The sequence below is a fragment of the Centroberyx affinis genome, unplaced genomic scaffold (assembly GCF_046629955.1).
Source record: "Centroberyx affinis isolate AG114_WGS23_722 - 3 ecotype Tasmania unplaced genomic scaffold, CSIRO-AGI_Caff_v1 ptg000927l_1, whole genome shotgun sequence".
Classification (NCBI taxonomy): domain Eukaryota; kingdom Metazoa; phylum Chordata; class Actinopteri; order Beryciformes; family Berycidae; genus Centroberyx; species Centroberyx affinis.
Genome location: NW_027279506.1, coordinates 191854 through 263942, shown reverse-complemented (window position 1 = coordinate 263942; position 72089 = coordinate 191854). Strand labels below are relative to the sequence as shown.

The following is a 72089-nucleotide window of genomic DNA, read 5'->3' as shown; positions in this document are numbered from 1 at the left end:
TAGGATTTTCTTTTTTTTGCACTTCAGCTATAAGAACTTTTACAGCAAAGCACACAGATATGCACACATTCATACACGCATGCATGTGCTGACTCACACACACACACACACACACACACACACACACAGTCCCGCGTTCTCCTGGCCAGTTTCTGATGGCTGACAGTGTTTGTGGGCGGTCATTCCTTATGGCAGCATGTGCATTACATAATGACAACCTGTGAGCTGCTCTGTTTGTTTTCAATTACAAACAAGACATTAAGAGCTGTATATGGCCACCCATAGAGTTTGAATTGGATGCTCACTCTCCTTCTACATGATGCAATGTTCCCAGCCTTCAGAGCAATGCAGCATATTGCTCAGCACAAAGAGTGAGCTCTTCAGGATGTAAAGTATGAATCTGTTGAATATAAGACTGCAAACGTTAAGATGTGTTTATAATACTTTGCCTTCGATAAATCAGCCAAATACCTCACAGGCATGCAAGCCTCACTTGAATGCTGAGTGACTGGGAGAAACATGTAGCCGATGTTTGTTAATATATGTTTATGAGTGAAAGAGAGTAAAATGTTCTGATGTAGCCTGCCACTTCTGAGAACAACTCCCAACTTTTGAATGTTGCTGGTGCTATGTGGCATCCTGATTAGTCTCATGTGGGTTTTCATATTGTAATGTGAATAGGTTGCTTGCAAGCCTTTAGTCACAGACATGGCTAGAGCCATCACAAAGCTCAGAAAAAAAAGTCACATGTCTCCATTGACCTTCGCTTTCCATGACTACTCATGAGTTCCTGCTCTATGTACCAACACTATGAGCATCTTCTAACATTCCCAAGACAGACAGAGATTGAGTTATTTTCAACTTGAATCGAAGGGTTCTCTTGACTGCCTTTGTTCAATGCCATACTCGACATCAAAGGGATTGGCAGGCTTTTGAACAAAATCAGACTGTTTTTTTTTTGTTTTTTTTGTTTTTTTGGAAGGCAGCTGTCCTGCACCCAACGTGATCGCTGCATAAAAGGCCAATAATGATGCACATGTGGTGAAATAATCATCTAACCCAGCGTGCATGTGTCACCCAGCACTGTATGTGATGTGGGTGGGTTTGTTTTCCATGCCATCTCCTCCTCCGCCAGTTCATTTGAGGCTGATCATGAGTGAGGCAAATGTCTGTTTTGCAAAGCTGACTTTTACTGTGCGGCTGTCTCTTGTCATCTGGGGAGGCCAGAAGGTTCTGGCCTCCCCGTCGTCCATTAATTCCTGATAATGGACACCTCGTCGGGCATTATCCATGGTTTTTATTATACCATGGTCACTTGCCAAAGAAAAAATAAAATTAAGACCATTAATTTATATTTTCATGCGTTTTGTAATCAAAATCTAAAGTTTTTCACAAGCCATAACTCAGTTTCCCTGGTAATACCTGAGGGTTTGACTAATACCTGGAACAATCATTACCATCCCATAAGGTTCTTATGCAATGGAAACATTGTTCACTACTCCAGTAAATAGGACAAACCTTAGATACGACTTGGCAACGGGAGATATTTCTAGTCCGCTCAGCTCATAGAACCCTTTGACTCCGCTATGAGCCAGAAAGCTAACGTTATGCTAGCAAGATTCAAAGTCAATAACATTGTGTACGGTTGACAAACAGTAAATATAATTTGACAGTATGTTTAACAACAAGACTAGCTAGCTATCCAGCCATGTCATTGTCCCCAAATCAATATCAAGATTTTCACGAACAAATGATAGGCCATGTGTACTGTCGGCCGCAGCCTGAATTCAGCCTGAATTAAAAACCACAGGTAGTAATTTATGTTTTTATTGCAAAGAAACATGTCAATAATTAATTCCGCTCCACAGATTGGCACCAATGGAAATCATATAAATAGAAAAAAACTGAATTAACGGCCATTTCGCACCAGACAAAGCAAAGACCCACAGCGGGAGAACTATGTGCTAGCTACAGTAGCTGTCTCATTTAAAATTAAATTTGACGTTTCCATTTATTGTGAAATTCGATAGAGATATAGGCAAGTCCAGCAAAGGGGCCTTTGAAGGAGGGTGTTTGACAGCTGGGGACTGGCCATGATGGGCACTGCTTGTTGGGGCACTGCTTGTCGGGATATTGGAAGACGACAAGACGTGGCTCCATTCTCGTCTCTCCCGCACTGACGGAGCCCAGTAAGCCCGCAGGCTGTCCCCGCATCGATTATCGCAACATTATCTGAGGGCTCTCCAGGCCAGCATCCGAGAGCTGACCTACAGCGGTGCTTCGGAGGCTGTTGTTTGTGTAGACCTGCGAAAGACCCACCTGAAAGGTAGAATGATAAGGATATTTATTATATTTTGGGGATGGAGGGAGACAATACTATTTAGTCTCATACAAAATTATTAGACTGTCATGTCTTTATTAGCCAATAGACATTAAGTGTAATCACCTCTTCGCTGATCTTTTTCAGCATGTTCCTGAGGTAGTAGACACCCATTGGCTCCCGGCTTTACCACACGTCGGAGGCCACGGTGCACTTCAGGTGGAGGTAGAAAGATTTGGCATCTGATGGACATTTGGAAATATATGTCTTGAAACTTGCAACCGGACACAGCGGATCCTCGGGCCTGGCAAACATAAAACCTCTTGGGTTTTCCTTGTCTGGGTCATTCGGGTCTTTATGATTCTTAGTTTGTGGATTGTGCGCCAGGCTGACATATTCGACCCCATCCTCGTCTCTCTGGAGGATGAAAGATGCCATGGATAGCTCCCGGTTACCCTCCCTGCCACGCCGAGCCAAACATAGTTGGATGTCGAACCAGACTTTTCTGACCAGGCTGAGGGGCATAGCGGGAGACAGTGCAGTGGAATTTCTAATGAGTTCAAGGTCCGACTCTGAGATAAGAGGATGGTGGAGGCTGATGGTATCTTTACCGCTTTTCCTGTAATGTTTAAGTTTGGCTTTAAACACCGCATTGCTGTTCTTGAATCTGGTGTCAGTCATGACATTGAATTCAGTTAAATGAAGGTTAATACCGGCCCTCAGACTCCATTGTTGGAGTCCATTCGTTTTTGTGCAAGGAAGTCTCTCAGTGTATTAACTGCCCATTTCGTTGTTTTTTTTGTGTTGATCTCATCTTTTTCATCTTCTATTTGATTTAATTCTCTCGGTGTTAACTCCTTGTGCCATTTCTCCCTTTTCTTTTCAATTTCTCTTTCTTCAGCTGCATCCCAGTCATCAAAGTTGTCATATTCTCCAAATAGGTTAAAAGAAATGTTGAAGTCACTCATTGTTGTAATTAGATGTTAGCTTGTTAACGTGTTGCAATAAATTGTAAACGGAGGCTTTGACTGCATCCCTGTTGCTATGGTTACTCATTTTAGATACAGGCTGATGCTACGTAGCCAGCGCATTAATTTAGAACAGTGAACAGACAGTTTCACTAGAACTACTTAGTAGGTGTCCATTATCAGGAATTAATGGACACCCTGCAGCCAATCAGAATCGATTATTCACCCAGACCATGGTATAAGTCAGTTTTATTGCCTTGTTGTCTGCCTGTGTATGTCTGCACATGGATGTTTATGCATTGTATGTTAAAGTGTGTGTTTGCCAGAGTTGTATGTATGTGCACATTGGGATGTGTGTGTGTGTGTGTGTGTGTGTGTGTGTGTCTGTGAGAGAGAGAGAGAGAGAGAAGGGTGGTGTATGGTCTCTGACAGTTGGACAATGATATAGAGTGTTGCTGGCAACATGGCTTTGTTTACATAGTGATTTATTGGATTTAATCTTTTTTTTTTAACCTTGAAATTCATTGTCTTGTCTTTTCATAGAAACAATGACAGTATTGAAGTGTTGCATGAAAAACATACATTCTCAAAGAAAAGGGTTTGGGAAGACAGGGATTGAAATAAATGGATTTGCTACATACAGCAAAACATCATCCACAAAGTATCTTGCGCTATATCCACCTCATCGATTAAACCTCTGCAAGGGGTTCTATGCTCAATGCGAAAAATGCTGGTGACATAGCACACCTCCCTCTCCCAAGATCGAAAAAGTTGAGAGCACCCTGACCCTGGACTTCAGGCTTCTAATCCAGTCAATAAATGTATCAGTAAAGCCATATTTGTCGGTGTTAATTGTAGATAGAGCCAATCGACTCAGTGTTCTCCGCATTTAAAGTAAGGAGCACTGAAAGCTGTAGTGACTAACTGTAGGTTAAAAACTCTTCTAATGTTATTAGCAGCCTGACGTCTTGGAATCAATCCCATATTATCTGGCTGAATCATTTTCCCAATATCTTTCTGTTTTCTTCTTGTCAGCATGGTTGTCAGAATCTTATAATCATTCCACTGGAGACTTATAGGGCCATAACTACACTGTATGGGTTCTTTCCCGTCTTTGTGAATTACTGAGATCATGGCTTCCAAACAAATTCTTGGAGTCGTGCTCAGCCAAAGCATATACAGTACCTCAGATGGTGTCAGTTATGATACAGTATACTTTATTGTCCCTGTGGGGAAATGCACCTTAGACTCACAGTGCCGCTGGTTCTCACACAAAGAAAGAATGCAAATCAACAACACAACATATTGCACAATCCAAAACAGAAGGCATAGCGCTAAAATAATAAAACATGACATCCATCCATACATCAAGACTTAGAAATACACATATTCACACATGTTGGTACAGAAGACATACATACATACAGTACATGATAAAAAAGTAACATGAACTTCTGCTCGACTCCGTACACGCTAAGTCTTTAGAGAAGCACTTATAAAATTCACCAGCAAAGCCATCGGACCTGGTGATTTATTATTTTTTAACATTTGAATAGTTTCTTGTATTTGCCTTTAAGTAATAGGAGAGGTTAATTCTTCTGCCTTGTTGTTGGATAGTTTTGGGAGATTAAGGCTGCCAAGAACATTTTTCATTTTCTCTTTATTATTCTCTACCTCCCGTGCTTTATGAAGAATATTATAATGGGCTGCAAAAGCATCCACTATATCCTGGGGTTGTAAGACCACAGAATTTGAAGTGGGATGTTTAATCTTTGGGACTGCCAGACTTGACTGTGTTTTACACAGCTGGAAGGCTTGCAGTCTGCCCGCCCTATTGCCCTGTTCATAATAGGTACGGTTAGTAAATCAAAAGGCCCCTTCAGCTTTCTATGTTGGCAACTCGTATAATTTTCGCCCACTTTCCTGTAAAGCTCTCAAAATGTTCTCATCCCTTGATTGCTTGTTTTCGCTCTCTGGCTGTCTCATATGATTTTCCAGGTTTTGCTGTTTTTTTTTCTATGAACAAGTCATTACAGTCTTTCCCAGCTGCTTCACACTGGACTGAATGTGCAACATTCCCATTATTTAAAGCAAAATGGGTCTCTAGTTGTTGGCACATCTTCCACTCTGAAGAGATCGGATAGCATGGAGACATGGATTAACCAACCACAGGGCCCCCGGGCACACATGTCCTATTGGGCCCCCCTGCTCTCGGTACACTCCCACACACCGTAACTCAAGATACGAGCCTGTTCACAAACAATACAAACGGAAACCATTTACAGGTTCAAAGTAATCTGAAACTCAGTTTTAGCTTTTACAAACTGCCATTCCTTGTATCTAGTCAAGCCTTAGTTTCAGGTGGTGGGGCTACCCTTTGTTTACATTTGGATTGCAGGTTGTGGCTTTAAGGAGGCGAGGTGACAGGTGGTGGGAATGAAGGACCAAAAAAAAAAGTTAAATGTTTAAATTTATTGAAAAAGTTTGACTATGTCTGTACCTATACCCCCCTGCCCCACGACCAGTATATAATTAGTTCTCTGTATCTTAGTTGGATGATGTTTACTAAATGCATTGCTCATACACATACAGTCAATAGGTGTCAGTTTAATAATTGTGGTTGGGGCCTCCGTATCAAAAGAAATCATGTTTGGGGCCCTCAATGTCAGTAGATGCTGTGGCTTTGGCCCCCATAATCATTTTAAACTGTTGCCTACAGTTAGGAGCCTGAGGCAGGTCAGTGTGTGAAATCAGTGAAATGTTGCAAAAATGCATTGAACACAGACGCAGGACTCAGAATATTTTGGGGCCCCTGGTGGTCTGGGGCTCCGGGGCATGTGCCCTGCATACCCGGCTGGTAATACAGGCATGCATGGAGACATAAAGCCTCCAGTATTTAAAGTGGTTTCTACAGCCCAGATTATGTTAAAGCGTCACAGGTCCATGGTCTGAACTTCTTTCCCTTCTTGTTTGATAACCTGTCAGATTTGGCCTCTCCTTTCCTGTAACTCTGGGGAGTAGTTATTATCAAAGTATACTGGCTTGCCTTGTAAAGTAACCTGCCGACACTACGGCAACACAGCTTTTTTAACAGTGGAATCCATAAATTGAACTATGGGAGAGTGCAGGGGGGCTTTGGGATCTTTTGGTTTGGCTGTGAGGGATCGGTGTGCCCTTTCAATCATAACATCCACCTCAGGTGGTAGTTATGATATGTAGTAGTGTTGCTAAGAAAAGATATTTCACAAATCCTGAGGTGTCATTGGCCTCACTGCCTTCAGGAACTTGGTAGATCTGAATGTTATTACATCTCAGTCTGTTCTGCAGGCCCTCTCATCTGGCAGTGGGCTCAGCCTCTCGTGGCACATTCCTGTACCCTCTGCTTTGCCCAGTCTTGTCTCAACTTCATCAGTTCAGAACCTAAATCTTTTCAGTCAACTGGGTTATGGCCTTTTCAGGTTTACTTACAAATCTCTAACAGTGTTGGCTTCTTGGTTTTCTTAATTTCTTTCCTTGATTCTTTTAATTTGGCAAGAATCACTGATTCTTATCTTACAACTTCATTGTTAGCAGTTTGGCTAAAGCTAGCTTGATTGGCTTGAGCAGCTGTCCCAGTCTCTCGCCTGATATATTTTTCAGCCTTCCCAATGAGCTCATTTTTAGACTTCTTTTAAACACACTCTGACTCATTGTTGGTGAAAAACTGTGCTGTTGTTAGCCAATTTACCTCGCAGAGCAGGTGTATTAAGCTATTAATTAGTATTGGATTGAATATTTTTTAGTATTAGTATTCAGCTGCCGTGTCATGCGTCGTGACATGGGAAGTCCAGTTAAACATGATTTATACATGAATTTTCAGGGTCTACAACGGTTTGTTTACATTTGTAATATTTATGAGTACTGTTCCTATAAATTTCCTAAAATCTTATTTTCCATCTACAATTCAAACTCAATGCAAGAGCATGCATGAACATACACAATATTTAGATGGTCCAATAAAATAATTTTACTTCAGATTCAATTCATTCTAAGAATAAGGTGAAGAACCACAGTTTTCACAAAATATTATTTCACCGCAGTAATTAGCCTTAAAAGCTTTTGTCAACAAGCACATACTCAGTTGTCTTTTGAATCATAACTTTCAGTGCTTGTAAATTTACTGCAACAAACCAAGAATGAACTTCTGAAAAGCCACCACAGAGCATTTCTGACACTTTTTCCCCCATTTTTATTATTTTGCTTAGTGTGTGTGTGTCAGTGCACGTGTATACAGTAAGTGTGTAAGTGTGAGTGTGTGTGTAAGTGTGAGTGTGTGTCTCACCATCATGGAGTGCTTTTATTAGATGTATTCTTTTATTCTTTTGCTGTGTGTGTGTGTGTGTGTGTGTGTGTGTGTGTGTGTGTGTGTACGCGTTATCAAGGAGCACGAATAACCTGTATTACAAAATATGACTCACAGATTTCACATTTATTCCTTTGCTTTGTGTGTCTTTTATCAGTCCTGCTTTCTTTTGCAGGCATAGATGTATATGTGCTGTATGTGGTCACGTGTAGACATGTGTGTGTGTGTGTGTGTGTGTGTGTGTGTGTGTGTGTGTGTGTGTCTGTGTCTGTGTGTGTGTGTCTATGTGTGTGTCTGTGTGTGTGTGCACGCACATGGGTGTGCTTGTTAGTGAGAGAGTTGTTCAGACACAGACAGCTCAGCTTGACTCTGATTCACAGGGGCTGTTGGCCACTAGCAGGCTGCTGAGCAGGTAGCCAGCAGCAGGTGGCATGGATGGAAAGATGGAGGGATGAAGGGATGGTGAGAACACAGGAGGAGATGTGTCAGGCTCTCAGCGTTTTGGACACTGTGTGCCTGGCTGACTGATCAACTGGCTGGGTGACTGTCTCATGTGGAATGACTGTGACTCCAGAATGTGAGCCAGTCAGCGGCTCTGAGTGGCCAACAGCACGGCGGACGGGTCACACTCACATCATGCTCAACAGGTGGAACCCAGAGCTGAAATATCACCATGATCTGGGGCTGAGAAACACGTGAAGCTGTTATTTAGTAGATAAAGTTAGTTAGCAAGTTGGCCTAGACCAAAAGGATAATTCTGATATTCTGATATATAATTCTGATAATTCTGGTTATTTTCATCCTGGGCCATATTCTCCTACTTTTTTTTTTAAATAGCTGTGATCAAGCTATCATCATGACATTTCAGTTATCATAGTCCATTTGATACTTTTTAGCATTGCTCATATTGTCATGGTTCGGCCATGACCTGCCTGTGTGTTTCTTTCTGTGTTCCCTGCCTCCCTTGTGTCTCCGCCTCCTGGTTTGTCTGTCAGTGTGTAGTGTGGGTGTGGCTCCCTCTCTCCCCCAGCTCCTGCTCCCACACACCTGTACCTCATTTGTAATCACCCCATGTGTATATTAGTCTTGTTTCCCCAGTCAGTCTTTGTCGGTTCATTGTTTTGTATTGTGTTATGTTTGTGTCAGTTTGTGTAGAGCTCGTGTTTTTGGATTTCCTGTGTCACCTGCTATCTGTTCAATTAAACACCCAGTCCTGGGGTTTGATCACAACCTGCCTCGCTGTCCTGCGTTTGGGTCCTCACCACACCTCCCCGTGACACATATACTTCCTTGTTTACTTTGATGGCTGCCGGTTTTCTGCATCCGCATCCAAAATCATTTGTATTTATGAATTTAAAATAAACCATCAATGAACTACTGAAGATATTTCTCATTTGTCATAAGTACGCATCATTGTCAATAATTGAGCCTACAAAAAATCCCACATATCCTACTTGTAATTACCACTAGCAGGTTGATGTGAACGGGTTTTCCCAGGCGGCAGCCAATCGCAGCATCAGATTACTTGTGCGCTCTACTTTCTCACTATAGCTCAAGTAGTTAAAATAACATATCTAACACCGCAATATAAACAAGTTTCAAGAAATTGATAATAGGAAAATGTAGGCAGGTCCCATTGCAGTGTGAGTGTTACTGTGTTGAAAAATAAGGTCCAGGTACAGCAGGTGTTTCCCTGATTAATTGCTCCATTTCTGGTTGAAAGTGTGCTAATCAGTGAAATCAGCTGCTGTAGTAAACCTGCAGCCTCTCGGTCCTCCATGGCACATGATTGCCGATCCCTATCCTGTCTGATGGGGTGGGTGCTTGACTGGGTGAGTACTTGATGGGGCAGAAGCTAAATGTACACGGTCGAATGGTGACCAGTGGCAGTGCAGGGTGGTGGTGCCATGTTGGCCCCGGGGCCCCTATATGCCAGATAAAATGTATATCCATAGGGGCCTGTGTTGGATGGAGGTATATGTGGAAAGACAAATTCCTATTACCTTGTGTTTTTTGCCGGTAAAGTAACCTCCTTCTGATATATAGTAATTTAGATGGGGAACTTGACTTAGGATAAGAGTTCAATCCCTGCTGACTTCTTAACGTTAACTAAAAACACTTTAAAAGTAAAGTTACTTCACCCGATGCTTACCACTTGAAACATGAAAGGAAATAACTTGAGCCCATCGACTTTGAAGTGAAAGTTGTCATCTCTGCTCAGTCTTCAGCACTCTCTCCTACCCACTTCACTTCACCAACCCCACGCCCTCCCGCTCACCGGGGAGGTGGAGGGGAGATAAGGTTGTCATGGTGACTGTCTGTCCCTTCTCCCTTGGGACCTGTCGTATTAGAAAGTGCCTTCCCTAGCAGTGACTTCGCTGGCCGCTCTCTGTCAGTCCCAGCCCTGTGTGCCCATTGTACGCTGAGTGTGCATTAATGCTGGCTGACATTTAGCTCACAGGCTCGGAGAGCAGATAGGACTTAGCAGCTGCGATGGGCGGCACGGTCACACAGCGCTCCACGCTGGAGACCATCCCATCTGAGCTATCACTGTCGTATTGTTCCAGACTTCTGAAGGAACATCTTGAGGACACAGATATTGATAAGGCAGTTTTGAATAAGAAGTCTTAGCTCTTGATAACAGATGTGCTGAGCCAAAACTTGGTTCATAATCTGATTTGAGCCAAAGTTTAGCTTTGAAGTTTTTGATATTACAAAGATTCTTAGCAGGTATCTGACAGGCGACTGCTCCCTTGTCTTGGTTTGACAAAACATAAAGGGAGCGCCAAACAAAGGCTGCTGTGATACTACTCACTGTCTGTCTATGTGAAAGTAGCTAATGGCTTGATCTGCCACAGACAAGCGTTTGCAGGCAGATTTCTAAATATACAGAAAGGATTAGCAAGATAGGACTGCTATCTACTTGGCTACAGAAAGATTATTTTCTATTTTCCCAATATTGTTCTCTCTCAGTTTATTTTGAGATGAGGTCCCCTTTCCTGCCAGATAAATTGTATAAGCATAAGGGCATGTATGTATGTTTCTGAGTTTTTCTGACATCTAAAGTTTTTTAAATTAAATTACATTTTAAAAAAGATGTTTCTGATTGATTGCCAATACATTTCTCATAGAATGTTGTAAAATGAGTACAAACTCTGGAATGCAGATTGTGTGTTGTGGACATGAACTATGTCAACATTATGCTCTTTTCCCACAAATTGGATTATGTGACAGCACCACGAAACGGACACTTTCACACATTTTTCACTTGTTCATGTGAAAAGGTTAACGAACACCTAAACCATAATCTTCTGGTAACTCAAGCAGGTTAAAACAAAGGATTATTTTCAAATACTATTTGACCCAAGTCAAATGACAATGACAAAAACAATGTTGAGCAATGATTGTGCAGGAATCAGGTTCCCACGAAATTTCACTTCCAATAAACCTCATCTTTAGAATGAGCAATGACAGCTATCTATATGCTGAACCACTGCAGGTATCTTTCACATACACCCCAGTTAGAGTTACTGTATCCAGCGCTGCTTCTTCATACAGCAGCCTCCTGTAGCCTGTTACTGACTGAACAGCCCTACAAGCACAAGAGCACTGACAGCGAGTGACACAGGAGGAAGGAATGGAAGGCAGCCTCTTGAAATGAGAGCACTCTGTCAAACAGGGACCCTGTAATTTGAACAGCACTGACTGAGGAATTAACACCAAAGACAATTAGATGTTTTCTACTTTCATTAGAGCATTTTCAAAGCAACATCTTTAGGAAGATCCAACCTATGACATTTTTCAGCACCCCAGATGCCATTCAGCGTTAATCATCAATTTCCACAATAAGACATCTGGGTTCACTGCTTGAAAAGTTATGTTTTCAGTTTGAATACATCCAATCTGTGATGGCATAAAGCAACATGGCCCAAAATCATGTTTTAATTAAAGAATCAGGTTGGAGAGGTAATAGGCACCATGTCATTCCAAGTCCCGAGTATCACGTTCCACTCATGCACCAACGCATGCTGTGTAGAAAATGAAAGTCATTGTCTTATTAAGCATGAAGCATTGTGTTTAAATGGAAATAGGCAGTGGGTAATGCTTTTAATTCAAAACGGACGATTAAACTTTCCATTTGAATTGTGGATTTAAACTGGATGTAGTGAGTTGGAGTTTTAAACTAGATGTGGAATGTGCTCAGCTGGAAGAAGAAAACTTTACTTTGAACTAATTTAAACAGTTTTGCGTCGCATAGAGAGTGCAGCATTCCCCCAAAGCCAAACGGAGAATCCAGAAAGTTGTCAAGTCATCCATAAAAAGTCAAAATTTGCTGGCACTAGTTACAAGACTATCCAACATATCATAATAGGCAAGGTTCTTACATTGTTTTACGGAGGTTTTCTTTGATACAGCAAACTAATAAAAAAAAAACGCGCAGGACAAACTGTAAGATTGAAAAGCCCTTTTGAGTAGGCTTCCCAATCCAAATGGGTTTTGTTTGACAGCTGTAAGCCTCACAATTCAAACAGATCAAAAAGAGTCGGAGAGTAATACCCATAGCATGACTTGTATCCGCTGGGACTCGGTGATGACGTGGGCTGAAGCTGAATTGCCGGAGCGCACAGATGATGAGCGGAAGCGCCAGTGCGCACCTCCTCATAATAATCTGCCCGAGCAGCGCCGCTGTCTTTTCAGCACCGCTCACTGACAAACCAGCCAACCGGAGAGGCAAGACAGAGTTCTCTACAACCCAGTGAGGATTTATTTTTTCCAATATTACAAATCTTACAGATTATTAGAACTTTTTTTTAAGCAAGGTGATAACAAATTTAGAGTTTAACCTGCAGAGTTTTTCACATTCTGAAAGTAAGAATTTAGATTTTCTTTCACACAGGACAGATGGTGTGGATGATGGATGCATGATTTTCACTGCGGAGTCTGATTTTTTTATTTTTTTTATTTAATGGTTTTGAGACAAATTAAACTTTGTTTAATGCTCTCGTGTCAGTTTCGAAGTCCAGAAAGATGTCCGCAACCACCTGATTTAATGAAAGAAGTTTCTTTGATCTAAAATCATTTCACGGGAGACTTCCAACGCCTGTTAAGTGATTTACGAGTCATTTGTTTTCCTTTAATACGTGGAGTTGGTGCATCTAGTCGGGATGCTTGCTTTATTAGTTGGACTTTTATACCTGGTCAGTGGACGCACGGTGCGCACCCAGGATGCTACAGGTAGCCGCTTCGTCTGTAACGCCATTCCCCCGGGCGCAGAACCGGGGTGCGGGTATGGTCCTACGGGGAACCGCGTCCAGAGCAGCAGCCCCGTGGAGGACGAGCTGCGGAACACGATCATCCAGCTCCGGGAGACTATTCTGCAGCAGAAGGAGACCATCGTGAGCCAACAGGGAACCATAAAGGAGCTCAACTCCAAGCTGGCGCGCTGCGAGGCGGCCGCTGACGAGTCGTCGCAGGGCAAGTCCCGGGGTCAGGGCTCCAGGCGGAAGGAGTACAGCAAGAACACCATGGGAGACCTGCCCCGGGACCCCAGCGAGACCATCGATCAGCTGGGCAAGACCATGCAGAGTCTCAAAGGTCGGCTGGAGAACTTGGAGGTGAGATGGCACACACATGGACAGCCCCTATAAACATAACAGGCCAGGAGTTTTTCTTTCCTTTTCTCACATATCAATATGATTTTACACTCCGTTATCACAAACCACTATATAAAATTCTGTTATGAAAGCTCTGTGCATCTTAGCAATGTCTTTCAGCCCTTTCACCACCAACATGCAGCATACGCACATCACACTCGTCTTATAATGCTCTGCGCTGCAGGAGACCTCACAGGGAAACATGAGATCAAAGGGTCAGGAAATAGATAGGCTATGTCACATCTATAGGTTTTTTTTTTTAGTCATGGAATGATAAAATGATGGTGAATCCCATGTGTGAAAGCCATAAATAAGAAATGAGCAACAAAAAATGTTGTCAAAGGTCTAATCATGTGTGGTGCAGGGAATGGCAATGCATCTTTGAATAATTTATGAGGTGCTGTATGTGTTCTACATAATGTTTTATTTGGCAGTCACGTGACTAATTATTCATAGCAGCTGATGAAATTCATTCCCGCAATTTTCACCTGCATATAGCTACACTAAATGTTTAAATTGAATCATATGCTTATTGATGGTTGATTCGTTTATTTCCATACTGAGAGCTTTGTAATAGAGCCAGCTCTTTGTTCAATCCCAGAAGACCTCATTGCTGGTATGTGCATTAATTCCATGTGGCTCAGAGATCACATTCAACTGATATCGAGGTCATCTGCAGTGAAGTAGAGGACTGGTTCTTTACACAGTATGCTGATGTAAGCTGTGGCTTTATCTCCTGTATGTCATAACGACAGTGTGGCACATTTCTCCCAATGTGACAAGCTCCCAAGATAAACAATCACACTAATGTTCATTCAGAGTGGAGGTTCTGTCTGTACATGCTGCATTGCCACTTCTCTTCCTCCGTCCATCTCTCAGTCCCTTCCCCCCTCCGCCTCTCCTTACTTATATTTGATTGAAAGCTTTAATACCATGATCAAGGATATATTGCAGCTGTGAGGATATAGATTGCATATTATGTGGCTTTTTTAATCACATCTCTATTGATCAGAATCTGCTTAACATAATGATTATTGCAAGATCAATGTTGCTGATAGGATATATGGTCCTGGAGCAGGGCCTCAACCAGTAATCACAGCAGGACCAGCTGTATACATCAACATAGAGTAATCAGACTTTGGTGAAATGGCATTCAAGACCTTGCAAGTGTTTGCTTCAGCCCGGCCAAAATGCCAGATGGGCAGGCTATTCATCATTTGGGCTATTCAGTTGGTTCCATTGTGTCTGGAAAGATTAATCAAACACTGTGAATGTGTCACAAAGTGTCTGAATCCCAAAGTGGACTCGACAGCAGGGCAACATCAACGTGCCACTATAGAAAAGAACACCTTGAAGGCATTTTGCAGTGGGGTGAATGCACTAGCTTTAAACAAGGGGCCTGCAGCGGTGGCCTTTTTAAAACCATCTGCGATGACGCCTGGTGTGAACTCAGTCGGCCACGTCACACAGTGGCGTCTACCTTTAATACCCAGCCCAGCCACGGGCGTTTGGCAGGTCACCAATCAAAGTCCTCTACTGGGACACGCTGTCTTCATTTTGATATTGCTGTATTAAAAACAATGGTGCTAAATGGATATCTGACCTAAAAGGTAGAGAAGATCAGTTGGCTAGCCCAAATCTAGGTCTTTATGGAGACCGAATGCCTGTTTGAGTATGCAGGATTAACAGGATTAAATGTCTCTGTCATTGTTTGTATGTCTCACTCCACCTCCTCTCTCGTTTTCTCTCACTCTAACTCTATTACTATCTATCTATCTATCTATCTATCTATTCCCCTCTACCCCTCTCTCCCTGCTCCTGTCTTTCTGCTCTTACCTGCAACCCTTCCTACTCCACCTACCAGCAGCAGCAGTTGCGTCTCCCCAGTACCAATGTTTCGACCGGGGGCGTCTCGGCCCCGTCTCCCCTGCCGGCTGAGCTGCGCGAGCTGCTGCGGCAGCGTCTGGGGGCGCTAGAGAGCCAGCTCCTCCGGAAGGTGGCCGAACTGGAGGAGGAGAAGAGCCAGCTTTACAATGAAACAGCGGCCCACCGCCAGCGCACCGAGCACACGCTCAATTCCCTCCTGGAGAGGATCACCGAGCTAGAGAGAAGTAAGAGGTTGGAATGGGTGCTATGAGTTGTTGGCCAGATTTAACACCAGATTCTTTTTTTGCCATCAGATTTAGCATTAATTAGACTATCCCAGTGCAAATTTCTGATGATGCAAGTGAAAATCCCCACAACATAGTGTTTTTTCTCAGAGCCACTCTTGCAGCAGCACCTCGGTGTTGAAAATAAGGCTTGGAAAGCAACACTGAATTCTTAATTAGTTTAAGAAATATTGGAGAGATGTCCACACTCCAGGGTATCACTTTGATGGTGGATGCCAAAATAACATGAAATACCACCACTGGACATTTCCTGTAGGCCCGCACGTCCCCTGAGGCTTAGTCGATTCCAGCACAGCGCTGATGTTTGAGGATACAAGCTTTACTTATATTTAGCGGATGTTAACAGCTCAGAAGTGGTTTAGCACTGTCACCTCACAGCAAGAAAGACCCAGGTTGGATTCCCAGCCCTTTCTGTGTGGAGTTTGCCAGTTCTCCACCAACCTGTGCAGGTTGTCTCCCTGCACTCAGCCCAATGTATGCTGGGATAGATGATCCTGAGAAGGATTTAATGATGAATGGATGATGAGCTCAGGGGGCTGACATGGGACAACTCTAAATCATTGTTTTTAGTCACATGGATTGTTCTGTCTTTTCTTTTGTTTTGAAGTGTGAGTCAAAGCAGTTTGGCTGGTCTGACATAAATGAGCCCTGGTTCCAATATTGCTCCAGGTTTTCCACCTTCTGTATTGTTGTCAAGGAAACAACTTGTTTTGTTGTTGCTGCCCAGACCTCATTCAGTGTATAAACCTTTCATGGAGGGAGGGAAATGATGATACCAACACACAGCTGCTGCTGGTAGTGATGACAATAGGGTGATGGCAATAGGTGACACTGATCCACACGTTGGCGAAGACCCTGCTGGTTCAATCCCATAAAAGTGTCCAGCATGTTTCCTTGGTGCAAACCTGCTGCTAAGAAACCTTTATGTGCTCAGGACCCCATCAGCTGTTATAGTGGTTACTATGGCAGCAGGAGTGTTTGCAAGTGTGTGCGTGTGTACCTGTGTGTGCACGCGTGTGTGTGTATCTGTGTATTTATGTTCATCCCTCCTCTCAACTAGCTGTTTCATTCTCACTCTCTCTTTAGATTCTGTTTTCAGTAATTTTATCACTGTCACTCTCTACCTCTTTCTGTCTTGATCATGCCTGATCTATCGCCCATGTTTACACTTCTTCTTTTGAATTTTTTCCTTCTGCGTCTCTTACATTTTTGCACTCTTGTAATCTTCCTTTAACTGACAAATAAGCACGTAATTCATGATAAGCTGTGACCTATTTGGCTCTGTGAATCCAAATACAAAAGCCCAATTTGCCAAGCCTGGATTAAAACCCAAGACGCCACATGAAAATCAGCTGTTCTACTAAATGTGAGTTAAGGCATCAGTGTGGCTGCTTGAGAAACTCATATATATTGAATCTCTGTGTTTCTCTGGGTTTTTTTTGGTTTTTTTGTGACCGACAGACCGACCAACTGACAGAGTGACTAGCTGATACTAGCTGCAGGTCACAGCTAAAAATTTTGCATTGCTATCAACCAATATGCTTCTTATAAGTGGTCCTCACATCATCCTCCTCTTTCTTATTTTCATTTTTATCCTCCTCCTTACTCTTTCTCATCATTCAACTCACCACCATTCTCATAGCACTCTCTAATAAAATCTTCATCATAGTTGTCATCTTCATTATCTTCATCATGATCATCAGATGATGATCATGATCAGATCTATAATACTGGAAAGTTCACAATCAACATATAACCATAATGTTATCTATCAACAGGTAATAATGCATTCAAGTCACCTGAGGATTTCAAGGTGTCCCTCTCCCTGCGTACTAACTACCTGTATGGACGCATCAAGAAGAGCCTACCAGAGATGTATGCCTTCACAGTGTGCATGTGGCTCAAGTCCAGTGCCAGTCCCGGCATAGGAACCCCCTTCTCCTACGGCGTGCCAGGCCAGGCAAACGAGATAGTGCTCATCGAATGGGGGAACAACCCCATTGAGTTATTAGTAAACGATAAGGTAGGTCCATTGTGTTGGTCTTTTTTAATTCTTATGTAACCGTGGAAGCTATGATACCAGTCTTATTTACAGCAACAGTCTGGGATAGTAGTTGCAGGAAGAAGGAGGTTAACACTCTTTCACACCACAGTCTTGTACTGTTAGGTAGTGAGTAACTGTTGGAGCAGCTGACTCAGTGCATTGATCAAGAGTGTTTTGTGGGTAGTTGTTGATAGGAGCAGAGCACTTCTCATTCACTCCCCCTACCTTGATTTCTGAACGGAAAAGATGTGTTTGAGTTGGTGAGCTTCCAGTCACAAGCTTGACATTGACACCTCGTCACTTATCATTTGGCTGGAACCACCCCCATTCATCACTGGCTGTTGTGATGGTAGTAAACAAGTTACAGATACATATCTGTGCTAATGAAATGTGATCTTGTTGGTCCGTGTTGTGGTGTGACAGAATTAGAGAGTTATTGTGCATCAGTGGACAATGAAGAGACAGATGAGACGAGATTCACTGACCATTGATTTTTTAATATTTAATTTTGAACCTTATAAACAATATATATTGTGATAAATCTATATATAGTGATAAATATTTAATATCACTGACCCATTCCACACACATCCAGGAATACCAGTAATTTAGTTGAGAACATATCCTGCCATGTGTGCTATTTAGAAGCCACATCTCAACTTCTTTCCTTTCTGTATACAGTATGACTAGGTCACACAGCCTTTCAGTCTGCTTAACTAATGCTTTTTGATTTAAGACAATTAAAAACAAACCGATGGAAACATAGCTGAATATTTCATGGCATTTTGTCTTCAAAGGAATAAAACCATGGTGATTGTTATGTTGGTATAAGCTGTGGTAATAGCTTTTTTTCCTCTTTACGACAATACAGTGGCTGTAGCACTGTAATGGTGGATCGGGAGGATTTTGGAGTAGTGTGTTCTCTCACTGGAGTGTCTCCCCCCCTCGTCTTGTTTACGTTGGGTGTTATTGGCACTGGCACATCTCCTCACAGCTTTCCCTTCACCATGCATTATACATGTGTGTAAGTCAGATAGATGAGAGGAAGATGGAGGAAGAGAGGGATGAGGGTAGGACAGAAAAAGAGAGCGGGAGAAGGGTAGGAAATGGAAAAGTTGCAGAGCTGCGGAGGTGACAGAGTGCAGGGAGCGAGAGAGAAAGAGAGAGAGAGAGATCAGAAGATGTATTGAAAGGAAAGTTATACTGTATCCTGACTGAGAGAAAGACAGCGAGAGAGCGAGGTGCAGAAGAGTGAGAGTGAAAGCGAGAGCATTGAATATGATTACCGTATGTAGCACATCCATGTGTTGAACTTGCTCACAGTGGTAACAGGGTCCATTGGGGCTCATCATTCATGCTGTTTATTTGGCTGCATGTTGAGAGCGAGGCGGCAGGCTGCCTCGACAGTATTACCACTTTCGCTGACACCACTGCAGCCTTGTCTGTCTTTTGTTATCGGAGGATGACTACGCAGAAAGGGATTCTGTATGGTCCTAAAGGAAAATCTTCATCAAGATAGTCAGATTTTCCCTTGAAACCGAATAGACATGCTCCGTTTCTCTTTGCAGTTCAGCGTGGTTGTGCTGTTTATGCCTCACAACTCCATTTGTTCCTGTACATTCAGCTTCAAGTTCAGTAAACATTTCCTGCATCGCCGTTTTCCAGTCAAACACAGCCGCCAGGGTTATAATATGGGTTGGACTGGTCTTGTAGAACATTAACACTATGTTCTTTTGGCAACCGTGCATCTGTAATCTGATGCTCAAAGCTTTACGAATCTGGTCCAGCATGCTCCAAATGTAGATTTTAGAAAGACGACAAGTAAATCTATGAAGATTTGTCCATTCAAAATTCATACGGTGACAGTGTTTTGCTTTGAGCTGATTTTGTATCTGAGAGCTAATTATTCGCTGAATTGATAGAGGGATCAATTTTATCAATATTTCCACAGCAGCTATGAATACTTCATAGACAACGCTTGTGTTACTGTTGGTTTTAGGCAGAGTTTATTGACTTCTTCCAGTCATGCATGAGCTTCTTAGAAACACTGTGCACTTGTAGAATATGAAACAGAACGTGATCTGCAGCTAGTTGGAGCTGCAGATAAACCACAAAATGTCCTACCAATCATAAATAAAATAATTTTTTTGGAAAATCATAACAGTAAAAACCATCAAAACAATCACTGAAATGATAATGAGTGATCATTCATAACGATGCCTGTCTTGTGGATATGGTGGTATGGTTGGCTTTGAGCTCTTTGTCTATTAAACATCAAGGCTGGGTAATATCAAGTGTCTCAGAATATTGGACCAGATTCTATTTTGCTTTGAAATCCTAAATCTTTAAACAGTCAATGACTCTCACCACACCTACTCTGACAGGCTTGACAATGACACCCATTGTTCCCATAGCCACAGTGGCGTAAAGACGCCCCCTGGCAACCGTAATCAGGTCAATAGCTTCTGTGATTGGCAGTGGCTTGAGTTTTGTTTTCAACAGTTCTTCCCATCTTTTCAGGTTTACGCCTAGCTGGAACAAAGCAGCACTGACAGATAGGGGTGTGAAGCTATTTTGCAGCCTCAAAAGAAAAGGGCTAATGAGTTATACACTTGCAATCTCATGTGTTGCGCTGTATCCTCAGTGGACCATGATGTCATTGCGTTGGGTTGGTAGAGTAACCAGTTGTTTTTCTTTGATCTATGAACAAAGCACAAAAGCATAAGAGGACTCAATTTTGCTGTTAGCTACCCCACTGCTTTGAAGGATGTTATATCCCTTGATGTCACCTGGGTAATCTACATTTTATATGTCGCATTGGCTCATCTGGAGAATTATCTGCAGAGTGCCATCTCTTTGAAGCCCTCACCCATCTAATTGCTGTCCTTGTTTGTAATGTGCCGCAATTAATCTCAAACCTGTCTTGACTCATCCCGCCCCCTCTTGCCCCTGTTCATACCCTCCTTGCCTCACTTCCCGCCCTCTTGTCGCTCACCCTCTCCCCTTCACCCCTGGCCAGGTGGCCCAGCTGCCTCTGTCTGTAAGTGACGGGCGTTGGCACCACATCTGCATCACCTGGACGACTAGAGACGGCTTCTGGGAGGCTTACCAGGATGGCGAGCGTCTGGGCACCGGGGACAACCTGGCCCCTTGGCACCCAATTAAACCTGGAGGGGTGATCATCCTGGGGCAGGAGCAGGTGAGATCAGTAGGGAGAGGCAGAGGCGTAGATGGTGGAGGGTAGGTGTGTGTGGGTGTGTGCGTGCGTGGTGTGTGTGAGTTCTCGTGCACTCGTGTGTGTTTTTCCATGTGTCAGTGTGATCCCGGTGTGTGTTCTCCCCTGAGCCCACAGCCGGAGGCACATAGCAGGGAGCAGGGGAGAGGAGGTAGAGAGGCTCTTCTCACGCTATCATGGCCCTTTCAGCATTACCTCATACATCTCCCTTTAAACAGCTCCACTACACCCTTGGGAGCTGCATTAGTGGGTCATTCTACCGGTTAGCTCCCTGACAGCACCTTATATATACTTTAGAAATGAACAGTGATGTTATATGAATAATTCCCATGGAGATCCATTAATTCATACTACATACACTTTGGAGCCTACGGAAGGCTGTGCAGCTTTGTGTTGCAATCATACAGATAAGGTGAGATTGCAGGAGATTGCACAATACTTGGTACAATACAATGTTTAAAGGGGTAGTTCGCATTAAAAAAATATCCAGTGTAGGCTGGTAGTTTGCAACACAGTTTGATAAAAAAACAAAAAAACACTCAGACTGAATTCATTGTAATTAAAACCTTCTTTTCAAAACCAAAGATGTGTCATAAACTATTTTCCTCTCTTTCTCTCCAAAGGACATAGTAGGAGGCCGCTTTGATGCCACCCAGGCCTTTGTGGGCGAGCTGAGCCAGTTCAACATGTGGGACCGGGTCCTGCGGCCTGTAGACATCATGGGCATGGCCAACTGCTCCGCTTACATGCCCGGCAACGTGATTCCTTGGATAGATGCTAATGTGGAAGTGCTGGGCGGTGCAACTAAAGCTGCTCTGGAGATCTGTGAAGATCGTGCTTTTGACTCCTAAAGGATCTGACTTAACAAATCCAGTATGGATGGCCACGGGGATGGAGAAACTAAGTATTCTGACTCTGTGCTGCTTCTGTCAAACCCCAAAGGAAAAGGGGTTTTGGTGCAACATCGGTGTCAACATTGTTTACAGATTTTAAATGGTCTGGCTGCATGGTCTCAGCGACCCAACATTTATTGGACTCAAACTCGATGATTCGCAAATTCATGTCCATTCCATTTTGATCCTTGCAGACATTACAGGAGGTTTCACTGTAGACTGCCCATGAGGACTCTACTCTGTGGACTCTATTGCGCCAATCCACTGTAATGATGTGATCTACTGCCATTCTGTGTTTTCTGTAAAGTAGATATGCTTACGGTTGACTCCTCTTTGAAAACAGCTCTTTTTGGTCGCGTTCCTTGTACTGACAATGCTGCACTGTATTCGTAGTGAATGTGAGCTCAAACAGGCTTTTGATGTGCTACGGAACACTATTCCTGAGTTGCATGGTAGAGTACTACATGCTGCGAGCTTGTACGCTGTTTGAAGAGCAATGAGGCACCTAACCTGAAGCACAGTGGATATACTGGATGCTGATTAGTTCACAGTGGACAAGACCGGCACTCACTATTGATTATTTGGAGAGATCTTAACATGGCCAACTATCTAAACATTATGCATGAGTAGCCTGAGTTGGGAGTGGAAGCAAGATCAAAAGTGACAGTGCATGCTTTCTGTCAATATACACAGGCACAGTGTGTGTGTGTGTGTGTGTGTGTCCAAACAAGCATATGCAGCGTGCCGACGAATTTATGTAAGAGAGCGCGTACGTATGTTTGTGTGTATGATCTGTCTTGCGTGTAAAAATGACCGGAGATTACGAGCGAGGGAGGACATTTTCATTCTTGTAAATCTACGCTTAATACCTCTCTCCCCCTTGAGCAGCTGCCACGTCCCAAGCGGCTTTATGGATGGGCTGGCCCTGCTCAGGTTAAAAACAGAGTCGGACAGCTGCCCAGGACCGGCGGGTCAACAGAGCTCTGAACGCCAGCCGAGTGCCCGGCGAGGGGAGGAAGGGACTGGGCTTGACCTTCAAGGAAGCTCCTTAATCCCTCATCTGGGTAGTAATTATCTGTGTTTATGAGTGTGGCTGTGACCAGGATGTAAGATACTTGGCATCAAATAGTTGCAGCACATAGGTGTTTCTTAAGGCCAAGTTGTTCTTTGTTGTGTATCATAATCAATTCAACCTTGTGATATATGTTGGATGTGAAATGAGAGGTTATACCACAGCTTTCTATGGACATTATGAATGTTGCTATACAACTGACTTGGTCTTATTTGACTGTCAATGAACAAGAAGAATAGTTAATTTATATAATAATAATTGATTTATGGACATGATATATAAAAAAAAATCTAAGGGAATCAACAGTGGCTTTTGGAATGAACAGCATTACATAGTGAATGAATTTAATGCTTCATCAGCGGCTTAGTTTACATTAATCCTCAATGTTGTGTTGTATATTTGTTTTGATGCTGTTCATTTTTGATTAACAGTAAAATAAAGATACCACAATGCCTGGTATTGGATCCCCATTTGGAGAAGGAAACAATGTTAAAGAGGCAACAAGGACATTAACTTTAGTATCTCATCTAGAGTTTCTTTTTTCCTTGTGGAATATCCTTACCCAATAGATTCCAATATAAAAGCCATTAAGAAGCTTGTTGTCCATATTTGAAAAGAGATGTGATGCAGTAGATAACTGGACAGCACAGAATGTTATACAGAAGGGTGCACAGTCAACATTATAATGACTTGTTGAATATGTCACCAAAATGTTGTGATTGTTCCTCTTTTGAGTGTTCTTGTTAATGATGTTTAAATGTAAAATCAGAGAATTTATTTCCTGTAGAAAGTGTATTTTTGCTTTTCTGCTCATGATTTTTGTTCATTAGCAGCACATTATGTAAAAATGCAGAGTTGCTAGCAGCGATGCTTTGTTCAAATGGTGAATGGCCTTTTTTGAGCACCGTATGTGCTTTTGGCTTGTGGAAGATTCAAACTTTTTGTTCGCTTTTAAAGCAGCGGCAGCACACTGGCAGCTCAGACAATGGGGAAAAAAAGACAAGAGAAAATCTGTTTATCATTGCTTTAAAGTCACCTTCATGTACCCATTTACGTTTTGCATCTTTATGCCATGTGGTTGAATGTCCTTTTGCACCCAATAAAAGACTGAACAAATTCCAGAAGTGTGCCAATTAAAAGAGCAACTCAGTAATGTGACAGAATAACAGCTGTTTCAATAGTTGAAGGTCATTAAGATATCAGTACACTGCATTAGTGATGAAAGTCAAAGAGTTGAGTGTAACGCAGCCAAGGTTATGAAGCATTCCTCATTGATCTTTCATAATAGGAGAACAATACCATAATCTTTGATGCAGATCAACAAAGCATCATAACACACCCACTATTCCAACTTTTTGATCACACTCATTTTAATAGAAAAGCAAAAAGGAGGTGTGCGTCCAGTTGGTATATCACTTAGTATAAAACACATGAATGGATGTGTCCTCTCATCTAGGCAGTGTAATGTTGTCAACAGTGGAGAAATCCTTTGGCTTGGCAGACTTCCAGGTGGAAATGAAAAAATCTGCCCATGTGGATTATGGGAGCTGCTATAATGTAGGGCACTGCGTTTGTGAGCCTTCCTCACTCTCCTCTATCAGCAATCCCAGGCCCCAATTACAGACTACTAACAATGGATGAAAAAGTGAATGAATTTCTTGAAGTATGCATTGTAACAGTGACGCACTCTTTGTTCAGACTGAGAGGAGGGGGATCTGTTTAATATCCATCTGGAAAATATTTCTGACTTTCCTTTTCAACGATCAGACTGCTCTCAAGCTTTCTTTCTTCTGTCATTGCTGCTGTGACATAATATTTGCTACTTTAATTGCAACCTTTCTGTCTTATGGTTGGAAACTGGAGGTTTGTCGAATGTGATGCTTGTGGCAATAGAAACTACCTTGCAGAAAGTGTTGAACCGCACTAATGAAATCTAATTAAGAGGGGAATTGAACTGAAAAGCAACATCTTTGAGTGTGAGAGATATCTGTCTGTCTGATTCAACAGGATAAACTGCGTGTCTCTATGCGTATGTGCATGTTTGTGTGTTTGTCTATGTGTGTGTGATAGAGAGAAGCACTTTGTTGGTGTATTGGCTTTGAACTGTGGATTTGTTCCAGTTATTGAGTTTTTCTCCCACTGGGGTAGAGTATGTAAGGGGGATTTCCAACTAGTGAAATCCTTGAGGGTTAGTGAAGAAATTATTATAGTAGCTGCTACAGCTGTAATGATACCAGTACATCAGAGGAAACAATATTACCAATGCATTGGTGTTACCAGCTTCTGCCTCTCCATTTATCAATTACACACTGCTTGATACAGTGACAGTGGTGCCCAAGGCATATAATCATTTGGCACGTAGTTTATTATTAAAGCTTTGTATTTTCCCCCAATTACAATTACAATTTACAATTTCCCATTTGGCAGACGCTTTTATCCAAAGTGACGTACATATGAGATTTTAATACAACACAAGCAATGATCTAGTCAGGAGAGAACGAGAGAAAGTACCATAAAGCTAAATTCTGGTCCAACAGGACATAGGTGCTACGAGGCAGTCCATAGAGGCAATGCATAGAGTGCATAGAGTGCATAGAGGTAGACAAAGATTTTTTTTTTCTTTTTTGGATTACACAGTCCATCAGGTGAGAAGGTGTTCACTAAAGAGCTGGGTCTTTAGCCTTTTCTTAAAGATTGAGAGGGACTCTGCGGATCGAATGGATTTTGGTAACTCGTTCCACCACCGAGGAACCACAGAAGAGAAGAGTCTGGCTAGAGACTTAGGGCCTTGTTGTGGTGGCAGCACCAGACGCCGCTCCTTGGCAGAGCGTAGTGGGCGGGAGGGAGCGTAGACCTGAATAAGGGAGTTCAGGTAGGTAGGAGCCGTTTTGGTTGCTGCTTTGTAGGCGAGCATCAAGGACTTGAACTTGATGCGGGCAGCAACTGGGAGCCAGTGGAGGGATATGAACAGCGGAGTGACATGTGCTCTTTTGGCTGGGTATTGTCAGCATATGAGTGGTATGAGAAGCCATGTGAGTGGATGACTGCACTAAGTGAGGTAGTGTATATTGAAAAGAGAAGGGGTCCAAGCACTGACCCTTGAGGTACCCCTGTGGACAAGCAGTGGGATTTAGGCACTTTCCCCCTCCAAAACACTCTAAAGGATCTCCCTGAGAGGTAGGACTCAAACCAGCGGAGAGCAGATCCTGAGAAGCCAAGCTCAGCGAGTGTGGAGAGGAGGATTTGGTGGTTAACCGTTTCCAAGGCAGCCAATAGGTCAAGCAGCATTAGAACAGAGAACTGACCAGCAGTGGGGAACACACCCGTTGTAAGTGAGGAGTTGATGATGTGCGTGACTGCAGGGATAAGTGGGAGGGAGGGAGGTTGGAGGGTATGGGGTCCAACGGACAGGTAGCGGGACGAGAGTCCAGCAGAGTGAGGTCCTGTTAGCTGGCGGCAGCATACTGAGTTGGTCAGGCTCAGTGAACTGATTACTGATGGTAGAAACCTTATCAGTAAAGAAGGATGCGAAGAGGTCAGCAGTGAGCAAAGTTGAGGGTGGAGGTGGTGGAGGGTTGAGGAGTGAGTTAAAAGCTGAAAATAATTTCCTAGCGTCTTTGGTGCTGCTGATTTTCTCCTGATAATAAGTGGTCTTGGCACTTTTTAGATGGGAGGAGAATGCAGATAGGAGAGTCTGATAGTCACTGACGTCAGTGGTATCTCTGGATTTGCGCCATTTTCTCTCAGCTGCTCTGAGCCCCATCCATTGATCTCTGATGACACCGGTGAGCCATGGACTAGTGGGGGTTTTACGAGCAGGTTTGGATGAGAGTGGGCAGAGATTGTTTAGAGAGACGGCTAGCGAGGAGCAGAGTGTGTCTGTAGCCTCATTGGCATGGAGTGAGGAGAATTCATTATGAGGGGGCATGGTAGCCAAGACCTCATTGGAGAGCTGAGCCGGTGTGAGGGACCGGAGGTTTCGTCTGAAGGAGACCATTTGTGGCGGAACGTGAGGATGTTCCGGTAAGGAAACCGTGAATTGAATAAAGAAGTGGTCTGACAGATGTAAGGGGGTGACAGTCAGATTTGCCGTGGAGCAGTTCTGAGTCACAATCAGATCGAGTGTATTGCCCGCTTTGTGTGTCGGAGCGGTGGAGACTTGTTTGAGGTCAAATGAGGACAGAAGTGAAAGGAAGTCAGCCGCTTGGGGTTTGTCAATATGGATATTCATGTCCCCCATGACAATCAGTGGGGTGCCATCTTCAGGAATGGCTGAGAGTAGCATGTCCAGTTCAACTACAAAGTTCCCCAGTAGCCCTGGTGGGCGATATATGACAACCACAAATAGTTTGACAGGAGCGGTAACCATGATTGCATGGTATTCAAAGGATGAGTTATTGCTTAGAGGAGAAAGCTTCGTGAATTTCCAGTCTTTGGAAATGAGGGCACCCGTGCCACCTCCACGCCCAACGGAACGAGGTGTGTGGGAGAAAGTAGAGTCAGCTGAAAGCGCAGCTGGTGTGGCTGTGTTTTCTGGAAGGATCCGGGTTTCGGTCAGGGCTAGTACCTGAATGTCAGATAGGTTTGCAAGTGCTTGGATAAATTCTGTTTTATTTACAGCAGACTGACAATTCCATAAGCCAAAGGAAAAAGTGGAGGTAGCTGAGGCTTTTCTGAGAGAGTAGAGGTTCTCAGGATTGCACTGTCTTTTATGACTGATGCATTTTTTTCAGTTGCCCTGGATGACAGGGATATATTAGTAGCACATAGTGAGTGAGAAGGCAGTCCAAGAGAGTAAATAAGAGTAGCTTATCTGTGTCCTTGCTCAGTGGACTCGCACAGGTAGACTCGAAGGTCTTTACCCAATTAGGTCTTCACACAATACGCTCTTCTCTCAGTGGTTGGGATCAACAGGCATTTCCAACGTAGCCCAAGGTTGTGTTTAAGCGTGCGAAAAGCCCATAATTAAACTCAAATCACATTGAGTGTATTTCATTGTCAGTGGGTACATGCAAGCCTACCTGCAGGGGGTGGGGGGGAACGGGTTGGGTGGGTGGAATTAAAGTGCCACTGTGCTCCTAGCACCCTTTCACAGAGTCCCCATGGAACCCCGGAGAAGGAGGGCTGTAAAGACTGTGAGAAAAACAAGTTTCAAAATTGAGAGCAGAGAAGTCCTTTGGCTTAGTAATTAAAGCCTGATGGAAGAAAAGCCTTTGCAGAAGGAGAGGCTCTCCAAGGCATTTGAAAGCTGCTGCTTTCTTGGATGTCGCAGACTATTAGTCAGACCCACAAACCCCCTTCAGCCTGCATTGCTGCCTTTATAAAATTATGCATCAAAAATATTCTATTCTGCTCCGCTTTTTGGCTCTGTCTAGCAGCCATTTTGAAATTAGGGCCATTTCAAAAGCACCCTTCTTCTTTTTGTCTTTGCTTCTTACATGTCTGTGTTTGGTTCTTGGGTTGTTAGAGACAATATTTTGCCTTCTCTAAATGAAATTGAAATTGAAACTTGAGCGAATAATACTGTGTACAAAACTAATGGTGGTCTGTAAAAACATTATTCACTCAGTTTAGCAGGATAGACATCCTACGTTGTTTTGTTAAAAGAAGTGCTGAACATCTCTCTCAAATTCAGTGCTATTCCAGTGTTTATTAGGCCAAGGAAAGCTACCTAACTGTTGGGGAATGAGAAGAAAAGAGAGTGCAGACAGGATGACATGAAATAAGGATGAACAACTTACACTAAACAGCACAGGAGAGGAAACCAGCTGCTGTATGACAGTTTGTAATGCCACCTCTCTGAAGATCACAGAGCCTTGTGGATGTTAGATGAAGATGCTCATTCATCTTAATTAAATGTTAAGCTATACACAATATGTTCAAGTGTGGAATATGGTAAAAAGAAAATCCAAATCTGCCATGTTTCATGCACAGACTACAAAGCTTCATAGCGTCAAACCTGAAATACAAACCTAAGTAAAGTCTATTCTAAATGCCTAATCTAAATCTAACACTTCATAGAAAAGGGCTATATCATCCTCAGCCCCAAAAGAAATAGAGTACAGAGACCATTTATAAATAATAGCTAGGATTTGCACAGAAGGAACTTTAATAATATATAAATTTGGAAGACAGTCTGGAAATACTTCATTTTTCTAACGGCAAATACAGAGCTTAAATCTCTCTCACTATCTTTTTTGATTCAAGCTTTCTAGCGCCTATGTAGACTGAAAATGTTAACTTGTTCTTTGTCTTTACATCTGCCTTGCAACAAGCAGTGAAGCCCTGCAACCACCATGCCCTCACTATGCATCGCTTATGGAGTTCCATTATTCTTGCTAAAGCATCTGTGTTCCCCTCTAACAAATAAACATATTGACTCTAAAATGGCCTGTATCCATCGCTCCCTCCTTGCCTGTAACATAATTTATAGGGAAATATCTAGGCTGGTTGAATGATAAGAAAAGAAAGAAGATGTTAGAAGCTGTAAATCTTCTGGTAGTCGTAAGTTGTCCCTCCGTGTAACTCTGTTTTTAACGTAAATAAGTCAGTTCACCTAACCTATCCACATGCATCTCACATAAATATACAATATATAATCAGCAAATAAAAGCTACCAAAATATGCTACTCAAATATTGTCACTTTGTTGTACTTTTACTTAAGTAGAAGTAAAACTACTGGTGTAAAAATCGACTTAAGTGAAAGTAAAAAGACAGAGTTCAATCTCGATTCTTTAAAGTAAAGTCAGATTACTCTCGTCTTCTCAACTGACTGACCACTCACTGTGAATGGCTCCACATTTGCTATGCAATGCTTATGAGAGCCGATAAAATGTGTACTCTGTAATCTATGTGATTTAAAATGTAGCAAAGTATAATACTTAAGTCAAAACATACTTGATTTATTGACTTCAAATAACACTCTTGTGTAATTACACAAAAGCTATGACTATTACAGCTACTCAATTACAGTAATAACAGTACAAGTAATTAGTTACTTACACCCTTCTATATCATAAGGAAAGGGGAGAGAGAAAGGCCTATCGTTCTAAATGTACAATTCATTGGGGCGTCCTGGTGACTCAGTGGTCTATTTTATTTATTCTATTTATTTATTTATTTATGTAGTTTATTTGATAGGGACAATGCAAATTAACATAGTGCCACTTCAACTGGTTAAAAACAAGTTGATGCAACTGATGTTCTGCAAATAGAGATTAGTAGTTTCCAACTCCTGTCCCTAGTTAGGCTTAAGTTAATTTGTGTTTGAATGGGTTTGAACCCAGCCCAGGACATTTGTCGTATGTCATCCCTCTCTCTCTCCTAATCTTTCCTGTCTATCTCTACTATAAAAACTATCACAATAAAGGCAAAAAGCACACAAATAAACATTTAGAATTAATTGATATTGGAGGTTATTGTGTATGCTGAATGCACGTTTCCCTTGATACACCCCAATCCCCAGCAGAGGAGATTACAGTATAAATAACAATAACTAATTTGTTATGATGGGAAGCAATGAATAACAAGATCCCTGTAGTGTGAAGGTGAAGTAAAGACAGGTGAGCTGAGTTAGGCGTGGCACAGTCCATGTCACCCCTGGGCAACTCAATCACTCGAGCTGAAAACACAAGTACGATCCACAAATCAGTACGTCTTGACTGAAGATTAAACACACTCAGTCATCGCTTTATTATCTGATGTTGATTCAGAGGATTGATTCAGAGGATTGACCGGATACGCACTCCCAAAGTCACCCAGTAATAAAGTAGACATGTGACTCTTGATGATCCTTTTATCTTTGTGGAATCTAATCAGATTTCCGTGGCTTGCCGTCCCCCAGAGGGGCCGTGGATAAGTGTATTATCTAGATCACTCCACCGCTGCTAACTAAATCACATGGTTGTACCCACACCACCAATCAACCCCTCCTACCCAAGAGATGAACCCACCTGCTGTCACCCAACTCATGGGTGCTTTCACGCATACACATGTGCATACGTAATCACACATACATACGTGCATGTATACACACACACACGCACACACACACTGCTCTTAGTGTGATTAAGCCCCACTCCCTACTGACATTAACAGATCATCTGACTTTCATCAGGAAAAGGATCTGTGGCCGTAAAGCCATTTAAGAGTCTATTTATAGAGCCTGCATGACCGCTTTCTATTTATGAACGTGAATTTGCTGTTCCCACTGGTCACAGGTGAGCCCATTCTGCTTGGGATCAAGTAACAAATTCTCATTTATTTTGCCCTGAACAAAAGACAGAGAAGAGGCAAAGGATTGAAGAGGCAGATGGGAGGACAGCAGCAGCAGTGAGCATGTTCAGTGAACGGTCAGAAAAACAAACGTTAGATCTTGATGTCTGGGCTTATTCTTACTTTTGACACTTAGGGAGAGCATGAGATCAACAGAGAGGCAACGCGAGTGAAAAATAAACATCTGTCTGTCTGACAGTAGTGTGAGTGGAATGGTTATGATACAATAAGAGGGAGGCACCCCAGAGATGAGCAGCCCAGCTGCCTGGGTCAATATCCCGTTGCCCATATGCTCCTCCTGCGGACTCCCTGTGGGGCGAAGGATGCTAGGTGAGGCTGAGGCAGATGCATCTTCACATATGTTCAACAGGGGAAACGTGGCTGGTTTATCATATAAATGGGGTGTGTGTGTGTGTGTGTGTGTGTGTGTGCGTGTATACATGTGTGTTCATGGTCTTTAAACACAGTAGACCTTAGTGATTGGCTCTGTGTGCTTCCTGTGTGAGATATGAGATGTTTGGCGCATAATGGGATTTTCACATGTTGGGTCCAATTTATTCCCTACATTTATTCAAACTAATGCTGGTGTCAGGCACAGATGTAGAGCTAATGAGACCTTTGTAAACTGTAAACAAGTACGTATTGCACAACATAGCGCATAAATCCATGAGGCAATATATGGAATCAAAGGAAAGAATTACATAACTAATGTTATTATGTTTTAGCCTTGCTTCATGTTACACAACCGCTCCATCCTTGATAAAAAATGCACCATGAATAGCAGATGACCTCATTAAATACATTGGCAATTATATATTCTGTAAGGAAGACAGCGAAACACTATTGATATGCACAGTTGGAGGAGATTTAGAGGCAGGCAAGCTCTTGGCGCAGACCTGGTTTGTGGCAGTGCCCATCGTTCACCTGAGTTACAGTGGCCATGATTGATCACAACAAGCGCTTAGGCTGACTCATTGTGCCAAAGCCCCACAGGAGTTTCAAGGTTGTTCACATTAACGGCAGTGAATTTTGCATAATTGATGACAGGCTTATACTAGACAAGTAATTTCTCTCAAGGCAATAGACAACTAAAGCTGTCATTTTCCTCTAATAGTGTTTTCAGCCCCATGGTGTAATCCAGCTGGATATGAATGTGCAACATGTGGTTGACGAACTTAAGAACTTTTTGCAAATAGTTATTATAGCTGCCGTTTGGTGCTCCGATGCAACTGGATGAAGAGTCACAGAGGGTGATTTGAGTTTGTATGCACGTCCCTAGCTTGAAGCTTTTTTCAGTTTGTTTAAGGAAATAAAGTAATAAATAAAGTAGGGAAACATCACATCCCTATGATATCTCTCACGTACTCTCGTGACCTAAAAGCACTAGGCACAACGTATGATGTACAAGGGGCTTTGGGACTTGCTTGCACCCGCTCTCGTAACAACAATCATTTGTTGTTTCCATGGCCGGCCACACTAAGTGTTCTTTGAGGAGGCGTTTCAACTCAGGTGAAAACCTGTGTAAATATGCACTCACCCAAGGACAGGTTGCACGTTCACGTTTAATCAGCTGTAGACAAATGCATGGGCACGCATGCACACATCCTTAAAGGTTCTTTCCATTACGCTATCCAAAATCCATGAGTGTTCTCTGCCTGATTCTGTATTCTCTCTCTGTAGGATGGCACTCTTGAACAATCAATTACATACCATAACCCATATGGTGGGAGTAACACAGATTACTGTACATCTCAGCAAGACACATGTGAGCTCATCCTTATTTGACTGATGTCCCAAGAGCTACAATACAAGCAGAATGTTGTACATATAGTAATTATACTGACAACTTTAATCTCTTCTGCAATTGTGACAAACCTTTTGCAAAAGACGGTCTGCACCTCAGCGCACGGGGGTCACGCGTTCTGACAAACAACATCCTGTACGGTCCTGTACGTCATCAAAACAACAAACTAGCAGTGGACAGTTCCACCTGTACATTTGATCCCATTCACTGTAACAGCCCAGATTGACCTAGTTTAAAAAAACTTCCCTGTAGGTCTGTATCTGTAGTCCCACCTGCTATTCCTGTTATGATTTCTGATAGGTCAGTTAATGTAAACAGAGGTATTTCTAAAGCTAATTTGGATGACCTCATCCCCATCATTCTCAATCATACTACCTCACACCCCAGGCCTACCTCACATGCTCTTAATTTGGCTTTATTGAATGTCTGTTCCCTGACCAATAAGTCATTTATTGTCAGCAAACTTATTGAGGATAATGACCTTGATTCTCTTTTTATTACTGAAACATGGCTAGATACAAATAATTTCTTCACACTGCGTGAGGCATCGCCCCCCAATTATAACTTTCTGCACTCTGCAAGGCAGGGCAAACGAGGTGGGGGAGTAGTAGCCATTTTCTCTGATTCTGTAAACTGTCTTCAGGTCTCACTTGGAGAGTACCAGAGCTTTGAATATCTTGCTGTCAACCTACAGTGTGACATGTCAGTCCTGCTTCTGATAATGTACCGACCACCTAAATACAACTCTGAATTCATGAGTGATTTTGCAGATCTGCTATCAAATATCTGTATTAACTACACCAAAGTAATTATTTCTGGTGATTTCAACATTCACATCGACAATTATTGCAGTCGTTTGACTTGACCCAACATGTTAAGGAGCCAACTCATCAGCACGGACACATACTTGACCTTGTCATTTCCATGGTATCAATAATGCTTCACCACTAAGATCTAAAAAAAATTCTAGCAAATGTAAAGGCCTGTGGAAAAATGCTGAGATCATAAAGCAGCTCAAAAGAGACTGCCGAAAAGCCGAGAAGAGGTGGAGAAAATCTAAACTGCACGTTGACCGGGACGTTTTCAAAAACACCCTTAGGAACTACAACAGAAGCTTGAAATAGGCCACAAAAGAATTCTTCTCAACTCTTATCGACACCCACAAAAATTATTCAAAACACCTTTTCTCAACCATTGATTAACCCCTCCCCTGCTGTTTCTTCTAATACTTTCTCAACCGCCAAATGCAATGAATTTGCATCATTTTTAACGACAAAATTCTTAACATCAGGGGCAATATCCCAATTACTAACTTCACTGCTAACTATGACATACCTCCACCACTGCGTGCTAACGGTCTCAAGCATTTCTCCACTGTAGACTCCAGAGATCTCACTGATGCTATAAATGGACTTAAATTCTCTACCAGTCCCCTTGATCCACTTCCAGCATCCTTTTTTAAATCTGTTTTTATCCTGTCAATAGTAAAGTGTTCTCTCCAGACTGGTATCTTTCCCCAGTGCATGAACACTGCTGCTATTAGACCACTTCTAAAAAAGAATAACCTGGACCCAAATGCACTTAGCAACTATAGGCCAATCTCCAACCTCACCTTCCTGAGTAAGATCATTGAGAAGGTTGTATATCAGCAACTAAACTGCTATCTCACAGATAATAATATTTATGATAAATTCCAGTCTGGCTTCCGCACATCTCATAGCACAGAAACTGCTCTTTTAAAAGTTGTTAATGACATGAGGATCAACAGAGACAATAAAAAAAACCTCAGTCCTAATACTCCTAGACCTAAGCTCTGCATTTGACACAGTGGATCATGGGATCCTGCTGGAAAGGCTAAGAAACTGGGTGGGTCTGTCTGGCACGGTTCTCCAGTGGTTTGAATCCTACCTGCAAAATCGAAATTTCATTGTCACACTTGGGGACTTCCACTCCAGCAGACACAAATTACTGTGTGGGGTCCCGCAGGGCTCCATCCTGGGTCCTCTTCTATTCAACCTATATATGCTTCCCCTTGGTTACATTATCAGCAAACATAACATCAGCTACCATAATTATGCCGATGACACACAGCTTCTCACCTCACTCTCCACTGATGACATCCAACCCATAAACTCCCTAGTCAGCTGCTTGGAAGAAATCAACCACTGGATGGCAGCAAACTTCCTTCAGCTGAACAGGGAGAAAACTGAGATTTTGGTTGTGGGTGCTAAAGCCCAGAGACAGCTAGTCTGTGAGTACCTGGAGTCCAGATCACTAAAAACAAGTGACCACATTAAAAACCTAGGAGTAACCATGGATGGCAAACTCAGCTTTAAGGATCATATCAACGGCATCAACAAAGTTGCCTTTTTCCAACTCAGAAACATTTCCAGAATCAGAGGCTTTCTTTCCCAATCTGACTCAGGGAAACTCATGCATGCATTTGTCATGAGCAGGCTGGATTATTGCAATTCTCTGTTTATCGGTCTTTCCAACAAAACAATCCATAGATTACAATTTATCCAGAACTCAGCCGCACGAGTTCTTACCAGGACAAAAAGATCAGACCATATAACTCCAGTCCTCCGGAACCTTCACTGGCTACCTGTTGTTTTCAGAATACAATTCAAAATCCTTCTGTTGGTTTACAAAGCACTTGCTGGTCTGAGTCCACAGTACATCTCAGACATGCTGTCAGTTTATAACCCCAGCAGATCTCTCCGGTCACAAGGTGGAAATCTCCTCCATGTGCCTAGAGCACTTCCAAAGTCTGGTGAGATGGCATTCAGTATTTATGCACCTAAAGAATGGAACAGTTTGCCTACTGATTTTAGACTTGTTCCAACACTGTGTTCTTTCAAAACCAAACTAAAGACCTTCCTTTTCACTCGAGCATTTTCTTAAATGAACACACTGTATTTGTACATTATGTTTGTTTGTATGTGTGTATGTATATGTGTTTTTATGTGTATGTATCCATGGATGTTTCTGTTTATTTGCACATTTTTGCTGTTTTATTCTGTTTTTATGTAACGCACTTTGAACTGCTTTTGTATGAGATGGTGCTATACAAATAAATTTGAATTGAATTGAATTTTTAAATATTCAACAGGTTTGCTCTTTGGAAACTCTCCCGTTCACATGTCAATCAAACACACAAGCATGAATTGTTAATTTTGCCAGGCATTGTGTATGTATTGCTGTGAAAAAAAAAGAACACGACTCATCAAATGACAGGCACGTAAATATCACATAAATACAGCAAAACACAGCTTTTGCTTGTTGAACGGCAGCTTTGAACCACATGGTGAATTCAGAGGGACTGGGTAGGTATAATTAACCCAAAGAACAACCTTGGGTATTTAGAGACGGCATCGTGATGGCAGAGACAGCAATTAGAGTGTGTGTGTGTTTGCATGTGCATGTGTGTGAAGACCCTTCAAGTGCAGTGAATCAAGGTCCCTGAGCACTGAGCTTTGTAGCTAAAAATGACAGCTCTTGTCTCAGACAAGATTCGTGGGCGTGTTGTGTCTCAGTGCCGCGCTCCGAGCTTACAGCTTTGAGTTGTTTGGCATGATCAAAATGTCTGGATTCCACAAGGAGCTCTACATAAACATGATGATTACAGGATTACTTTAGTGTACACTCCCCATTTAAATGCTGATATTTCAAAATATTCTCTTTCTTACAATGCTGCCACAAGGCATTGAAGTGAGTTTAAAAGCTGTAAGTGGCTCTGTTTGACACCAAATCTGAACCTACGCCCTGCAGGTACGACTATGAGGCTGTCTTATATCGTTCCAGAGGGTTGTGCAGAGTAATACACGTGAGTCCCTTTCTCCCCTGGCTTTCCCTTTTGGGGAAAGAAGTTAATTTGTGAACAGCACGAAGTCACCTTTTACAACAGATGACAGGGACTCGATTCTGATACTTTGAAAATGTGATTTCTCCTCCATTTCAGAAGCAAACGATGGCCTGAAAAGAGAAAGTAAGCACACTGCAGCCTCTGTGGAAGGCAAATGATTCATCTCACCACTGCATTTCGGCATTTATCAAAATTACACTGATTGGTCTAAGGGAGGCGCTCAATTGTTTGATCTTTTGTCCATGTGTCACATGCGATATCTCAAACATTACTGGTCAAATTTTGATAAAGAAATCTTGCATGTCACCACTGATGTTGGGGAAGGAGGGTGCTGCAATTAGGCTACAGGTCAAAACAAGGTTTGTCCCTCACCTCGTGCCACACCTCCAGCTCAAATGGCAGAAGTCTGGAGAAATGGAGAAACACAATAGATGGTTAGAAAAGGACAACATCATCATTCAAACCAGTCAAATTTCGCTAGGGCAAACATGCAGTGGCTGCAGGTTTACTGCCCTAGGAACAACAAGGAAGTTGCTACAGTTAGCTAGATAGCAAAATAAACTGACGTGATACTGGCGTGGGCTATGGCCGTTCCTATTCTGGCTTTTAAATTAAAATGATTGACTTGATTAATCCCTGGTGTGGGCAGTTACTTTCTTGCTTGTGGTTTTGTTATCATGTCATCAAAGCATCACAGTCTGTCAGCCAAAGTTTGATAAATCAACTTTTACGTTTTCTTGTTGTTAAACACACCATTGCATCACTGTCATCTTCAAGCTCAGAAGCTGTAGAGGTCAAGTTCATTTCAAGTTTAAGTTCAAGTTAATTTATTTATATAGCCCTTCATCACAAGCATGTCTCAAAGAGAAAGAGTCTAACTAGATCTAACTGATCAACAGTCAGCCGCAGAACAGAATGATGCAACACAAACGTAAAGAAGCAATACAAAGCACAAGACACACAGCAGCAAGTAAAGGCTTCACACGTCGATCTGGTGTATGAGCACACTTCTGGAAAAAAGTCTTGATTCTACATTTTCAACCATTTTTATCTCACTCGTTTAACTTAACCAGAGTTTGTATCAAGATCAACTCAAATTTACTCGGTGAAGTAGCATCTCATAAAATTTTGAGCACAAACTCTGAAATGCAGACTATGTGTTGTGGACATGAAGATTCAAGATTACATTCCTCCACGAATTGGATTATGTGACAATAGCATGAATCGGACACACCATTTCACCTAATGGTTAAGGTTAGGCAACCAAAACAATTTGGTTACTGTTAGGGAAAGGCTTTAGTCATGGTTAAATGAGAAAAACTTTAATTAAAAATGAAAACTTCACTCACAGTAGAAATGGTATGAGTTGTGAATCAAGCCCAGGTTGTTGGAGTTGAATGCAAATGCATACATCACACTACAACATGTTTCTAGTCGTGCCTCCTTCACTTACTACTGTAATCCTTTTGTTGTAGGTACACGTATATTTCTCTCAGTTTCCGTGCACGGAGCACATATTTGTATTTCAAGAGATCATACTCATTTCACAAAATTTCAGGAGACCAGGCTGTGAAGTATCTAGCGTTGTTGCTAAGCTAACGATGCAAATTTGTTCAACCCGGGCAGAAAAACAAACCAAAAGCTGTTTCACGGAGGTCGTGCAAGAATCCTGTTTCAAACTCAGAGCCAATCAATGCTGCCTTTGGCTCAGCAAGCTCTTGTTATCCCACATTTTATGACAAGAATTTCTCAGACCTCTGTTGAATTGGATGACTCCGGTTTGGTCGTAGCAATATCACATTAAAGTCAAAATTTATGTCATTAAGGAGGTCAAGTAAATGTCAGAGGAGCTGATAAATCATGAGGAACCTCTCTAGTTTTCAGCGGCTGCACTTGAAGCAATATACAATTAGTCTTAACGTCCAGTAAAGGCCAGCAGACTGTTGGTACTGGGAGTCATGGCTGTTATGTTTACCCCTAAATGTTTTGGGGTTGTGTTTTACGTGGTGCATGGAGAGCTCATGCATGGAGGGGGGGGCCTCAGTTTTACCCACTACAGCTGATCCAATGAGATGTCTCGCTTGGCATAAGCGAAACATCCAGTTGGCCGGTTATAAAATTTTTACACACCGCTGACTGCAATATTATCAGAACCAGTGACTGCTGCTGTGCCCCTGGGTACCTGTGCCTGCTTTACATGAGTGTGTGTGAGTGAATGAGTGAGTGAGTGAGTGTGTGAGTGAGGCTTTTCATAAAGCCAGAGAAATTGTCCCTACCTACAGCACTGGGAAGTCTAATATTGAACACATTCCTGATTTGCTTATTTTCTTATTACAAGGTCACTACAGACATGACTGCTGGTCCTGAAAATGATGAGGTGGTATTTTGGAATGCAGAGGATGTGTAGCTCACTTTTGAGGGAGTATGGGCGGCGGGGCTCACTCAATACTGATCTAAAAATGATGTCCTCGGTCACTGCCTGCAAGACAGCTCATGGAAGACACCCAGCATGAAATATTTCTCATTGCGTCTGCTGGGCCTTGGTTCAGGGCATGAAACTGCAATATGCTGTGACTGAAGAAATGAAGTGGCACAAGGTGCGGAGGGTGAGGCTGCCAGTGCCTCAAATGAATCTATTCTGTTAAATGAATTTTCATGTTGCTTACTTACTCTCAATAAGCATGCCTCGGATCAAATCAGCCCCTGCATTCCTCAATATACTGTTAGAGAATGACTGACTCGAAGGTGACCCAGGGGTTCAGTGCTGCTTGATAGTGAAGCAGCAGTTTCTCCTCTTAAGAATATCAATTCCAAGCTCTGCTCTTGTCACTGTATAAAGACTGAGGACAGAAATATGCTTCCACCACTTTAAAAAACTGAGGTATGACAATATCTCCATTATGTTCACACCCCACTAATGATAAAGTTTGGATACTTATTTTACTTCTGACCCTCTTAAAACTACAAAAAAAATCTATTTTCACAATTGACGTTTTCCTCTTCACTCAGGTACTTCTAGCCTCCTCCAGGCACCAACACGACATCTATTCAAGGTTTATTTTAGACTGAGTTTTGTCTCTGCCTCCACCAGCAAACGTTCCTTGGACTCATTTTGGAGCAGAACACGCCAAAAACTCCTTCATAACAAAAATCCCCGTTTCGTTTTTGCCATCACTATGAGACTGTCAAAGCTCTGTACCAGGTGTTTACTAATGATCTATACTGGGAACACCTTGACATTGAAGAAGGCAGTTCATGCGGTGGAAACTTCGAAGCAAAATTAGCCCGTGTATCGTCTGCCGTCCTGTCACTTCAGCTCTCGGAAATATTTTTCTGCTTAATAGACCGTGGCATTCACTATCCATCTTACTCCTAATGGTTACCGGAGCAGTCGTGTCTGCAGAAGGACACTTGTGTACAATAGCAGCTTGTTGTGCAGTTTTCGCCCTCTGGCCGAGTTTATCCAAGAATTAGTTGTTTCTCTGTCTCTGTTCAAGCTCGGTTTGGCCTTGAGCTCTTCTGCTTGGCTGGTGAGGTCAGATATATGATCACGGTGAAACTAATGAGCTCGGTCCTGCAAATTTGGCCCTGGTCTTGGTCAAGATGCATCTAGTGTATCTTGAGGACTATTTATCTCCATTTTATTTGGTCTCATTCCACTCATATACCTTTTTAGATATGGATAGGGTATGGATAATAATAATCAAAATGCAAACTGGAGTACAGTGTTTGTGAGAATGAAGAGTATATATAAAAGGTATTTGTGGATTATTCTTTCACAAAGCTAGTGCTGATTAGACTTGTTAGGTTGTGTAAACCAAATCATGTACCCTACAAGCACATTGCATTTGCCTTGTGTATGAAATGTGCTATATAAATAAAGTTTGCCTTGCCTTGCCTACCTCCAAGGGCGAAAAGCAAATTGTTTAGCCAGCAGCCATTGTCTACCCACCACTTTTGTGAAGCGCTGCCAGGAAAATATGGCATGTCTAAAAAGGAAGCGGCCTTGCTAGAATCGCATAAGGAGGCTGTCTTTTGAATGGCTTGATGCACTAGCTATTCCTTCGAGACTGATGGGAAAGTGTCCTTGATAGGGCCTGTACAACAGGAACAATGCAAGAGAGGTCACAAATATCTTGGAATATACAGGACTTGGAGACTGTACAGTACCTGCAGAGTTTGTACAATACAAACTGTGTTCTGCACAGCTCCAAAGTCTGAAAAAAAAGTGAAAACAAAAAAACAAATTCAACTTGGTTTTATTTAATGTTATTTGTTCTTTGTATCAGCGGGTGTGCTGTGCTGAAAGAGATGTGAATCCAGCAGATTATCTGGCAGATCAAGTCTTCCATGAAAAGACCTTAACAACACACTGTTCAGTGATGTTGATGCACAGCTTGGTTGGAGAATTATATGTTGGCATGTCATAAACCTTTCCTTGAACTATAACCAATAGGCTGTTATAATTTCACCATAATATGGCCTAGAGAGTTGAACAGACTTCTTAAATTGCATTACTTGTAGATTAAAAAGTTTGTGTCATAATGATAGACAAACACAATCTGGATAAATAAATAGCACAGAAACAATTGTACTTTTTCATGTCTTTATTGAAGACATTATTTAAGCCTTGGATGGAAAAAGTATGTGAACCTTTAAATTTAGAAAATGGTAGAACCTCCTTTAGCAGCAGCAATCTTCAGTCAAATGTTTCCTACAGCTGCTGATCGGACCTACACAACGTTCCTCTTTACAGAACAGTTTCAGTTCATTGATATTTTTGGGATGTCTTGCATGCATGGCTCGCTTCAGGCCATGCGACAGTGTTTCAGTCGGGTCAGGACTCTGACTTGGCCATTCCAAAATGTGATTTTCATCAGTTCAAGCCCCTTCTGTTCTGTAGATTTACTTCTGTGCTCAGGGTCATTGCTGTGTGACCCAACCCCGGTTTCAGAACACAGTTACCCTGATCTTCTCCTGGAGAATTTCCCCACACAATTTGGATTTCATCGATCCCTCGATGATTGTAAGCTGTCCAGATCCTGAGCCGGCAAAGAAGCCCCAAACACATGAAGCTCCCTCTGCCGTGCTTCATGGTTGGGATGAGGTTCTGGTGTTGGTATGCAGTGGGTTTTGGGTTAGTCCTCCAGACATCACATTGTGTTTTTTCCCTCAAAAGTTCAACTTTTGTCTCATCTGTCCACCAAACATTGTTCCGGTGGCGTTGTGGAACATTCAGGTGGTGTTTATCAAACTCGAGACAGGCAGACATGTTGGTTTTGGGTTTCTTTTGCAGTGATTTCCTCTGTGGTCTCCACGCCATTCATGTTCAGTGTTTTTATTATTGTGGACTCATGAGCACAGACATTAGCAAGTGCGAGAGATGCCTGCAGATCCTTGGTTGTTACCCTAGAGTTGTTTTTCATCTCCTTGACTGTTGCCTGATGGAGGCCCAGGTCTTTACAGATGCTTTGTAGCTTGTTCCAGACTTAGGAGCCTCAACAACTTGTCTTCTGAGGACCTGTGAAGTCTCTTTTTATCGGGGTAGGTTTCATCAAACTTTGTGGATTGTTTGAGAGTGCAGGGTACCTCTGAACCCATGTCCCCTTCCATTGAAGTCATTATCAATGAGGTTCACATACCTTTTCCAACCTAGACTTTGGATGCTTAACACACAAGTACCTCAAAATTGTACTTCAGCACATAGAGAACTTGAATGAAAGCACCAAGTTACTTTGCAGCCCTAGTGAAATGTGAGCAAGCTGTAGTAATTGACTCTCACAAACACAGCCTTATTTCACATCAAAATCCTTTATAATTGATCCCTGCCTACAGGAACATAAGGCAGTGTGAGTTTGTCAGGATGGCCAAGCGAGGGATAACAGCAAGAGAAATAAAAAACAGAATATCTCACATCTTCGCTTCAGAGACTAATTATGCTATATTTGTTACCTTGCAGCATTTTGGGGGCTGAAAGCACTGGTATGTGTTCAGAGCCTGAGGGCATGATCTCATTCTACATTCACCCCTTTTGTCGCTCCCCATGGTCGCTCCCCAAAGTCTTAACTTCAAATGACATTTAGAAAGCAAAGGCTTGGCATATTTGCTCTCATAATTGATATGCATGACATTTGCCATTGCTCTGTTGGATTTGTTGGCAAGATGTCCAAACAGAATAGCTGTGTAGGGCCAATAAGTGAGGTGATGCACTGCTCTTGGTGTCATGAAATATGAAAGGGGTAAAAATGTAATCAAAATATCACCAGGCATTGACAAATAAGTTGTCAATAGATCATCATCTTTAGGGATTTACATGTATGAATGCCTTATGGGACTGTATGTTGATTTTGTGTCTCAGAGGGCAAACAGCTTCTCAGGCTGTCTCATGGTGCTGTCACTATCCTGAGAGGAAATCAGCTGACAGTGAGTGACATCTAGTGGTAAATGATGAAACTTACTCTGATGCAACCATGTCCCACTTCAAACCGTGGTCCCACCTGTGGCTTTAACAGTGGAACAGATACACATTTGACCACAGACCTCTACTTGATACGAGTTAGTGCTAAGGAACCCCATCTGAAAAGATTTAGTCTTGATACAATTATGTAGCTGCTGTAGGCTATATTAGAATAATGTAACTGTTGATACTGGAGGTGGGAAGATAACCACAGTGGGGAGAGTACAGCCTATGATCAAAACAATAATTCTTCTGAACATTCTCTCACTACACTAACTTCTAGACAGTGAAATCATAGCAAAATCAAACCAATTCTCATTTTGCTGGGGTCCACCTGGAACCCCCTCAAGGGCTCCTGGTGGCCCCTGGACCCTGAAAACAATGGTGTATTAAAGGTGTAATAGACATGCAATTGGAAGACAGACTATGCAATAGGGCTCTAGTCATCACCACATACAATGCAAACTCCAAACATGGCTTCAACCTGGATGCCTCTAAGGTTTTAAGTCAATGATCCTCTGCTAGGTGAATTATGTGGCCTTCAAGTGCTCCTCATAAGCTCCTACTAAAATCAGAAATACGACTTGTCATGCATGCTTGAAATTTGCTGGAAATAATAATAAATGCACCCTGTAAACAAAGCAGTTGGTGGATGTTATTTTAGAAATCAGGTGCGCTGAGCTACTACTGAGCTACTACTTGTCAGATGAAGAGGAAAAAATGAGCACCAGGCATGTAACTGATGTTTTAATTAATTTATTAGTGTGAAGTTACTGTATATTTTATGTAGCAATATAAACAAAGTCTAGGCTGAATACTATTTGCAGTTGTTTTCTCTTCAACATCAAGAGGACAACTTATAAGAATAAGTAAGCACAAAAATGAATGACAACCAAAATAAACAATGAAAAGAAAGAGAATGAAATATCATAAATGTATAATCGTACAACAATACTACTTATTTACATAGTAGGCCAAACAATAACATAATAGCCTAGTACCATTAATGACTGGCTGATGGTGTGTATTGTCTTGTGGATACATTGCCTCCAGGGAGCGCCCGTCTCCAGCCTGCCTGGGGCTGCGTCAAGCCAGCGAAAGATAGCCAGAACAAGACAAGTACGGCCTTCAAAATAAAAGCGTAAATTAAAAACAACACATGATGACTCAAGTATTGGATTTCATAGGACAGCAAAAAAATGGCATCGAAATCCTCAGTGGAATCGTAATCTTAAATAGGCTTGATAGTGAAATCAAATAGAAACTGAAAAGATGTGGCCTATAGTCGTTTAGATATATAAATATATTAAACAGTTTTAATCCATACAGTCAATATTGTTCCCAAAAGCAAATTTGTTGCTCTAGTGCCCGGTGATAAATTAACCACCACTTAATGCTTTTCAATGACATTTCAATGCTTTTCAATGACATGGTACTTTATAACACTCAAAAGAGTTGCAACACATGGTCGTCAAAACGACTTTTAATTTGAAAGTTATAAGCGGAAGTCTTGTTTGTTGTCTTAACTCTGTGTGGCTTGACACCTGTGCACCTTTCTTACCTACCGGCCTCCTCCCCTTCCCTTAACTAACCACCTACAAGTTTGACAGCTCAGCTTTTTTTGCTCACACTGTCACACTCAACACACGAGCAGACAGCTGGCCTCTCTGCCGTCGGGCTACATTTGTTTTGTTTTTATTTCACAGTTTTATCATTTCGGTTTGTATGTGCGTCTTGCGTCTCCTGCTGGCTATGAGGAATCTCACGCGTCCGTAGGTTTGGTCACTTTTCCCAGTTGTGTGTTGGCGAGTGGACCTTCTTGGTTTGTGTTGTTTCTCCTTTGTCGGACGTCGTGAAGGATATAAACATGTCGAGGGACCCCGACGAGGTGAGCAAGCTCACCGAAAGTACATACAAGGTGAGTACTGGCGTGATGTGAGGCTGTGAACACAACAGGTGCGACCACGACGTCAGAAAATAGTCGTGTTTGTGTGTGTGTGTGTGTGTGTGTGTGTGTCCAAAATCCAGTGACCACCATTGGGACAATTACGCCCGCTGCTGTAACTTTCCAATTCCAGAAAACGAACACTTTTCCCAACTAAACATCTAACGGATACATATTAGAGTTGTCCAGTTGGCTGAATCCTAAACGGGATAGAGCAGTTTATTGTTTCACACTCATTTAGGTTTAGTCTCCAATTTATTCATTTTAGTTTAAGGTAATTTACCCAGGGATGTAGTGGAGGGTGAACTCACCTGAACTCTCTTTACCTTCCTTTTTAGGCTGAGATGCATCTGTAATGAGACGATAGATAATGTCATAGAATAGCCTACATCATAGTAAATGGCATCAAACAGTTTCAGCCTTTATGAAGCTGGAGTCTTTGAAGGGAAAAAAAACCAAAAACATAGATTAATGATTTTCTGAAAACAATGATTTTGTTTATATTGTATATTTTTGCCTTAAGATATTTTTCTTTATATTTGTATATATTTGCCTTATGGTGATCACCAAGCTGAGATCATATAGTTTTCCCATCTTTACATTCACGTCTACGTCACTGAAAATATACCCGAGTACAGACACACCACTGTGTGGAAAGACTTAAAATCATTTTCTTTCAGAAGCAGAGTAGCTGTCAACACTTTGTGCCTGGAGTTCACTGACTTTCTTAGAGCCAACAATTGACTGCTAATGGTTATGGATCAGTGCTTTGGAGAGAATGGCCACACCCTCAGGCTGTCACTCATTCCCTCCTTGGTCGACCAGGGCCATTTAAACCGCTCTCCATAATATTAGGCGTTAGTGTATTCTGGTAGCATCTGTCTTCCAATAATGAACTTGAATTTAATTACTGTAGATTAGCAGGTGCTTCAGTGATGTATTGCTGATCCATTTTCTGCACCGTAATGGGGAAATTGTCTTCCAAAAGGAAGCATCACTTGCTTCTAATTACTTACAGTGCGCTTAGTGGCTGGATAGGAGCCATCCACATATTCACCATCGCACCATCCCTATTTAGGAGGTGTAACTTATCACACTGTGGCCAAGGCCTGCTCACCTCACTCAACAGGTGGCACAGTGAAGGTGTGTCTGTGTATAAGGGAGCAGTAATACATGAAAGATTTAATGCTTTTTCAGCAGCGTTTAGCCTTCTTGAATAGCTGTTATTTTTTGTTCTCCTCGGGGGACAGCCCTCACAGCTCCTCGGTGTGATGAAATGCAGGAAAAAGACTCCAGGTTTAATAATTTAGCTGGTTGTGTGTGTTGTGTGGTAAGATTATACAGCAAGCTCCTCCGCAGCCATCACCTCTGGCTCGCAGCAATAGTTAACTGCTTTCCAAGGCTCTGCTGAATACTGCACGTTTACATGAGTAGTGCAGCCAATTAGAGCTCCATTGTACTGGCTATAATGCCCAAAGATTTTCCAGAGGGAATCATTATTTCATGATCTCTGAAATAACACAAGATTTCAAATTTCTTCATGAGATCTATTTGCAAAATTATATGACAGTTCTGACTATCTGGTCTGAATTAATATATGCTATAAATCAGAGCAGTACCTTGTCAATGAGAGGAAGGTGTCATTTCCTCTTTCGTATCCTGTCATGAGAGTGACAGTATCACTACACCATATGTCACTTATTGCCAAAGCTCTGAATTCTCACAGCTCACATTACAAGTGAGTGAACATTGCAAGGCTCATGAAACACTGTTTCTGGTGTTTTGCTTACGGTGCATTGCTGAGGTTTTACTTATGACTTCCTGGATTCTGGGCTTGGGTGTCAACCTCAGCTCAATCCTTATCATCTCAAGCCATATAGATACTAGTGATAACCAGCTCAACACAGGACATGGCAAGAAGGAATAGCTCAATAGCACAGATAATTTAGGGATATATGCTGCATCTGATAGAAACATACAGAAATAATGATTATGAATGATAATTGCACTCGGTGGCATTGGTCAAGGAATGATTTTGAATGGAGACCCCACCCTCCCACTGGTTTTACCCATTGCTGCTTTCCTCTGGGCTTCCTTTTCACTTTCTATTTTGTGCTTCAGTTTCTGTTTCGTTTGCCTGCTTCCATCTAACATCCTTGTTTCCTTCTGTGACATTCTCTATCAGACAGGCAAGGACTATTGTCATGGCATGCAGTCGAAATTTGCCTGTAGGTCACAGGCCAAGCTCTGGTTAATGATTAGTCAGCGGCTGCAAGTAGAAACAACAGGGTCTGAGATGACTATGTGTGCTGACTTACCCATTTCCATCCTCCCTACCACATTCACATCTGATGTCATTCAGTTATTCAGTTGGGCAGTCACCCACTTGTTCACTCATTTGTGTTTCAAGAAAATATACGAGAAAATATATAATGAAATTCTGGCTAATTATTTCCCCTTTTGTCGCCACTCTCCCAGAATGTGATGGAACAGTTCAACCCTGGACTGAGGAACCTGGTCAACCTGGGCAAGAGCTACGAGAAATCAGTGGCTGGTGAGTATTTTGACAACCTTATTATTATGGGCCGTAGTAGCGGCCCCATAATAAAAACCAAGAGGTTTGGGAAATAGGCTTGTGACCAGAAGGTTGCTGGTTTGAATCTCCAGACTGGATGGGGAAGTGAAGGCTTTCACCATTGAGCTGCTGTTGAGCGGGGCACTTTGCCTCTTAGCTCCAGTGGAGCTGTACAGTGGCAACAGTAGAAGATTGTATTTGTACTGGGCAGCTCCCAGGTGTGAATGAGTGTAACTGTGTGAATGTGAAGCAGGGGGTTGCTGACTTTCCCTGCATAAATGAAGGTTAAATAAGATAAAGCCTTATTAGCCCACTCTATTATCACAGGAAAACAGATTCTTAAACTTTTCATCCTGGTGCCAAGGCTCATTAAATTAATGTTGGGGTCTTGCCATATATGCTCTATAAGTAACAGGCCTGTAATTAGATTTGGAGCCAACTATGACAGACCAATGTCCAACCAAGCATTCATAGCTCACAGAGAATAAATATTTGATGGTGTCTTCAGGGGTTGTCCACAGTTACTTAAGCTATACTAAACTATTTTGACAAACATTAACATTCAATTCTTTATTTCCCCAGCAATGACCCTGGCAGGAAAGTTGTATTTTGATGCAGTGTCTAAGATTGGGGAGAATGCTGCGGTGTCTCCTGTCTCCAGAGAATTAGGTAAGTACCCGTATTGTCCTGACACCTAGCCCTCTACTGGGATCAACTAGGGGAAATCTGCACACTGTGGAAATAGTTCGACTGGGGCCTCTAAAGCATTTATGGTTGGGTTTCTAGGTGGTACATCTACGCCTATATGTTTGCAATTTACCAATAATAGCTGAATAATTGGCTGAAAGACATTTTCAGGATAATCTCTCTTACATATGTCAGCCCTATGACCATATGTAGAGGTTAATGATTTCTCCTAATTTGCCAATTACGTGAATGCTATTCTGAGGTCCGCAATCCAGGAAGTAGCTGTCAAATGGCAGCAGCTGCAGTATATTTTAATTAGTACTAGCACCATGATTTAAGCCTATGATGGGGCGTACTACAGAGTACAGACCAGAGCCTGGTACGCTCAGCAATACACTGTGGCACAGAGTTTGTTTGTCCCCTGTTTTTTTTTTCTATCCAGCTCCCAAGGGTTCAGTCCCCAGAAGCTAATTTGCAGTTCAGAGATGTCTGGCATCTTAACTCACTGTGTGTCACTAGTGGCACACTTTCATTTAACCACTGTATGCCTCAGCTCCCCTGCTGATTTGTGCAGAAAAACTGCTGATTAAATTCAGCCACACACAATGAGAGGGGCCGCTGGGTGTTGTAATGTGAGTCTCCTGTCATTTTTAATAGTTAATGCTGTATGTATGTGGCTGTGTATGTTAGAAAATAGTCCATTGTGTTTTAGGATGGTCCAAGGTCTTTCCATATCGCAGAGTCATTTTTGCAGAAGTAAATGTAAAAGTTATCCGACATGGCAGCAGCTCTCTAGCGCACAATGCTTTCTCTGTAGGTTATAAGATGTGTTCAGTTCACAGGTGATGCACTCTCTGTAATGGCTCCTTGCTGTTTGGATAACAGCGGTTCAGAAAAGAGGCTCCAGCATGTGATGACATACCGCTGTGTAGTTTTAATGGATTTAGGGACGACTTAGACAAGCCATTTGTATTACAAAACAGGTTTAGGTAGGGTGAGGTCATGACGTCTAAGCCTCTTGCTGAGTCAAATTCACCCCTGCCTGGCCTCTGGACACACTCCACTAATCCCTCTGCGTGTGTATGTGTGTTTGTCTGTGTGAGTGTCAATGAGAGGGAGAGAGAAACTCTAGTCTCATGACAGATCAGTTTAGTCTGAGACATTATGAGGGATTGTGTATAGCAGGGGGTGATTAAAGGCCCACTGCAAACAGCCTCTTCTAATCTAACTAACCAGGCCTGTGAGTCCACCAGCACTGTAGCTGGCTTCTGTACAAATCCACATCACCCACCAGGAAGTCAAACCTGTGACATTGAATGCTGTCAGGATTTCACAGACTGCAACAGAGAGACTGCACTTAAGGAATGATAATGAAGCAAAGTTTTCTTGCTGAAGTCTCCTTTTTGCCAGAAGATATGATTGCCGCAAACAGAATGGGAAGTCTCTGCATCTAGTCTCTCAGCCTGCCTGTGGACTTAGTGAAGTTACCCTGTCAGAAACCTGAGCTCCAGTGACGCGTAGCCAACCAGAAACCAGATACTCTTGAGAGGCATTGGAGGATTGGTGCGCCTCCTACCTTCTTCCCTTCTAGCTTCATTCCTTCAAACTCCAACCCCTTCCTGTCAGAGTTCAAATCCTTTCATTCAAAGCACGCAAATATCTTGACTTGTTACCTTCTCCAGTCCAGACAAGGAACAACACCTGAAGGACTAGCAAATATGAACACCACCAGTTTGGGGCTTGTTGCAAACAGCACCCGTCTTCACACTTCTCCATATCTGCTTACTATATTTGAGGTGTAACCCAGCCTTTGCTCCTGCTGGAACCTGACACGACAATATAAGAGCCCACCGTGTCGTTTCAAAGCTTGCGTGTCTGCTGGCCAGCATCTCTCCCAAGTCACATTGCTTTCTCAAGGCTTTATCAAGAGGCATGTTGGCTTCTTCAGAGAAGGTTGGTGTGGTGTCAAGAGAATGCTGCAATGCTTAGCTGAAGATTGGAAGAGTGTTAAGGGCTAGTGAGAAGGGCTCTTGAACGCCATGACCATGGAGCATTTTGCCGTTCCCAGGGAATTTAATCTCATCCAGTCTTGTCCTTTTGTACCAGCCAGGGCTTTGCAGATGCTTCATACACACACACACACACACACACACACACACACACACACACACACACACACACACACACACACACACACACACACACGCAATGTCCTTTGATGGTTCTGTCCCGTTCAAATGGCATCCAGCCCACTTTACATAATCCAAGCTTGTTTTTACAGTGTGTCAGGTGGCTCATGCAGATGCCAGGATTATTGTGCCGGCAGTCAAAAACAGTGGAAGAACTGTGGGCCACTTTGCATGCTACCAGCAAAATGTTGTTCCCAAAGTCAACTGAGAGCAGGGAGTGTTTGTTTGCACACATTCATTGTTGTTTATTTTTGTTATCAGACAGTATTTGGCTCGCAGACTATATTTCCTTCATCTCCTCTAAATTCGGCAAGATGTGTGGATCGCACTTCAAACTAGATTTGCATGGATCCCTTATACAGTCTCAAAACAAAATAATTATGACACTACTGAAAACAGACAGAAAGGAGCTTGATTGCAATATTAATTAGGTTGAATTAGTTGCAGTCAACAGATACATATCACTGTTTTGATCATAGGATTTATTTATGATCATAAACTCTTTAAACCAAAGCCAACTTAGTTAGTACAGTGAATTATAATATACTTATCCTTTTGTGTTCATCTACACAGATAAGGCAAAATAGGTTGTAAAGCAGGTATGCATGTAGCATGTATGTTAATGGAGACCATTTGAATACAACAGCATACTATTATATTCATCAACTTTTTTGTGAGCTCAACTTTCATTGTTTATTGCTGGTCTTTATTGTCAAATTTGTGCCTTTGCCCATCTTACATTATTACCATCCAGATATGTCCAAATTCAAGAAAATGAAAGATGTTTGAAATAATCTTGAGCAGATCAGGAGGAGTCCAAACCCCTCTCACACTACTATCATCTATGCCGACCATCTGTCCCCCATCTGTCCCAACTGCTCAAAATCTGCTGACTCAGCCCGTTACTTAAATCAATTTGGGATGAACAAAACAGGGATCAAATCAAGATAAAAGTTGTGTAGTTTGATCTTAGTTTTAGGCAGTTTGAGGCAGAGCATCACTAAAAGACAAGTTATATTTTGCAAACTTGCCTTCCTTTCTCCATGTCATTGTTTTTCTTTATGTATTCTTTTGCAAGTCTCTGTCTCTGCGCGTGTGAGACACACACACACACACACACACACACACACACACACACACACACACACACACACACACACAGAGGAGCCTGACTCATCTTTCTTTACAGAATGGATTATGGAAAAAGAAAAAGAAACCAAACAATAGCTCTCTCTCTCTCTCTCTCTTCTCTCTCTCTCTCTCTCTCTCTCTCTCTCTCTCTCTCTCTCTCTCTCTCTCTCTCTCTCTCTCTCTCTCTCTCTCTCATATGACTTAGCACAGCATGACATGTTTGCTTGTATGCTGATTTACAGCTCGCCAGAAGCAAAGGAGAACTGATTTTAAATCATTCAACACTGTTCAAACAGCACATACTGACATTGTGACATCAACTATTGTGCCTCAAGGAGGGAACAGCCTTTGGTTTTCTGCTGTCTCACGCATAACTACAGTATGTAGAAATTGAGGAACTGTCAAAGAGCCACTGTAATAGCCATAATAGCGGCATGGAATGATGCCACGTCTAAGCTGAAAGCCAAGCTTCTAGTGATCTTCAATATGTTAATAATATAATAATACCACTTTGCAGTTTCACATAATGTCATGATGACATGGATTCACTCATTGCTAATGGCTAGTCCACTCTTCATATATCTAGTGGAAAATAAATACTTTGGAGACTGAACTGCTCACTCATGAGTAGTTGCCAGCAAGCTCAGTTAAATGCTAAAATGTCAGTTGCTATCTTTTGTATTTAGGTGACAGTCACACCCCTGTAATGTGTGTCAGTGAAATGCTAAACTATTTCCTCCAAGCTTGGTGTGTCCAACCCCGCTCCTGACTCAAGACACATAAACGTCCTGGCCTGGGTAAACAAGCCCTGGGCAGCCTGTCTGTATTGTCTGGGTTTATCTAGGTTGGGTTTGTTGGCTAATGGCGGTGGATTGTTTCTGGCGTTATCCACATCATGACACGCTTTTGCCCTCGCACCATGCTTGATCGAGCACACTTGTTGCCAGGCAACGTTTTGTATAGAACCTGACAACAATAAACAAATGAGTCTGAACTGTTGGAGAAAAAGACCATTGATTCCTGTGACAGTGGCGTGGATATTTTTATACTCAGTAACATGACAATCAGAATGACATTTGCATCGATTTCACTATGCATATTGCATTATATGTTGATGATTTACTTCTGTAAACAGCTCTCCATTCCGACTCCTGTTGACCAGTTTAGATTAAGTTGTTCTTACAATAAGATAAGGGAACTTTGAGGTCAGACGTTAAAGATTTGTCACAGGATTTGGTCATTGGTTTATTTTTAACCCAGTGTCCTGGTGAAAACGTTATGGGCTATTCTCACCCTTGCCATGCATTGTGAACTGTGTCCACTGCTGCCCCACCTCCTTCTTTCTTCTTACTTCCTCTTCAAAAAGTGTGTTCTCTGTCTCTCTCTGTCTCTCTCTCTCTCTCTCTCTCTCTCTCTCTCTCTCTCTCTCTCTCTCTCTCTCTCTCTCTGTGTCTTGCTCTCTCAAGCACACAAGGACACTCCCTGTCTCTTTTCTTCAATATTTACCTTTACCTTTTCTTACCTCACTATCTGCCTCTTTCACACACTTTCTCTCTCTCCCCTCCCCTCCCATCCCAGCCTTTCCTCTCCTCCCCTGGCTCCCTGTCCTGCCAAAGAGCAGATTTACTGGGATGATCTGGTGGCCTTTATCCGGCTAGCTGTTTGAACTGTGCTGAGTGAGAGAGCCAGCCTGCTTACAGGGTGAAGTGGGGGGTCAGGTGGCGAGAGACAGAGCAGGGAAGGGCAATGTTTACATACTGACTGTATACCTGATCAGTGTACAAGTCACAGTGATACATTAGACTAGCAGGCTATTGATTGGCTGTCAGGGAAATCATGTACACTAATATTTATTATTCATGCAATGAATGGCTAAAGTGACAGAACTATACTTTGTTAAATAGTGACTGATTTTTATCAAATTAGTATGACTCATTGTAAATGGCATGCTGATCATCGAGACAAATTGTCAAGGCACAAAGACAAATGTTCCTTTTTATTTTTCTGGAGCTTTTTAGAAATCCCTTCTATGAGGTTTCTGTAGACAGGCTCTTTTCACACCAGTTTATTTGTTGATAGAGATTTCGCTCTGCAGCATCCACAAACCTTGAATAATATGGGAATATTGAATGAATGGACTATTGTTCGTTCACCCAGTCAACAGCTACCTTCTATGATGTCCCAGGTCTTCCTGCAATGTGTTGCGCGGTAGCCCCATGTGTTCGATAAAATATTGCTCTGAAGCAGAAGCCGTTCTCTCTGCAGCTTTGGCACTACAATGGAAATTCTGCGTTCAAAGATTTCTTGAGGTTACATCATTAACAGTACAGTATAAGTACAGCTGTAGTTGTTGGCTGCCGGGGAATGTATTGTGTCATGACATTACCCTCAGGCTTAATTCCCTATGCCCAGAAAGCAAATGCCTACGGGATAAGCCAGCCCCGGACTAGTAATAACTTGCTGTCTCAGGTTTCCACTCTGGATGATGCTTTACAGTCTGCTTTATGTCTAAGACGACACATGATCCAGTGGGAGAAATTGTAGAAGTGCTCAATCCTTCATGTGTCCTGCATCTATTCTGCATACACACTGCAACAGCCAATGCAGACAATTGCCAAATTATTCCCTGTGCCTTGTGGGATTTGAAAACAAAACTCTAAACAATTCTTTGGGTTGAAGCCACAGATCAGCTGCTGTAGTCCTGCTTTAGCATTTTCTGTGGCATATCTCTATGGTTTTGCCACTTAATCCCAGAAAGGTGTTACAGTACAGCACCAATTCTCTCTCTATCATGTAAATAATAATGATAAGTCTGTGGGCCAGTGTTCTCTTCTTGATATTTTTATCTCCATCATTCCTCCTCTTTTCCTCTATGATTAAGTGACCCTGCATCTGTGCTAGGCCAAGCTATCAGAATGGTAGGCCCACGCACACATTTGTGCAGACATGCATTGTTCCTCCATGTCTATCAGTCATCTGAGAGGTGTTTAAAATGGTACATGTCAGGGGCCACACACACACACAAGCACACAGGCACACACATACACACATAGAGAAGCCTTTTCAATCTGTGAACAGCACTATCCAGGCCACATGTTAGAAAGTAACAGACACAAGTCAGCTGAAGGCCATCTGGCCTGCAGTAGAGTGACTATTCTAAGTATTGCATGAAGCCATGAAAGCACAAAACCTAGTCCTTTAGTTCACTAAATCACTAGTCTCAGGAAGGTTCATTTGGCCACTATAAATGAAATTATTTCTGTTCTTACAGTAAACCTAAATCATATCCATGCTAATTTAGTGATACCGCACAAGGGGCAGTTGTTTTTTTTTAATGAGAAACACTTTAATGTGAAATACCCAAGCGCAGTAAAGCAGTAATGATGTTTGTTAGTAGCATGCATTATTATAATCAGCCACAAATAACTGACGGGATGCCATGTAGCAGGGACATCATTAGGAAATTCAATTATGATTTCCACATTATGATGATGTTTCATAATCCTCATTTGATTGGCTTTGTAAGCAACATGCAGAGACAGAGGGCTATAATATGTGGCCCCCTGCCATTTGAGCTCTTTTTGATTAGCCCAACAGTAGGTGGTCCTGTTTGTCTGGTCCAGGGACATGTATTTATTTTCCTTTCGTTTCAAGGAACAGAACTCAGCTGCAGTTCAGAACTGGTGAGAAATCATTTGTTCGCGTACGACTTGGTTGGTTCAGAAACATCAATAGCTGCTGACATTTGATGGCTTTGGAGGTTTCAAACAGCACATATCATTTAGCGCAGATTCACTCATCTACGTGCATATGTGCATTCTGGTCATCAATAGTCAGTTTCTCCATCTCTCTGTATAGAAAAGATTATGAAAGAAAGGGACAAAGAAACCAAATAATACCACTGGCCTATTTTTCATCTGAAGTTAACCTGTTCTCTCTCTCTCTCTCTCTCTCTCTCTCTCTCTCTCTCTCTCTCTCTCTCTCTCTCTCTCTCTCTCTCTCTCTCTCTCTCTCTCTCTCTCTCTCTCTCTCTCTCTCTCTCTCTCTCTCTCACACTCTCTCTCTCTCTCTCCCTCTCTCGCAGGCGTAGTGCTGATGGAAATCTCAGAAGTCCACAGGAAGGTTCACCTTGAGCTAGAGGAAAATGTGAGTATTACGTATGTGCATGTGTTTGTATACGCATATCCAGGAAAGCCTGTGACACCTATTTGCTATGGCTCACCCTTTCTTTCTTTCACACTCCCTCTCTACCTGTTGCTCAATATGTTTTCAGCCAAACCTACACTACAAGCTTTATTCACCAAGCGCCATGTAGCCACACACACAGTCACCAGTAGCAGCTTCATTAGCAGTAGCAGCAGTCATTTTCTCTCTTCCTCCCACCTTCATCGGTAGTCACTGCCGTTCCTCCCTTCCCCCCTTCATCAGCTACAATAACATCAGGGACAGGCAGAGAACAAAGAGGCTTGATGAGTAAAGAAAACAACAGGTTTGCGGTATAGGTGCACCTGCTAGTTTATTTCCAAGCTGTTTTACAGGGAACGGGGACAGGCCTCAACATGCCCTGGAAAAACACCTGCTGGAGCCATAGGCATGCTAACACAGCAGTGCTGATAACACGTAGAATATTAAACAAGTCACCACACTTGACTTTTAGTAGTTCCTAACATGGCAGCTACAAGGACTTTGTCTTACAATGTCGCATGAGCTTTGTGATTGGGGAAAAAAAATAACACAAATACCCTGTATAAGTTGAACTTTGGGGCAGAAAAGTTGCTAGGCGCTCCCCTGAGTCATTGTTGCTAACAGCGTTTACGAGTGGGTTGACTTGTTAATGGACTCCACTGGGTGAGTCACAATATCAATTCAGCTCAGAAAAAGGATTGGAAGAAAACCTTTCCCTGACTGCCATGAGGGTGTGTGTGTAGGTGTGTGTGTGTGCGTGCAGATGGGCAGTAATAACTGTGTGATTGTCTGTGTAGTCATCTGTGTGTGTGTGTTCAGTGATTGGGTTTTGTAATTGTAATTTTTTCTGGTGCAACAACGCGGGGACTTCATGCCCCATGTGGGTGCCGCCGCCACGCCACAACAAGGCTATGGTGATGTGAGCGCTCCAACACCCTCACACTAATGAGCGAGCTGGAAATAGAGAGAAAGGGAGAAAGCGAGAAAAGTCTGTGGGTATTCCTACGCTTTGTTTCTGACTCATTCATAAGCACAACCTTGGACTCGGCTCTCACCCCCGCCATGCTTGCACTGATATATACACACACACGCGCTAAATGATCACTTTCAATTTCTCCCTTTGAGACTTATCTTCCCTGTTTGCCGTTGTCAAGCTGACAAACTGTAACACTCCTTCCACCCGTCCAGTTCATAATCACCTGTCTTTTCTTCCCTCTCCTCTCTCTCCTCCCTCCTCCTCCTCACCTGAAGTTTAAGAGGTTCCACAGGGAGATAATAACCGAGCTGGAGAGAAAGACTGACATGGATGTCAAATACATGACAGTAAGTAGTTACAGTGTGTGTGGATGTGTGTGTGTTGTCACAACCCGGGTCTAGGATGTGACAAAGAGGGAGTCCACACATGAATTTAAATACAAAAAGTAATTTATTTTAACTTAATTAAACTCAAATAAACCTAAAACAAACCAAAAAGCATCAGTGGGAATGAATGTAAACCATCAGTGATGTCTGCAGTGTATGGATGAATGAAGTGTAGTGTGTGTGCGTGATGAAAGGTGCAAAATAAATGCCGGCCTAGCCCCACATGGCTGGTGGAGACCTGGGACCAAACATAGTGAGGAGAAGGAAGAGAAAAGAAGAAAGAGCCATTAAGCTATCACAACAGCTTATATACCCCAGGAGCCCCAGCTACCCAGGTGATATGAGTTGGCTGACGACCTGGCCCACTCTGCCAATAACCTCCCCTGAAGGGAAACAAGACAGCCAGTCAACAGGCAGAGGGGGAGGGACGTCACAGTGTGCATGTACCTGCACATGTGTGTATGTGCGTGTTTATCGGCGTGTAAATTTGCATGTGTGTGAGTCACTCTATGGTTACAGCACTCCATCCCTCCCCCTCATAAGAAGACACACTTCCACAATCTATCTCATTATCTTTTTTGGTTCTCATCACTGGTTTGTTGTCCAGTATGCATCTTCATTAGAAGGTACTGGCAGTGATGGCGAAGCACAAATGGTCACAACTACATTTTGCACTTATTGTAGGCGACTCTGGATAACTGCGTAAGCGAAAGGCTTCAATGTTAAATGTTACATCATGGAGGAGTGAGATCGTTGAATGAGGCTATTGTCCTTACCTAAACCCTAGGACCGATCAACTCTCCCAATTAGCTCTCCCACCTATGCAGTGCAGGGCTGTGCAGCAGTTCAGTTCTTTAATAGCTGCTCATTATGACTGTAGCTGTGGCAGTAAATGTATAATTAGGAACAAGAGTGGAAATTACTATTTTACAGTAAACAAAAGTAGCTGGACATATACATGGCTTTACAGAGCCTTTATTGTCTCTGTTGAAAGTTTCCTTGTTTCTGTTCGAGTTTCATCGCCTCAGAACAGCAGATGGAACCACACATAATGATGTCTAGACGGTATGTTTATATAAGTGGCAGAATACATGTATATGTCATATCAGACTGACCGATAAAATGTCAGTTACAGCTAATAAAATATTTATAATCATGACATATGTTTCAGAAATGGTTGATACTATGTGGCAACCTTTATCCGTAAATCCTGAGAGAAACGGCATTTGCATTTGATTAGGAATATGTTTTTTTATACATGCATATTGCACAGATGTATGGACATGTGTTGTAAGCCGATGCAGGCTTGGCACCTTCAGTGTGTGGCACTGAAAGAAAACATCAATCAGTCAGATATCCACACCCTGAGCTGTAAATATCTAGAGGTGGTATGTGGGTTGGTTACTTTTCAAAATGCATTCATTCACACTTTTTGGCCATGGATTGAAATTGCCCAGCAACATTGAGCCAGTCAATATCAGGTTGGTTTTCCAGTTTATATTCATATGGGTCTGTCCTCTCCCAGGCCACATTTAAGAGGTACCAGATGGAGCACAAGATGAAGCAGGACTCTCTGGAGCGGTCCCAGTCCGACCTGAAGAAGCTGAGGAGAAAGAGCCAGGGCAAGAACGCCAACAAGTACGAGAACAAGGAGAGCGAGGTGAGATGGACGTGGACACACCTACACACACACACACACAAACTCACACACAGACAGATACATAGGTGCTCTTTCTTACACACATATGCACGCACACACAGGCATGTTCACATATGTGCAGACATATTCACACATACAGAAACCTTGACACCTGAGATGAAGCATTTCAAAGCCAGTGTAACATTTACCTGTGCACTCATGCAGGAGCAGATCTGTTTGTTGTTGGCTTACTGGTCCGTTCCAGGAATATGCCTGCATGCAGCCCTCCCTCATATCACCTCCCTCCGCCCGCATGCACACCGACAAAATGGACACGCACAAGCACAAATGTATTTACCAAAAACACAAAAAGGAGATGAACAAGGAAGATGCAAATGTTTTGCCAGACTTGATAGATATAAAATCAGTCTGTTAAGTGCTTAAACTTAGGCACAAATGCAGAACCTCCTCCACACTAAATGGCTGCCAGTAATAACTGACCATCAACAGTTGGGCAACAGTTTGGACCTCCTACTCGCTGGCCCCATCCTGTGAAGTCAGTTAGCCAAAAGCTTTACCTGGCACGTTAAGCCTGGTTATGACGAGGCTTGTTTTTAGACCCGCTGTTAGTGAGGTTTGCTAGACTGCAATGAAAAGTAGCCTTGAGAATGACTGCGGCTGAAATGAACAGCTGTGTTTCTCTCTCTCTCTCTTTCTCTCTCCCTCTCTCACTCGTTCTCTCCCACCCTTACACTCGCAAGCACACATTAACACATTCGCACAAGCACCACATGTGCCGATATACTGGAGGATCCAGTCAATGTCACACTGGCCCTGACAAAAAGATAAAAACCTCTCGTCCAATTTTTGTCTTTTGTCCTAATTCTGACCATCAGTCTTTTGATAATAAATATTCATAGTTTATTTCATAAAACAGTCTCATGAAAAATCACTCATTATTGCAATTTACAATTTACAAGTTCCCATTTGGCAGACGCTTTTGTCCAAAGTGATGTACAGATGAGATTTTGTTGCGTCATAGTTAATTGAAGCTGTTATTACAGCTAAACACCACACCCCAACCGTGACCGTGCAAAATGATAGTTGTGGATCAGTTTAATCTCAAAACTACGAAATCTTACATAACCTGCTTACCATTGATCCAGTCAGGCAGCCTGTTGGACAGGGTGTGTGTGTGTGTGTGTGTGTATGTGTGTTTAAGGGTTTTGTATTCTGTCAACACGGTTTACCCTACCCTAGTCTGGCAGCGGGAACAACCCTCTGACACACACACACACACACACACACACACACACACACACACACACACACACAGACACTTGCTAGGGTTACAGAAAGAGAGGTAGAGACAGAGGGAGACACCTTAAAAGGAATGACACTTCAGTGAAGACGTGAGTCACCATTTCCACTTGAGGTTCATGGCAGCGTTAACCGTCCACATTCACTTTGTGGAAGCCCAGAGTATTGGTTTTGTTTTTCTTGATCGCAGCAAATGAAGTGCTCTGTGGCAAAAAAAACAGTTCTCATTGAGTTTCTCAAGTTTTAGCGACTTGAATTGCAGCGCTGTCATTCATGTCCACTTTGAGCGTGATAAGAACAACATTTTGAAAATATGGTGAAACCACCCCAGGGTGACTCCTCAGACAGTAGGCATTACCTCATCCATGCACATCTGGTGAGATATTGTCTAGCTCAGTATCTCACTCTCTTCGTCTAACTTTAACTTTTTTCTTGTTGCCCCATCTCTCTCTCTGACTCTTTACATCTGCCTGTCTCTTTCTGGCTCTGTCTCTCGTTTTCTCTCTTTCGCCCCCACTCTCTCCCAACCGTTTTTCCTGCCTCTTTCCCTCCTTCACCTTCCTCTCTCTCTGCTCTTTCCTTCTCTCTCCCACCTCTCTCTTCTCCTTCACCTTCCCACCCTAGTACGAGTCAGACTGTTCTCTTGCCGCCTCGCTCACTTATCTGATATAAGGCCAGGTATTAGGAGTTAGACAGACAGACAGGGTGTCAGGGCTTAGAGGCAGAAGCTTACGGCAGCAGATGATTCACCAGACACCAAAGACACTTCAAAGCCTGGGAACGATCTGTCAGAGAGGAAAGACAGGATTACACAAGGCAATGGGAAGAACTGTCACAACTGTCAAACAATTGATTAAAAGAATCACCTGAAAAAGGGAGCGCAGGATTTACTCTCACTGTCCGCAATATTAACAAAGATTGAGCTATATTAAGGCTCTTTCATGTCCAACAGGGAAAAGTCTGGTTCATTTTTTGTAGAATTGCATTTTGTCTCTTTTTCTATTTCTGTTGCATCTCTCTGTTGCCATCCCTCTCTCTTTCTTACCTGTAGTTCTGGGGATAAAGATAGGTTGTCCATAGCAACAGGTTTGCTGCAGTGTTGACAGATGTAAAGCGATTAAGAAGACGTGTGTGTGTGTGCGTGCGTGTGTGTGTGTGTGTGTCTGTGTGTGTGTGGAAAAAGCACAACCCTTTTTTCTCATCCACTTGAACACCGCCCACTTCTTCAGTTCTGGAAAGGTGTATTTTCTCTTCGCTAGTGGAGATGATTTGAAAGCCACAGCATACTCTACTATATTCATCAACTTGTTGTGCATTTATTTGTAAGCTCAACTCTCAACAAATCCAGATTTGTCCAAATTTGAGAAAATTAAAGATGTTTGAAATAATCTTGATGGTTTCGAGCAGATCAGGAGGCAAGAGCCTCATGCAAGAACATTTTCGTATTCTTATCTTAAATTTCTCTTACTTTTTTTGTGAGGTGGACTCATACGAGTGTGCCACGTCAGATTCACCAAACGCTTGTATCTTCAGAAAACTGTCGTAAATGACCTGCGTAAACATGATGAATGGCACCTGTTCTAAATGAATGCGCGTTCATGAGAATTGTGAATTTGCATAATTGACGCCCCAATAATTCCATATAAGGTTAGGGGTCCGGCCCATATGTCGGGAAGCTTCATTCATAAAAATGACACAGAAGACTAAGGAGAAGTCTACCAGCTCTGAGATTGAAGTCCTACTATCAGAAATAAGTCAACCAAAGCATATAATATTTAATATAATTCAATAGTGGAATCAAAGGCCCTGCTAAAGCCAAGGAATGGGGAAAAATAACTGTGCGTTCCCTTGCGATAAACAACTATAGTATTCCTACACATTTTAGATGAACACTAAATAAATATCACAACAAAGTTATAATTCCCTATAGGAATATTATAGTGATACTACAGAAGACAAAAATACCATGATAAGGTCACTATAAACTCACTATTGAGTACCACAGACACAGTCCCTATCGGAGTATTATAGGAATATTATAGGACTATAGTGATTTGTTGTTAGGGCACCGTCACAGAAAAAAAAAAAAATGGCTTGACATGAAATTAGATGCAAAAAGCAAGGCGATCCATGACTGCAACAGGAGGGCCAGGAGGAATTCTCGGTTACACAGACAGATGAAAGAATAGGCGTATCTGCCATAATTGGCGATGTAGCGGTGCCAGGTGTTCAGCAATGTCGCCCTGGACAGTGACTTGCACCTCAACCTGGTAAGACCTAAATTTAGATTCATCTCCCTCTATAATGTATTTCCCCCAATACAATCTAACCTTGCCTTTGTCTCATCTGAGTGTTTGTCAAATAACCTGGCAATTATTAGTGTTTTTTGTTTTGTCTTTGTATTGAGCGCACTTATAGGCCACTAACCCACATGGATACTTATGAGATTTTATGCGGCAAAAATAAATAAATAGTAAAATAAATTACGCACTACCTTCTTTTGAAAAAGCCATCAGTGCTCCCTTGCTATTTTTCCTGTTGCTGTAACCACTGTACTGGTTAATCGCAACATGATTATACATTACTATTATTAAGTGACAGAGAGACAATCCATTAGTCAACAACAAAGTTTTTTTTTTGCTTTGGAGAATGGCAGGTTGATTGTATGTGACTCGTACATCAGGTCTGGACCACTCGTACATTTTGTTCATACCTAAGAGAAAATTGTAAATCCGAGAAAATTGGTGAATGCGGCAAGTTCTCTTAAATCGCTCGTACGAGTGATTTAAGAACGAATCTGTTCGTACGAGTGGTTCTTGCATGTGGCCCAATGAGTCCAAACCCCTCTCGCACTACTACCATCTATGCCGACCATCTGTCACAACTGTTCAAAATCTGCTAAGTCAGCACAGACTCAGCCTGTTACTGAAATCATGTTGGGATAAATAAAACGGGGATAAGAATCAAGTTTAAAGTCGTTTGACCTTAGAGCATCGCTAAAAGACAGTTATACTTTCCCTTCCTTTCTCCATGTCATTGTTTTTCTTCTCGTTCTCTTGTGCAAGTCTCTGTCTCTCTCCATACACACACACACACACACACACACACACACACATAAACACACACACACAGTTACAGAGGAGCCTGACTCATCTTTCTTTACAGAATGGATTTTGGAAGAAGAGAAAGAAACCAAACAATAGCTCTTGCTCTCTCTCTCTCCCTCTCCCACTCTCTCTCTCTCTCCCCCCCTCTCTCTTTCTCTTTCTCTCTCATCTATCTATATATCTATCTATCTCTCTATCTCTCTTTCTCGCTCTCTCGCTCGCTCTCTCTCTCAGAATTTGAATTTTCCAGCTCATCTTTCCGATTTCTATGATACCTTATCTGCGGCTTCACTCCTGTTTCATAGACAGACAATGATTCCTGTGTATCTGCTCCAGTGCCAGGCAGCCACAGCACAGGTTCCTCTGGCAGCAGGGTGACGTTATGGGATGTCACAGGTGGACACAAACAAAACTGTTGAGGGTACTGGAGAGGGCAGATGCAGAGGGAGGGGACACAGCCAAAGCTTTTAGACTCAAATTACTCCATTTGTGGATATTGAAAGGGAGAAAGAGAAATAAAGGGAGAGCGTACTTCCGCATAGCATGGGCAGTAAAGAGAAGAGTTTTGTTTTGTTTTTATTTGTATAGGTGTGTATGTTGGCATTCACAAATTATTTGCATCTGCTTGTTTGTGGACATTATAACAAGGTCAGCTTGTCATGATAACATGCACTTGAGAGTGTGATATCATTTGGCAAAACAACTCATAGAAAAGTAGAGAACAGTAGAGTAGAAGAGTTCATTTGAGGACTGTCTGGCATCCAGACAGACAGACAGATACACAGATTCAGTCAGACAGACAGGACTGTTTGAACAAGGATGATATCTCTCCCGCTGAAAGCTACTTAGCTAGAATAACCTTTTGTCACTGAGATGAGGGAACACACATACAGAAGCACACACAGCATGTGATTTTTTTTTTGTTGTTGTTTTTTTAAGAGAGAGTTATGCTCCCCACTGTTGTTTGGAAAAACAATATAACAATAGTAGTGTAATAGTTTTGTCAAAGCAGATATGGCATGACTCCTCTTGGTCTGAGGTTCCAGTTTTTTTATTATTATTATTTTATCAAGCAGTGATAAAATAATAAAAAGCACCCATGGCTCCCAACTTCTTTACAATCACTGATGGCTTCCTGGTTCCTCTGTCAACACAAGTGAAAAGCTTCTGCGTTACCCTTGACAACACACTGTCCTTCGAACCCCACATAACAAACATCTCAAGGACTGCACTTTTTAATCTCAGCATCTCCCGACTCGCTCTTCACTCTCCTCCGTCAGTGCTGAAACTCTAATGCACGCCTTTGTCACCTCCTGGCTGGATTGCTGTACCAGCATCCTCTCAGGACGCCCCACCTAACTCACGCACAAACTCCAACTCCTCCATCACTACACTGCAGCCCGTGCTTTCTACAATTGGTGCTCGAGCCTTCAACTGTGCAGCACCCGGCTCTGGAACTCCCTAACCTCCCACACCCGCCATGCAGGGACTCTAGCTTCTTTAAAAAAAAAAAGATCAAAACTCATCTGTTGACTATGATTCACCCTGTCATTCCCCTGACTGTTTCCCCTCCCTGTGCACTCGCTCTGCAAACTCAGGGTATTTTTGATTATGTCTACTGTTGTTTTCTTTCTAGGATACAATGTTAAAGTTGACTTTGGGCAGATTGTTTCCGGCTCTGGCATCTCAATTCAGTTCATACATTTACCACAGTAAATCTATTCTTCTATTATTATTTCTTGGTCATAAGTATTAAATGAGTCGATATGGCCACATTGCCATAACAGAAGGAATATCAAATAAAGAAAGATGATAGAATGGAAAAAGCTGAAGATGAAACGTTTTCATAAAGACCACACACACACACACACACACACACACACACACACACACACACGCACGCACTAGTCTAAGAGCCTTTGAGTACCCTCGTGACCTTTCATTATCCCAGGCTGTCAGTGTAGATAAGGCAGCCCCTCCTTACCACTGCTGTGTCCTCTCCCGCTCTTCCTCCTATTCCTCTGTCCACTCACTAAAGACTAAATACTACCCAGTCTGTCTTTATGCTGTTGTCTAATAATACCTGTGTGCCTGCAAGAGAGAGATTAGGACATACAGTTAGGATCCCTGCTCCTTCCATATCACACTGCCCTTTACGTTCTTATATAGCTGTGTAGTGAAAGGGATTGGATGGCTGGGAACCATGTGGACAGGCAGATAAGAAAATGTGATGATCTAGTGAGATGCTTTGTGATCGTTGCATAAAGGAAGACAAACCTATCAATTCAAATTGACGTGTGTGTGTGTGTGTATGGGTGTGTGCACGTCGGTATATCCAGGTTCATGTATACACGCATGCATGTTTTTGTTCCACTGCATAGATTATGACTGAGCACTTGCATGTGTATGGGCACTAACTGAGGCATGATCCTCAAGTACCATCATATGCGTATGTGTGTATATGTTTCCAGTGCCTGGAGACGTTGACCAGCCGTCAGATGGACATGCAGAAGTTCATAGCCGATGGCTGTAAGGAGGCTCTGCTGGAGGAGAAGAGACGCTTCTGTTTCCTGGTGGACAAACACTGCAACTTCTCCTACCAGTTTGCTTCCTTCCACGATAAGGTAGAAGACACACGAACGGCAAACATGCTGGGCATTTTTACTTTCTGTACTTTCACTTAACCTAACCTTTTCTGCTATAAAAAGCTAAATCCTAGGAACAACACCAATCATGATCATACACTGTACATGCCTGGGCCGACTTGTGCTCTGCCCCTGTCAGTGTGTTTCATTTAACACCATAATAGATATTTTTGGACTGTGCTGTGCAGGAAGGTTGCCAGCATGGTATAGTCAATACAGATTTGATCTCAATCTCACATTTTATTTTTTCACATTTATTGTTCCACACTTTTTAGAGCGCTTTCACCCGAGAGAAAGGGAGAGAATTCGCCTGAGAGCACCGACTAATAGGGGCAGGGGTCATATTGGAATTAGGCAGCTAAATGGTACATGTGCTCGTTTGATTGACCTGCCCTCTGTAGTGTTAAATCTAACCAAATTCGGAACAATTTATTCCAAAATGTGTACACCATTTTCACAATGTATCTTTTTTTCTATCTTTTTTTTTTTCCTGGTGGCCAGGCCAGAGACATGCTGACGGCAAAGCTGCCCAGCTGGCAGGACCAGTGCAACGATGCCACCAACATGCCAGAGACCATCCTGTCCATGATTGAGGGGCTGCGCACGCCAATCTCCATCACACCACTGCCCTCCCCCGCCCCCTCACGACACAGCATGGTATGACGGGACGGGAGGGAGGAGGGTACAAATAAGGACAGGTTCTGTTCCCGGATATGCTGCTCCTTTATTTTCTAGTGCCTTTTCTTTTTTTATGCGCAGTACATGCAGGACATTATGTCATCATGGTGGCATCTATCTGTGAGTCTGTGTGTGTAGACACGTTCTTCTTGTGAACACAATAACTCAAGAACAATACATGTTAGAAATGTCATACTTACACCACAGGTTCCCCTTATAGAACAGATGATTTTGGAGCATACATTTGCACATTAATCAGGAAAATTACCTTCATTAATTACCTCCTTAGCGTAACTGGTTATGTTTAAAACCGTATACTATGGTGATTTGTGAAGATAGTTTAACTAACTTCACAAATCTGCTCTGCACAAACAGCAGTCAAAGTCTGTGTTTTGCTTTTGGGGAATTACTGTTCCCAGTGTTTCTGTTGTGATGGCAATGCAATTTGATATGCTTAAATAACAGTATTGACCCAACACTTGCAGTGTTGCCACCATGCTAACCGGTATTGTTAATGTTCCTGTGGGCAGAACACCTCTGTGGGACGCGAGTCTTCGGTGCTACCCCCAGCCCCACCTCTGAAGGCTCAGACCAGTCCTCTGGCCAACATGTTCACCCAGGAGTACAGCACTACCAACAACAGCACAGATAGGCACTCAGGTACTATAAATATGGCACTGGTTTTCAGTCGGCACCACCCATTGTGCTGGAGAGGCTACAGCATTGTGCTTTTCAACGCGGCGAGTGCAGTGCAAGAGCATTGTTCTCTCTGTGTGATGGCCTATTATCCTGACCAGAACAACAGAATCTGTGTCGTTTGGGTTTAGGATTTGGGTATCACATGGTTAAAATGCAAGAGAGATTTCTGGATGAAATTCTTTTTAGTACATTGTTGTATCTACGTTGATGTCCCTCCTCCTTACCCTGTCCTGTTCTGTCCTCCCAGACCACGGGGGCAGTGAGGAGGGCAGCCTCCCCAGGTCTGTGTCTGTTGCCACGGGCCTCAACAACATAGTGAAGAGGCCGCGTGTGCGCACCATCTTCCCCCACACCGCCGGCAACAACAACACACTGCTCAGCTTTGAAGAGGGAGACGTCATTATCCTGCTCATCCCTGACGAAAGAGACGGGTGGATGTACGGCGAGCTGGAGAAGACTGGAAAGTGAGTCAAGCCCACATGTACTGTGTTTATATGAAACAGACACATGTAAGCGAAGACTAGCCTGTATTCACGCACAAATACGGGAAGTTTTGTGCACATAGGCAATCAGGACATACTCTGTGCACCAGCAGCTACCCTATATTTATCCAATTATCAACTACAATCCATCCCTTCTTCCTCATTTGTAGTGTGCATTTACTGTAATCAACACCTGCCTCCCCATGGCCCAATCATCAGTTGTTTTAAATGTTTGTCTTGTTCCTCCATCCTCCTACTATTCAGCTGATTGATGAGTTGGACTATCCTAACTAGCCAGATGGTCCCCAGCCTGATTGATATCCCAGCCATGCACACACACACAGCCTGAGCTAGAGCACTCGCTGATAACGAAATCAAAGTAAAGTATAGCCAGAGGGTGGGATGTACGATAGAGGACTGGAGTGAGGCAGAGAGAGAAGTTCAGAGTACCACCTGCTCTCCCACACAGACAGGCTCCAACCAAATCTGCTCTCCCCGGGTCTCTGATGTCTGACTTTAAAAACAGGGATTTGATCCAAAGCCCTGGGAAGTGTGTTTTTGAATTTTAATCATTCATCAGGCTCGATCTTTATCGCTGTCAAGGGAAATTACCTGGCAAATGTATCCAAAAAAATGATCAAGGGTAGAAAGGAATCGGTTCTGAGTTGCTTTTAAAAGTAAGGCTGCCACCAAGTAAAACTTTGGTCTTGCCGCCGTATTGCTGCTAGCGGGGTGAGCCGGAGGGCCTTGAGGCTTAAAAACTGTATATCATCATGTTTATCACAACATGCCGTCAGATGAGATAGGCTTAATATCCCGGAGGAAATTCGGCTTTGATGCATTCGGGGCTCTCGCGTGGGTTTTTCTCTTTGTCTTACATCAGCTTTGATAACGTATCCCGGCAACTCGCCCCGGCAACACCTCGACCGATTCAAATGCCCGCACAGGCCATTGATGAACTGAGGAATGACACAGAGACATAGATACACATTTGCATCCAGTGGGACAATCATGCACTAGTAGCAATACATTCAGACATTTTACAAATAATATCATCTGAATTATATATAAATGTGACTCTAGTGTGAATGTGAATGTACGTATATAATCTTCACCTCACTTGACTCAGGTTCAGAAAATATACATAAATTTGATCCCTCTGTCCAAGCCAAGCGAGTTGGAGGAGCAGCTGGCTAGTGAGTTTGCATTCCTGGCTAGGAATATCTGGAAAAGTGAATGAGTGTCACCCTCAGCTCCCTCCATCAGTATCATGGAGGTGCCCTGGAGCAAGGCTTGTAATCCACAGTTGTTTCAGTGAAGCTGCTCAGTGGCCAGTGTTGGAAGACTGTGTTTGCATTGTGCAGCTCCGAGATATGAATGTTTATGAACGTGTGTAACTGTGAATGTGGAGCGGTGCTGAAAAAGAGCATGTGTGCTCAGCAAAAAAAACCTTTCCCTAAATAAATAAAGGCTATTATTAATACCGATGCGATTGACCGGGGTGTATTTTCCAGTAGGACCTCGGATCCTTTTTATCGCAGGTGCACAAAGGGAACACCCATTTTCCAAGCCAAATGGACAAATATTAACATTTATCCGTGTAGAGGGAGAGGCCGGTTGGCTACACGCTGATTATGAAAGAGTGAACAATCTGTACCAAAACGGCACAATGACACAGAGTCCTTGCTCTGAGATTTTCTTAGTGACTAGCTGTCACTCATTTTTCTCTGAACCTTTTACATACTGTTATGTGAATGTCTTTAAGTGCCTTTTCAAACTGAATGAAACATTTTTTATCATATCAAGGTGAGAAAGCGTGGGGGAGAACTTCAGCACAACGCTGTTTTTTTAGTCCATTAGACACCATTATTAAGTCAAGTTTATTCTGGTGTGTGTGTGTGTGTCTGTGTGTGTGTGTGTGTGTGTGTGTGTGTGTGTGTGTGTGTGTGTCTGTGTGTGTGAGTGGGCAGGAACAAATGTCCGCATGATTTCCCTCATTGAAACCACTGAAACCTTATAGGCCATAATGCTCCCGATGTGTTGTGTTGAAAGCCTTGCAGGAGAACCAACTCTGAAATGTCGCTGAAGTCTGAATGAGACTTTAACTTTGACTTTAAACAGGTGAATGGTATTGTACTGTACCTCAAAACACATTGATTCATTCATAACTTAATTGTTATTCCCTTTGAAAAACTGTCTTTCTTCATAGCAGCCTAATGAGGAAGATAATCAATTTTCAACCAGAAGGGAAAATGTGGTGTTAATAAGATTATGTCCATTAAAACAAAGGAAAAAAAAGCAAAGCATTTAAACATATTGCACCACTGGATGAGGCGTTCAGGGTATGCCTCCTGCATTCCCAGACCTTTTTCATACCAACTACCAGCGTTTTGTTACCATAATCACAACAGGCATTCATCATTGGAGAGAGCATTGGAGAGAATTATGATAACTCGATAGTAGTTTTACAATACTCACTGTGAGGAAAGATGGGTTTGGGATTTCTCTCTGTGTGTCTCTTACAGTGAGTCAATGTTCACTGGGAGGGAAATTCTCAGGCAAAGTGACGTAGAAAATATGCAGAGGATTGTGGGAAGGTGACCTGCCAGAATTTGGGAGTGTAGCGTCAGGAAGGATTAGACCTCTCAATTACTTTATGCAAATTTTCACGCGGCTAATGTAGGCATTAACCAATCAGGTGAATAGTGTACTGTATGTCTGCTCGATTACGTTCCATCACAAAACATCACAAAACGAGTTCAGCCTGTCGTTTGTTCCTCTCAATATGGAGAAGTTCATCATTGGCGTGTCCAGTCACCCGGTGTTATATGATCCAAATAAAAAGAGCAGTGGCGCGGAGGACGAAGGCTGAAGCGAAACCTGCATCCGTTACAAACACGCCCGCTTCCACACCCACGAGGCAGCCAGTAGTGTCAAGCATCAGGGGCGTTGTGCATGGACATTCACTGTTGAACTGAGTCTTTATCTCTCTCTCTCTCTCTCTCTGTCTTGTGGAGTGGGGACAGTGGGGCCACGTGAGGTGAGAGCAGAGCAGCAGCTCTTCACCACAGGCTCGCAATCATTTAGAGAGGCTTTTAGACGCCTGTGGAATGATAGCCGGGATGATAGGGATTCTGGCAGTGGGGTAGACATGTAATCATTTCTATCTCGGTTTCTCTCTCGCTCTCTTTCTATCTCGGTTTCTCTCTCTCTCTCTCTCTATCTCGGTTTCTCTCTTTCCCTCTCATTTCTCTATTCACTTCGCATTATTGGCATGAATGTCAGATGAACAGGGTTGCCAAAGCATCTAAAAACAAAGAAAAATAACTAGAGAAAAGATAAATAAATAGATAAAATAATGCAAATAAATATGTATAACAATAAATATCTAAGAGTGACAAAAGTGTGTTCTCTCTCTCTCTCTCTCTCTCTCTCTCTCTCTCTCTCTCTCTCTCTCTCTCTCTCACTCACTCACTCACTCACTCACTCACTCACTCACTCACTCACTCACTCACTCACTCACTCACTCACTCACTCACTCACTCACTCTCTCTCTCTCTCTCTCTCTCTCTCTCTCTCTCTCTCTCTCTCTCTCTCTCTCTCTCTCTCAGGAGGGGCTGGTTCCCGTCATCTTATTGCCGTGCATACTCTGAGCCACTAGTGAATAACAACAGGTAAGGAGACTCCACGTTCAGGCTAATACACACACACACACACACACACACACACAGGCAGGTCTCATGTTCCAGCCAGCTGTATTGTTGGCAGTGTTTCCTCTCGTTACTCCTGTTAGACTGATAACCTTTCTAATCCTATGGGGGAGTCTCCCCTTCCTCAACCTTTGATTCCTATTATGTTTAAGTCACATCCTGCATTCAGTCCACTTCATTTACCCCTATGAAACCATTCTATTTAAAATCTATTTAAAACCTTTTAATATAGAGACATGTCACTCACATAATGTACTCTTTGAGATAAAAAAAACAGCTTCATTTTCAGATTGATTCCCGTGCATTTATTGGCTTCATGGACTCTGATAGACTCCTTACGGTTCATGTGCTCAACCCATATATGGCTGTGTAAACCCTCAGTTCAAGTCATGGAAATTAAAAAAAATTGAAAAAAAATTGGAGTTACACAAGCGCAGCAGTACGTTTATATCAGGAAACAGGATGCCGTGTCTTTGCTGCTGATGAATTGATTTTGCGGCTGATGAGAGAGAGAGACGGGGTTCAGAGAGTTGACTCCAGGCTTTTCTTCAAAGAGACTAATCCCCGCTGGATTAATTTATTAGATCCTAATGTGCTGCACCTCCCACAGAGAGGCTGCCAGCCAACTGCTACCA

General features: G+C 42.6%; 2 protein-coding genes across 2 annotated transcripts in view; both read left to right on the top strand.

The window, feature by feature from the left end:
* The first annotated feature begins 12768 nt into the window (after positions 1–12768).
* Positions 12769–21585, top strand: nptx2a (neuronal pentraxin 2a). Its single transcript, XM_071521792.1, has 5 exons — positions 12769–13245; positions 15149–15395; positions 17234–17478; positions 20519–20698; positions 21358–21585. Exons 1-5 carry the CDS (start codon positions 12796–12798, stop codon positions 21583–21585), a joined length of 1350 nt encoding a protein of 449 aa, XP_071377893.1. The 5' UTR covers positions 12769–12795.
* A 23157-nt stretch (positions 21586–44742) lies between these two features.
* The window catches only part of baiap2l1b (BAR/IMD domain containing adaptor protein 2 like 1b), a 34948-nt gene continuing 7601 nt past the window's right edge, over positions 44743–72089 (top strand). The window contains exons 1-11 of the mRNA XM_071521787.1: positions 44743–45018; positions 47524–47599; positions 48203–48289; positions 55712–55773; positions 57064–57135; positions 58700–58834; positions 65712–65864; positions 66387–66542; positions 67094–67223; positions 67510–67726; positions 71356–71418. Of these exons, the coding sequence (XP_071377888.1) occupies positions 44968–45018; positions 47524–47599; positions 48203–48289; positions 55712–55773; positions 57064–57135; positions 58700–58834; positions 65712–65864; positions 66387–66542; positions 67094–67223; positions 67510–67726; positions 71356–71418 (1202 nt within the window). The 5' untranslated portion in view covers positions 44743–44967. The remainder of the gene's footprint in view (positions 45019–47523; positions 47600–48202; positions 48290–55711; positions 55774–57063; positions 57136–58699; positions 58835–65711; positions 65865–66386; positions 66543–67093; positions 67224–67509; positions 67727–71355; positions 71419–72089) is intronic.

Excerpts from the sequence above, each read along its gene's own strand:
- nptx2a (XM_071521792.1), top strand. The coding sequence starts at position 12,796 with ATGCTTGCTTTATTAGTTGGACTTTTATACCTGGTCAGTGGACGCACG. Across the intron at positions 13,246-15,148 it reads GTCGGCTGGAGAACTTGGAG|CAGCAGCAGTTGCGTCTCCC; the intron begins GTGAGATGGCAC and ends TCCACCTACCAG. Across the intron at positions 20,699-21,357 it reads TCATCCTGGGGCAGGAGCAG|GACATAGTAGGAGGCCGCTT; the intron begins GTGAGATCAGTA and ends TTCTCTCCAAAG.